General features: G+C 49.8%; 1 protein-coding gene across 5 annotated transcripts; it reads left to right on the plus strand.

Annotated features, from left to right (window-relative positions):
* The first annotated feature begins 250 nt into the window (after nucleotides 1-250).
* NKAIN1 (sodium/potassium transporting ATPase interacting 1) lies at nucleotides 251-46,231 on the plus strand. 5 transcript variants are annotated; one of them, XM_042245029.2, is made up of 8 exons: nucleotides 251-684; nucleotides 1,088-1,186; nucleotides 39,555-39,692; nucleotides 41,539-41,619; nucleotides 42,846-43,043; nucleotides 43,384-43,444; nucleotides 44,024-44,154; nucleotides 44,255-46,231. In XM_042245029.2, exons 1-7 carry the CDS (start codon nucleotides 631-633, stop codon nucleotides 44,134-44,136), a joined length of 744 nt encoding a protein of 247 aa, XP_042100963.1. In that variant the 5' UTR covers nucleotides 251-630; the 3' UTR covers nucleotides 44,137-44,154; nucleotides 44,255-46,231. The 5 variants fall into 5 exon arrangements, with proteins under 5 accessions (XP_042100963.1, XP_042100964.1, XP_027821186.2 ...); XM_042245030.2 differs by having other exon boundaries at nucleotides 44,024-44,105; XM_027965385.3 differs by lacking the exon at nucleotides 1,088-1,186.
* The last annotated feature ends 24,509 nt before the right edge of the window (nucleotides 46,232-70,740 follow it).

The raw sequence follows: 70,740 nt of genomic DNA on the forward strand, positions 1-70,740 counted from the left end.
TGACGTGATTTGCCCAAGGTCACACAGCGAGCGAGCTGCGAAGTCTGGGTTTGACCCAAGCCTGCTCTCTGCTCACTTCATTCCCTGCCTCTTCGGCGCTGCCCTCGGTTTCCGTACCCCTTCTCCCCACCCCTCCACTTCCTTGGCCGCCCCGCCCCCCCCTCCCCTCCCCTCCGCTCCGCTCCCCTCTCCTCCTCTCCTGCCCTCCCTCTCGGCAGCCGCGGCGGCCGAGCCACGTGGTGGGGCCGGGAAACCGCGGCCGCCGAGCGCCCGGGCGGCTGCCCCAGCTGGGCAGTGCTGCTCTGCGCTGCGCCGCGCTCGGTGCCTGCGCGCCCCTCTCCGCGCTCCCCGCCAACCGCCCCGGGGCGGGAGGCGCGCCCGGCAGCGGGGCGTCCAGACAAAGGAGGCGCGGCAGAGCCGGCGCGCGGGCGGACCGACCATGGACTCCGAGCGCGAGCGGCCGGCCCCAGCCCTGAGGACCCGGCGCTCCCGGGCCCGGCCCTAAGGCGCCCGGCCCCGCCGCCCGGGGCGCCCAGCGCGGAGGACGCGGAGCCCGCGCGGCACGGAGGAGGCGGCGGCCACCGAACTAGAGGGGCGCCGCGGCGGTCGGCGCGCGCGACCCCCGGAGCCATGGGCAAGTGCAGCGGGCGCTGCACGCTGGTCGCCTTCTGCTGCCTGCAGCTGGTGAGCGCCGCGCGCCCGGGCGGCCGGGCCGGGTAGGGTAGGGCGCGGCGGGGCGGGGTCCCGGGGCGAGCGGGTGGGGTGTGGGTCTGGGTGTGGGTCTGGGGCGAGCGCCCGGGTTGGGGGTGGTCTGGAGTCACGGAGCGGACGGGCGGAGCCTGCTCCTGCTGGCCCGGCTGTCTCTTTGTGTGCGCCTCTCGCCCGGCGCTCCCCGGCCCCCGAGTGCGTCCTGTGCGCGAGTCCCCGGCCCGCCCGGCGCCTGGGGCTCCACGCGACTGGCCAGCACTGGACGAGTGGCCTCCTGTTGGGGAGATGCGCTGTGGGAGTGTGGCTCTCCGGGGCTTGGGGGTGTGTCCGAGGCGGGTGTGTGGATCCCTTGAGGTTCCTGCCGTGTGTTTTCCTCCAGATCACTCGTTTGCGTGGGTCTCTGCCTCTGGTCTCCGCCCCACTGAGCGTTTCTCACAAACTCTCTGCTCCTGTGTGTCTCTCTCCGCGTTTCTCCTTGGTATGTGTCTAGATCTCTGACCATTTCTGGTCCATGTTCATCTGTGTGTGGGGGGCTCTTAGACTCCAAGAACGTTCTCTCCTTTGTGCTCTTCCTGCCTGCCTCCACCCTCCTGACTGGGCAGGCCTAAGAGCCCCTCCCTGGAGAGGGTCACAAGGAGCTACTCGGTCCTGGGCCAGCTGACCAACCAGGTGTGGGACTGCCCTCCCTGCTTTGGCTGTGACCACCGTAGCGATAGGCATTGTCAGTCTTTCCACCAGAGGGGCGGCGTGTGGCGGGGTGGAGGGGGTGAGACATACTTGGGTGCCCAGGGAGGGTGGGAGTACCTGGGGACACTGTACATAATCCCAGGGAAGCCAGAGGAGTGAATTTGGGGGCTGAAGAGGACCAGCTCTGCCTCTCAATACAGACTCTGGCAAGTGAGTTTGGGAAGGTGGATAAGGAGAGGCCAGGATCTCCTGCCTATGCTAGAGCTGAGATCTAACCAGTAAAGAGGTCTGGTCTGGGTTCCACTTTTGCCTGCATCCATTGCCCTTCCTCCACCACTGGTGTGTACATACAGTAAAGCAGAAGGAAACTCTGAGTATGGATATACAGACCCCATTCGTCTTTCTTCTTTCCTCTTGGGGACCCCAGCCCCAAACATTCCATCCACAGACCTGCCCTCTCGGACAGTGGCCCAAACAGCTGGGCCCTGAAGATTGGAGCCCTGCTCCCAGCTGTGGGCTGCAGGGCAAGTGACATCTTGGTCAGCCTCTCTGCGAATTGCTCATCCTTGAGGTTGGCAGGGGGGATTAATTAAGATCAGGTAGAATGGAAACTCCAGAAGGGCAGAGATTATCTGTTTTGTTCCTGCTAAATCCCCAGCAGCTGGAACAGTGCCTGGCACTCCATTAATATTTGTAAAGTAAATGAGTGAATCAGTTATTTGGCAACTCCTGGCTCCCGGTAGAAACACCCTCTTTATCTCCTTTCAGGAACATAAAATTCCAAAAAGTGCTGAACCTTTCCAAGGAATTTTCTTTCTGAGTTAATTTTAAACTAGGACTTTTTCTTATTAGAGAAGTAACCTGGGACGTCTTGGTGGTCCACTGGCTAAGACTCATCGCTCCCAGTGTCGGGGGCCCGGGTTCAAGCCCAGGTCAGGCATCTAGATCCCACATGCAGCATCTAAGAGTCTGCTTACTGCAACTTAAGATCCACTTGCTGCAAATAAAAAAGGAAAAGAAAGAAAGAAAAGTAGCATATACATTTTATTAAATGATTAAATCAATAAATGGAGCAGAAGATAAAGATGTTTCCTTCTATGCCCAGACCCACCGTATTCTCTGTTGATGATAATAACAGTCCTTAGCTTTGGGGAACAGTTACTAGGTGCGAGGTGCCCTTGTAAGCACTTTTCCATGTATTAACTCATTTAATTCTCATAACAATCCTATGAATTTACTTGTCCAGAGTTCTCTAGTTAGGGGCTATAAAGCCAGACAGCTGACCAGCATCCTCCCTTGCCTTCTTTACTGGAAAATAAGTAGTTCTGGCTGTGATGAGGGGTGCTTACTTCTCTGTAGATAAATGAAAGTGGCGAGGCAGTCTCCCTGCTTCTCTCTTACCTGCCTCCATAGCTCTCCCCAGCTCAGCTAAATCCACCTTTCCACCTGGAGGGCTCACCAGCATAAGTGGCTCTGGAATCCGACAAGACCTGGGTGGGCTTCTGATCCTTCTGAGTCTTAGCGGGATGCCTTTGGGTAGCTTGTGAGCACTCCATGAGATAATCTGGGGAGGTGCTCCAAGAAGGGACTTGGAAATTGGTCTCTTGGGTCTGTTGCTCTGTCTGGGCCAATTGCAGAGTGGGTCCCTTCAACTGTCGCTAATCCCCAGGAGCCTCTGCTGCCTCGCAGCCTCTGTAATGTGCTCCTGGATGGTAGAATTCACCAACCTGACCATCCCAGGGAGAAGGGAGCCTGTTTTCTCATCCAGTGGAAAGGGGCAGAGAAGGAAGAGGCTGCTAAATATTTCTCAGCTAAAAACTTTTGCAGAAGAACTGTATCATTTTTCTTTCTCATGTGGGGTTTGATGATTACAATAAAACAGCCCAGTTCTAAACGCTCTTCTGGAGTTGGGTTAGACTTGCTTTGGGTGAGGGAGTAGGGTGTGAGGGTGCACTAGAGGGTGGAGGAAGCAGGTGAGGGCTGAACTGTTCAGGTAGACAAGTACAGGGGACAAGCCTCTGAAGTTTGACATGACGGACATGGGACCAAGTCCTGGCTCTGTCACTTCCTTGCTGTGTGATCATAAGCAAGTTGCTTGGCCTCTCTGAGTCACGTTTTGTCATCTGTTAAATGGAGATGATAGAAACAGTTCCCGAGGGACTTCCCTGGTTGTCCAGTGGTTAAAAATCTGCCTTGCAATGCAGAACACCTGTTTGATCCTTGGTGCAGGAAGATCCCACGTGCTGCAAGGCAACTAAGCCTGTGCTCTGGAGCCTATACCGACTGAGCCTGCGTGCTGCAACTACTGAAGCTCCTGCACAGGTCCTGGGACCCGTGGAAACTAGAGAAGCCACCTCAGTGAGAAGCCTGTGCACCTCAGCTAGAGAATAGCCTCCACCCTCTGCAACTAGAGAAAGCTCGAGCAGCAACGAAAAACCCTGTACAGCCAAAAATAAATAAATATTTTTTAAAAAAGGAAAGAGTGCCCAATCCTTAGAGGTGTTGTGAGGGTTAAATGCATATAGCTTGCACTGTGCCAGGCACAGAATAAGCATTCAGTAAACTGTAACTTTTTGTTGTTGTTATCTTTTTAGAAAATTTTTTTAAATTTGTTTCTTTCACTGCACTGGGTCTTTGTTGTTGCACTCGGACTTTCTCTAGTTGCGGAGAACGGGGCGTGCTCTCTAGCTGTGGTGCGTGGGTTTCCTATTGCAGTGGCGTCTCTTGTTGCAGAACGCAGGCTCTAAAGCACACAGGCTTCAGTAGTTGTGGCCCACAGGCTTAGCTGTTCCGCAGCATGTGGGATCTTCCCAGACCAGCGATCGGACCTGTGTCCCCTGCATCAGCAGGCAGATTCTTAACCACTGGACACCAGGGAAGTCCGTATTGTTATTATCTTAATGATGTATATCCTGAGATGCTTCCCCAGAATTGTGACCCAGACATATCCAAGGGCCATCCTGCACTCTTCCTTTGTGGGAAGCAGCACGTAATTGGACACGAAGCTAAGAGTCTGGAGGCCTGGATTCAAGCCTTCCTCACTGACATCCGGTGAACTTGGGCAAGTCTTTTCCCTACAGCAAGCCTTGGCTTTTCCTCATCTTAAAATGGGAAGAACCACTGGTCTGTGTCTCTAGGGCCTTGCTAGTTCTGCCCATCTGGCACACTGAGAGGATGTCTGGACTAGCCTGGAGGTTCCCATGTGTCAGTCTGGTTCCACTATGTGGAACATCTTGGGCCCCTTGCTTTCTCCTTACCTGGTGTATCATCTTGACATTATTAATGTTATTCCTAATTTTTGTGTGTTTCCCATTTACCTCCCCTGCCCTTCTTTCCTAGTCCACCTCCTTCCTGAAACCTTGCAGGCTATGCTATTCTTCCAGTAAGAGGATGAACCAAGGAGATTTACCCAAAGGAATCATCATCAATTTCTTCACCATCGTCATTATCACTCCCATTTCTGGACTCCGGTGCTAAGCACTTTATATGCATTACCTCATTTAACCCGATGAGCTTACATATGTAACGTACTTGGCAGAGTGCCTAGTGTGTGTTCAACGATCGAAACGTAAGCTATTTTACTGCTTTTATCCTTCTTATTGTTACCCTACAAAATGTGATAGAGGTTTTTATTAGCCTGTTTTTCTGATGAGGAAACCAAGGCTCAGAGAGGTCTAAGCTAGTCAGTGATGGAACCAAGATTCATGCGCTCTTTGGCCTGAGCAGAGAGCCACCCTCTCTGCCCTATGTCGCTCTGCTACTCATGCTTCAGCAGCCTGTGGCCTTGGACCTCTTCACTGCGTCAAGCCTCAGTTCCCTTATCTGAAAACTAAAATGGTACTATTTCAGTAGGATCACGCACCTGCCGGGCTCCGTGAGCCGGTGAGTGGTCAGTAATACATCATTGCCATGGTTGTTCTTGTCCCCGCTCCGGGTGACCTTGGACACATGCATTCGCTCCTCCGGGCTGCAGTGTCTTTCTCTGTCCGAGAAAAAGAGTTATCCTTACCCCTCAGAGTTGGAAAAAGGGCTTAGCCAGCTGCCGTGTACATAGTAGGTACTCAAAAACAAAAAAAAACACCGATTTTATTCTTTTCCCTTCTGGAAAGCTCTTTGCTTTCTGGAAGGTAGTGGATGAGAGGGGGAAATATGTTGCTTCCTGCTGAGCTGCGAGTAATGGTGTGAAACGTGGTCAACCTGATTGATGTCGTTATTAGCAGCAGTGATGGTGAAGACCGGAGGGAGCTGGGTTCTGCAGGGGTCTGCACTCAGAAGCAGCTGCATCTGCACGCTCAGGGCGTCCTGGGGAGTGGCCAGCTCTACTCTGGTCCTTGGGCCCGGCTTCAGAGTCAGGGCACTGGCCTTCTTTGTTCCTTATACCCCTTTGGACAACATAGGGGCTCAGGTAATCAAGTCCCTTTTGCAGATGGACAGACTAAGGCCAAACAGCCTTCAAGACCCTGGATTGGGGCAGGGGGCAGCATACGACCCTGGTTCTGCTCCTTTGCAGGGGTGGGTGGCTGGGCGAATTTGACATAAGTACCCCATAAATGGAAGCCACTCTGAGATCTGGCATAGTGGAGTGAAAGGCCAGTACCTCCGGGATCAGGCAGACATTGCTGCCTTGCTTTGTGACTTCCAGAAAGTCCCTTACCTTCTCTGAGCCTCTGCTATAAAGTAATCAGAATAACCATGGTACCCCATGGCAGTTTGAGGGTGTTCCCTGAGCTGATGACCGGACAGCACTGGCCCAGGTGAGTGCTCCCTGTGGCCTTGAGGTTCGGATAAGTCACTTCAGCTCCCATCTCTGCCTGGATTCGAGATTTTAGTGATCAAGAGTCGTACCCATAAACTCTTCAAGTCTTAGTTTCTTTACATGAAAAATGTGTGGTTCTGTCGGAAAAATTAATAGGAACGATTTCCTTTTTATTTGGTGTGTGCTGTGAGCCAGGCACTACAGTAAGCATTATACATACCTTGTCCCTTGTTACTGTCTGGCTTATCCATGGCCCCCCGTATACTGGGGACAGAAGAGGATTCACACATCAGATCTAGAACTCCACAACTTCTACCTTGCATGCCCTGTTGTGCCCCCTGTAGGATTTGGGAGATGGAGGATGCGAAAGCTGATGGAATAATCTAAATCTTCCTTCATCCGTAAAGAACTGTTACTAGATGACTAGATGCCAGACCTTCTGAGCTGCTTATTCAAATGCTAACCCCATCCACCATTCCCACTTCCACTCACCCCAAGGCCTGTGTTAGGTTTAAGGGAATTTATGACACAGGTTAAGAACAAACTACCCAAGAAATTAACCTGTATTGAAGACTTATCAGCCTTCATAACAACTCGATGAGATAGGGTTGGTCTTTATACCCATTTACTGATGGGCATACTGAAGTCAGAAGAATGAAATGACTGGTTGCCAAGGAAACAGAAGATACAGTCTAGGCGGCACATAAATGATCAAGGGGAAAGGATCTGAGAATAGTTGCAAAATCTGGACCAAGTAGAGATGGTCCGCTCTGATGGTTGAAGTCTCTTTTCTCCTCTAGTTTCAGGGAGTCGTGAGTGATGGGAAGCAGGCTGAGGCCAGAGATGTGGAGTTTTTAAAATTAGCTCATTTTGGTTGCACTAGGTCTTCGCGGCTTTGCACAGGCTTTCTCTAGTTGGGGGCAAGGAGCTGCTCTTCATTGCAGCACACGAGCTTCTCATTGAGGTGGCTTCTCTTGTTATGGAACACAGGCAGTAGGCACGCGGACTCGGTCATGGTGGCGCATAGCCTTAGCTGCTCCACAACATGTGGAATCTTCCCAGACCAGGAATCAAACCCATATCCCCCCACCTCATTGGCAGGTGGACTCTTATTCGTACCGCCGGGGAAGTGCAGAGATGTGTTTTTAAAGGCCAGCTCCTGGCCACAGTGGGTGGAGATGGCTTTGGTCTGGGGGACCCCAGTCCCTATGCTCTTGGTCTCCCTGCTGGTCCTGGAGAGGGAGAAGGATGGTGATTCAAAGACTGAGAGAAAGCCTCAGGCAGCAAAGCACGCCTCCCGGGGACTTGTGCCAGCAAGTACTGGGGTTTTGGAAGAGCAGTTGCTGAGGCTGTGGGTTCTGATGGCTTACCCTGGCCTCCTGGCCTCTGCCTTTCAAAGCAGCTAGTACATCCAGAGTCAAGGAGTTCAACTGGGAAGAGCTTGAGCTGTGTCATCTGGCTGGGGGTTGAGCTCCATCTCTTGTCTCTTTATAGCCGGGTGACCTTGGGTAAGACACTTAACCTCTGTGAGGTTCCACCTGCACTTCTCTGAATCAGGGTACTAGTAATCTGCCTCAGAGAATTGTCCTTCCTGGAGTTAAAATAGGCTGCCTAGGAGCCCACAAAGTATTCACAGTCTTTTAAAAAGTACATTTATTTAAATAAATGTATTTATAATTTTCTTATTTTATTTTTTAAAATAAATTTTAATGTATTTAGTTGTTTTTAGCTGTGTCAGGTCTTGGTTGCAGCATGCTTGGTCTTCGCTGTGGTGCATGGGCTTCTCTCTAGCTGTGGTGCTCGAGTTCCAGAGCGCGTGGGCTCTGTAGTTTGCAGTCACGTGGGCTCAGTTGCCCCGTGGCATGTGGGATCTTCGTTTGCCTACCAGGGATCGAACTCGCATCCCCTGAATTGGAAGGCGGATTCTTAACCACAGGACTACAAAGGAAGTCCCAGGGTTCACTCTGGAATGCCTTGGAAATGAGACAGCAGATTCTATGAACCTGAATATCGTGGGATAGGAAATGGACATGTCCTTTTATTAAACTAGTTGAAGCAGAGGTTCTACTAAATCTGTGTGGCCTTCCGCCTTACTGTCCCTCGATCTTCTCTTGCCTAAAATGGGAATGATAATAGCACATTCTCATGGGACTGCAGTGAGGGTGACCTGAGATAAGGCAGAGAGAGCTCTGGGCACAGAAGCCAGCACTCACTCAGAGGAGATCAAAGAAGAAGCTTGGCTCTCTGCATCCCCCTCTGTAAAGGGAGAAGGTTGGACTCCTCATCTCAAAGGACCTCTGCAGCTCTGACTCATCGATGAGTTCCATCCTTTCCTGGGTGGAGATCAGAGCTGCTGCCACATCAGCCCACTTTGCTGCAGGCTGTGGTGACTGATGGGAGTATCAGGCTCTGGGCGGAGGAGGCGACTCCTGCTGCCAAAGACCTGCCTGAGCTAGACACCTGGGTGTCAGGTTATCCAGGATTCGGGGAACCTCTTCCTTCCGCTGTCTGTTTGAATGAGATTCCCTATCCCAAATACCCACATGGCATATTTGGCTGTAAAATCAAGTCTCAGGCTACAGAGGCTCAGAGTAGGAGGTTCTAACCCATCACTAACTCCTCAGGGGAACTTCCTCACCCCTAGGAAGATAAAATACTGTCAGGTAAGAGGGCAAACATTGCCTCAACTAACCCTACCCCGAGAGGCATTCAGCAAATATTTATGAAGCATCTACAAAGTTCTGGGCATGATTCTTGCTGCTGCCCAGAACCATGATTCTTGGTCACTTTAGGGTACAAAATACGCCCTCAGCTGCAAGTCAGAATCCCAGGATTCTGGTACTCACTTGCTGTGCAACTTTGAGCTGGTCCTGTCCCTCTCTGGGCCTCTTTTTCTCCAGTTTGTGAAACCAGGGGATGGAGGAGAGGGTGTTGAGCTCCATCAGCAGTTTTCAAACTACAGAGGCTCTGCCGTAGTGGGCTGACCGTTGAGTGATGAGTTCCCTGTCTCTCATAAGGATTAACATGTAGGTTGGATGACTTGGATGTGTACTGATCTCATGATGATCCAAGTCCTTTGGAAACACCAGATGCTGATTCTAGGTCCTGAGAGGACAGTGGCTATCATACAAAATGATGTATATTATGAATAATGAAAATTGTGAGCACTTTTGTGCTTTTACCATGCCCCTTTACCTTGAGCCTGCTCCCCTACCACCCCAAATCCCAGAGCCTGGCTGAGCTCCTGGCACTGAAGTGGGGAAGAGTAGAAGTCTGCAGGTACTTTACTCCATGCTCACTCCGGCTACCCATTGCCCTCGAAGGAGAGGCAGCCCTGGGATTATTAGGGTGGGGTGGGTCCTACGCCTCTTTCTTTGGGGGTGGGGGCGTTAGGTTCTGCAGCCCCAGCCTGAACCAGAGATGTGGGTTTTCAATTACACAATTAAATGCACAATTAGACATAATTACCAGTGCTCCGAGCCCGAGACTGCTCATAATAGGCGTGTAATCTACTGCAGCCTCTGTTTACACTACTCAGCGCGCTCCCTGATGCTGCCAGGATGCCTTCACACTGCACTGTTGCCATGGAGACAAGCCCGCTACCACCATGCAGGGCTGACAAATGGTGTTCTGGTCCTGGACCCCTGGATTGTTTCCGAGGTCTCGGCGGCCAGCCCTGGAGTGGAGCGGCCAGCCAGGTGCTCCCTGCCCTCTGACATACGCCGCTGGTTTGAGCTAGCCTCAGAGCCACCAGGGAGAGCAGGAGGCAGGAGCGTCAGCCTCCCCTCCCCCCACCCCAGAGTCCTCAAGGCTGGAGCAGGATGGCCCAGGTGCTGTGAAAGGTCTGAAGTTATCAAGCCACAGTCTGGACACAGGCTGGACAAGGAGCCATGCACGCAGCCCGCTCCCGCATGGGCCCGGCTCTGCTGTGCACGGGCTCCATGACTTCAGAGAAGTCTTCACCGCGCTCCAGGGCTCAGTTTCCCCATGTGTAAAACGTCCAATAGAGAAGATTTACGGAGCGTTTCAAAGCACTGCCTAATGTCACAACTGCTTTACCTGTAGTAGCCTATTCACACTCACTACACCCCATGTGGTAGACAGTTGTGAGCCCCGTTTTCCAGGAGCAGACTCCAAGGCCACAGGCAGTTATGTCAGGCAGTGGAGGAGCTGCGATACAAACCTGGCAGGCTGACTCCAGATCCCGCTCTTAGCCTCTAGCATATGGCCTTGCCTGTGTCATCCCACATCCCCAGAGCTGGACCACTCTTCTCCTCACCTCCTAGAGGAGGCCTCTGAGATTCAGAGAGGAGCAGTTACCCGCCCAGGGTCACCCAGCAAGGCAGTGACACAGCCGGGTCTGGCTAATGCCAGAGTGAGGATGGCTAACTTTGGCCTCTTAGTGGAAGTCATAAAGGGTGAAAAGATTTCCTTCTAAAAGTGCACACCAAGAACCCCTTGACCACCACCTGGCCTGGCCGCAGCAATGGATGAGTCCTGGGGTCTCTCGGATCCAGCGCTTCTATTTGACCTTGAAGGGAATCTTGGTCCAGTACTTTAATCAATCTACCCCAACCTTGGTCACTGGAAAAAGCATTGTTATACTCTCTCTCTCTTTTTTTTTTTTAACCTCCTTTCTCTGTCATTCAGCATATTATGGATACTGTATGCCATAATATCCATACATCCGTAATATCCATACGTCCCTAAGAGCTGGTACTGACTATGTGCCAACTGTTGGGGCCCAGATTGATCAAACACAGCAGAGAAGTGACACTGGAGCCCAGAGCTTCAGGGTCAGGTGGGCTTGGGTTCAAATCCTGTCATTTAATGCATGGTCTGGGGCAAGGTATTTAACCTCTCTGTGCCTTAGTTTCCTCATGTGTTATTAAGGCATCAACCTGTACCTTGCAGGGTGTTGACAGTATTCGCAATAATAACTACCACTTACCAGATGCTTACTGTATGCTAAGCATTTGGCTAAGACCACTCACTATATGTTCTGGGTGAACCTTCATCACACAGGTTTAGCAGACACAGCAACTGAGACTCAAGAAGTTCAAGTGTCTTGCCCAGGGCCCCAAAAGCCTCAAGTCCAGAGCCCCTGCTTATCTTTACTAGGCATCCTGCCAGCATAGACATGCATGAGATCCTCCTGCCACCTCCCTGGAGGCCCTGGCTGCTTGGCCAGTTCTTCTCAGGGAAGGAGGCATCCAGATGAGAGGGCAGTCTGAGGGTGACAGTGCCCTCACCCACGGTTCTGTCTAGCTGGATGGCACCCACTGAAGCCCTAAAGCCTGGGTCTTCTGAGAGGAGGGTATCAAGACCCATCACTTCCCCTCCATACTCTCCAGCTGGGAAAACTAGGATTTGCCTAAGCTAGTGGTGAAGAACCTGCCTGCCAATGCAGGAGAGGTAAGAGACCCAGGTTCAGTCCCTGGGTCAGGAAGATTCCCTGGAGGAGAGCATGGCAACCCACTCCAGTACTCTTGCCTGGAGAATCCCATGGGCAGAGGAGCTTGGCGGGCTACAGTCTGCGGGGTTGCACAGAGTCAGAGACGACTAAAGCGACTTAACACAAGGACAGTGCAAGTCAATGGCAGAGTTGAGACTAGAACCCAGAGTCAGTTTTGCACACTTCTTGTTACCTTCCTTTTACCACCCCCCACCCCCACCCCCGACCAGTCCTTTGGAGAGAGGTATCTGGGGCCTGTGGTGTGTATATTTCTGTGTTTGTATGTATGTGTACAGGGGCTTCACAGGTGTGCTAGGGTAAAGAACCCACCTGCCAGTGCAGGAGATATAAAGAGGCGCAGGTTCAATCCCTGGGTTGGGAAGATCCCCTGGAGGAGGGCATGGCAACCCACTCCAATATTCTTGCCTGGAGAATCCCATGGACAGAGAAGCCTGGCAGGCTACAGTCCATAGGGTTGCAAAGAGTCGGACATGACCAAAGTGACTTAGCACACACCCATGCATGTATACATGCAAAACTGCACAGCTGCATGCCCAAGCGTTTGTGGGGCAGACACTGGCACATGGAAATATGCGGATCGATAAACATCCCTTCTGCTTCCTCCCTCTTCATTTATTCATGAACTCTGAACTCTTTGGCTCCAGAGAAAACTGCCTGGAAGAAAGCAATTAGAGCATAATTAGAACCACTCCTATTATCAACTCTCAGTGGGAGAGGAAGGGGGCTGCTAGGGCGTAGGGGTGGCCCCGGGAGTTCCCATCACCCCAACTCCTGCAGTTGCCCATTCAGCTCCTGCTCACCCCACGAAGCTCAGCCACCCTGGAGTCGCAGACACTAGTCCATCTTCAACAGGGAATAAGGACCTTATCCCTGGAGGCGTCCAAGCGCTTGATAAAGCGAGGGAAGAGAGCGTTCTGCCTTGCACGCTGAGTTAGAGTAGGTGATTTCCAAGTCCTTTCAGCGCTGAGCTGCTTGGGTGCCCCTGCCAGGACCGGAGCCAGGCGCTGCAGGAAAACTAAGAAGCACAACATGGCTCCTGCTTCCTAGAAAACATCCCTGTATCAGATTGCATTGAATGAAGATTACAATGACAATAGGAAATGTAAATTACCTGGAGGAAGCAATTTACCATTCATTGCCAGCTGATTAATAGCAATAATAACAGCACCAGCAGTCGGTGTTTATGGAGCGCTTCCGAGCCCAGAGCCATGGCTCTTGCCCAGCGGGGGTCCCACCAGCAATGAGGGGTCTCACTCAGGAGCAGGCATTCCTCCTCCTGAACCTGAGGACAGGAAGATAAGACGCAGTGGGGTGCCAGGCACTATGCTTCTCAGTCAGATGCATTTTCTTACTGAATCTTGCAGGGACCCTAAAGGGTAGATACTAATATCTCCAGTGTACAGGTGAGGAAACTGAGGCTCAAAAAGTGACACAGGCTGCCCAAGATAACTGTACCAAGACTCAAACCCAGGCCTTTTGGACTCTAGAACCCCCCTGTGCTTTGTACTTCACTGGGTCTGAGGGTGCAGTTTGCTTTCTCCTAAGCTTCAAGTTGGACCTCGGAAAGCTATTTAATGCACCTTCTGTGTCCATCTCCTGGCAGAAGGTAACGTGTTGAATCATCTTGTACCTCTTTTTCTCACCATGTGCCAACTGAAGAAAAAAATGGAAGAGCCCTACTCCTGATCTGGGTCACTGCTCCCAGAACCAGCCTTGGCAAAGGACATTGCTGGCCTAGCAGATGAGGATCTGGGGCCTCTTAAGAGAGGGTCACCATGGATACAAGGGCCTGGGCTGTAACCAAGGAGACAGCCCCCCAGCCCTTAGACTGTGGCAGGAGGGTGTGGCCTCATGATGGGGAGGGGAGGAAATTGCCACTTGGGGCCCAGGTGGACAGAGAAGGAGATGCTGGGCTACATGCAGTCAGAGGAGGAGCCTGGGACCGAGATGCTCCCACCTAGGGATGGGGTGGATACCTGAGGACCACAGACTTCCTCTTCCTTTGTCCTATCCCACCTGAGGGGAGGTTGCCATGATAACCAGTTCCCCTTCATTGACCCTCTGCAGGGTGCTGCCCTCTTTCTCCAAGTGACAGGTGGTCACCCTGGCAGCAGGCTCTGTGTCCCCCAGGGGTCTCTGACTTTCCAGGAGCCCCTCCCTTACATGTGAAGATAGATGGTTCTGCTACACGCTGCAGCTCTGTCCTGCTGGAGCTGAGGGTTCACGTGGGACCAACTTTTGTTTGTTTTTGACAGCCTTGTGTGGCACGTGGGATCTTAGTTCCCCGACCAGGGATTAAACCCGTACCCCCTGCTTTGGGAGCGTGGAGTCTTAACCACTGGACTGCCAGGAAATTCCTTTTTTTTTTTTTCCAGCTTGAGGCCTGCTTTCAGATGTGGGCCTTTTACCAGCCCAGTGATTGTCATGAAGTACAGTCTGATCCTGCCTCCTTCTGTTTCTCCCTTCTCCATGGCTCATTGTTGCCTACAGGGGGAGGTCTGATGGGTCTCAGACTTAAGCGTGCATCAGAATCATCTAGAGGGCTTGTTCAAATACAGATTTCTGCACCATGCCTCAAGTTTCTGACTTAGTAGATCCAAGGTGGAGACCGAGAATTTGTGTTTCTAACCAGTTCCAAGGTGCTTCTGTTGCTGCTGATCCCACACTGAGGACCAGTGGGCTAGCCAGTGGGACAGTGGGCTGCCCCACGTACCCTGACACAACTTCCACACCCTTGAGCTCAGGCCACGTGGAGGGAAGCTCACCAGCTGCACCTCATACCTCTGTGCCTTGCATTTGCTGCTTCTGTCTCTGGAGGGCCCCTTCCCCTCTTCATCTCCTAAGGCCTGCTCACTCATCTCCTGTTTGGAGCCTGTCTTCCTGCACCTGTCTTCCTATGGACTCTGGCAACACCTTGCCCCTATTACGGCAGGTATCACTCTGTTGTCATCTGTCCCTATTTCCACATGAAATCGTTCTCTGTAGACTGTGAGCTCCATGGAGTCTGGAGAGGAGCCTGAGCCATCTGGTCCTTGGAGCCTGGCGCTGAGTCTGGCCCTCAGAAGGCCCTCAGTGGTGGCGATGCTTGAGTGAGCCCCGTAAGCAGATGGAAAACCCTGGTGAATAATCACAAAGCTTACTTTGCCTACTCTAGTTCTGGCCCTGTGTGAGATCCTGGGGATTCAGCGGTCTGGGAGGCAAAGTCTTGGCCCATGTGGGTTCAGGTGCTGTCAGTGATCATGTTGCCGCGTGGGCAGAGCTTTGCAAAAAAGAAGACAGTGAAGGAGCCGGGTGTTAAGGGGAGGGCTTCTCAGAGATAGCCTTCAGGGGAGTTGAACAGTCTGCAAGCAAGGCACAAAGCTTTTCACAGACTTACTGCATTTACTCCTGACTACAGCCCCACCAGGCAGGAACTGTCATCGTCCTTGTTTTACAGATGAGCAAAGGGGGACCCAGAAGGGGAATTCACCAGCCACAAATCACAGCACGCAAGCGGCAGAGCTGAGGTCTGCCTGGATTTCATGATGCTAAATCCTTAGCTCTCCCATCTGCTGGGGCTACCCAGAGTCCAGGCACCTATGTGGCCTGAGACTTTGTCGGGAACGAGGCTCCAGTGAGGGTTTACCGGCTTGCTCGCAGCAGACCCCAGGATCCCCTGTTAGGTCAGCCCCAAGGCCACTTTCAGGACCTGCCAGGGCATGTCCAGAGGGAGCCTGTGCAGCTGGTGGGTGCGCTCCAGAACCCTTGGGACTGGCAAAGGACTGCTGTTGTGGGGGCGGGGAAGGTGTGGATGTTGGCCTGCACGTGTGTCCCAGGCTCCCAGACCTGTGTGTGAAGGAGCCTGGTCCCTTCTGGGGGACCAGGGAGGGACCAGGAAGGGACCAGGAAGACACTACTGTATAACAGCGTAGAGCTCTGAGGAATCTGAGAAATCTCAGCACACAGCCTGGCCTTCCAGACTGCTGTGTCTGGGTGGGAAGACAGACCATATTTTATCCAAGTTTGTCAGCTTGATTCGGAACTTAAATATCTGGACGCGTGGTGCTCTGTTGGTACTTTCGCCTCAGTGTCTGAAGGCCTCCAGATGTTAGCGAAGCTTCTGGACTCAGGGGTGGGTGCAGGCAGAGGCTACCAGGTGCCGTGTCTGCCTCCGGCAATAACAGCTGCTCCAGCCTGTCACTGCCTGTCTGCTGGTCAGCAGCCCCGGGAGCCACCTGAGTGGGCTGCTCTCCCCAAGCTGCCACTCGCTGTCATCCCCGAGATAGGCCACCAGGGACACAAGGATCCTCCCGTGAAGGGAGAGGCTGGCTGGGGTCCAGCCTGGGAATCACACCGTGCTTGTCAGCTGTTGACACGTGGAGCTGGTTGGCTCCTGGGCCTGATGGGGGCGGATGGAGGGTGTGAGGATGCGGTTTATCAAGGCCTGTGGCCAAATCCTTGACATATGCTAATGGACTCTTGCCCTCCCAGCTGTGGGAGGCAACAGTGAGACTACCGGCTTCTGCCTTTCCCTGGGAGCGTGAGGGGAGGCAAGGTGCTCAGCCTCTCTGGAGCCAAGTTTCTTCATCTGTAAAGTGGAGATCATTGGATCCTGCCTTTTAGGGCTGCCCAGCAAATTCAGCAAGAGAATCCATGAAAGGCGCTCAGAGCGGCACCTGGCCCTTAGTGCTTAGGAAGTGGTTCAGTTCAGTTCAGTCGCTCAGTTGTGTCTGACTCTTTGCAACCCCATGGACTGCAGCACACCAGGCCTCCCTATCCAGCACCAACTCCTGGAGTTTACTCAAACTCATGTCTGTTGAGTCGGTGATGCCACCCAACCATCTCATTCTCTGTCATCCCCTTCTCCCACCTTCGATCTTTCCCAGCATCAGGGTCTCTTCAAATGAGTCAGTTCTTCACATGAAGTGGCCAAAGTATTGGAGTTTCAGCTTCAACATCAGTCCTTCCAATGAACATTCAGGACTGATTTCCTTTAGGATGGCCTGGTTGGATCTCCTTGCAGTCCAAGGGACTCTCAAGAGTCTTCTCCAACACCACAGTTCAAAAGCATCAATTGTTCGGCACTTAGCTTTAACCGCCGTAATTACAGCCAAGGCGAATCGTGATGAGGCTCCAGGAGGTGGTATGGCTGTAAAACTCCCAGTTAGGACTGTTTGCTGAAAGGGAAACTCGCGACAGAGAATCTGGGACTGCGGGAGCCAGAAAGTTCCCAGAGAACATCCCTCCAACCCGTTGTACAGATGAGTCCACAGAGGCCCCAGGAGACAGTGGGCCCGAGGGCATCTTAATCCCTGTCTCCTTCCCAGTGAAAGTCAGGGAGCCTGTCACTGAGGCTTATTATGGACTGTTCCAGAAAGTGAGTTGGGAAAGATTGTGATTGTGTGTGTGATTCCAGACAAAAAGAACCCTGAATAGAAATAAGCTTTCCAGGTGAATGGAAGCGAACTGCTCTCTGCTCAGTTCTGGGCAGCCATGGGCAAAGGGCTGTAGGTAGACCTGTTCTCGTGGGCTCGATGTTTCTGGGCAGGAGTTGGTGGGGAACAGGGGCAAAGGTGCTGCAAAGTCAAAATGCTATAGACATTCCCAGGAGATGAGCTCAGACCCCATTCTGACACCTGGTGACCTCAAGAAAGGGCCTCCCTCTCCCTCTCTGGACCATGGGGACACAGTTCCCCTAGCAGGATACAAAGTCTTACTCAGGTAATCTAGGGCCAGAGGACCTGAATTAAAGCTTTACAAGCTGTGGGACCTTGGGCAAGTTACTTTTCTCCTTTATGCTCCAGTTTTCCCGTGTGCAGAGCATTGAACTGGCGTGTTTCTGTGGAGGATTAAGTGAATCAAAGCATGCTGAGCATTCGAGATACTTGGCACATCATAAGCATTAGCTGTTGGTCTCTGTGTCATTCTGGGGATAGAATGAAATACCACCTGTGAAGGGTGATGCTCAGCATGTGCACATAGTAGGCACTTAAGAACCATGACTTCTTGGGACTTCCTTGGTGATCCAGTGCTTGAGAATCTACCTCCCAATGCAGGGGGTGTGGGTTTGATCCCTGGTCGGGGAACTAAGATCCCACATACGAAGCGGTAACTAGTGAAAGTCACTCAATCGTGTCCGACACTTTGAGACCCCATGGACTATACAGTTCAAGGAATTCTACAGGCCAGAATACTGGAGTGGGTAGCCGTTCCCTTCTCCAAGGAATCTTCCCAACCCAGGGATTGAACCAGGGTCTCCTGCATTGCAGGCAGATTCTTTACCATATGAACCACCAGGGAAGCCCAAGAGGTAACTAAGCCGTCTCAGCTAGAGAGCCCACACCGCAACAGAGACCCAGCGAAGCCAAACAAAAAAGAACCATGCCTTCCCTTTCTTTCCTCCTGTGAACCAGGCCTGGGGATGAGGCAGGGCCCATCCTTGGGAGGGCCCCTCCCCCTCCCTCTCCCTCCACTCTTGCTGCCTTGCAGACAGCGCACCCCTTCCTCCAACAGGTCCACCAGCAGCCTTCTGGCCTGCAGCCAGGAAGCGATTATAGGCGGCAGCTCCACCCCTCAGCTCTCCTGCCCTCCCTTTTCATCTTCCCAGCCAGTCCCTCAGGAAAGGGGATAGGGACTAGGATGAGAAGGTCTCCTGGGGGTTGCAGGTATCTGGTTAAGAGCCAGACTCTGGCTCCAGAGCCACCTGGTTTGCCACTGCTCAGCGCCCTCTCCAGCTCTAAGACCTCAGGCCACGCTCCCCTCCATAGCAAAAGGGTGATAGCCCATCCCTCATTTAAATGAGAGAGTGCGCACAAAGCACTTGCCGCAAAACCTGGAGCAGAGCTGCTGTTGAGTCTCTCAGTCGTGTCTGACTCTGCGACCCCATGGACTACAGCCCGCCGGGCTTCTCTGTCCATGGGATTTCCCAAGCAAGAATACTGGGGTGGGGTGCTATTTCCTTCTCCAGGGAATCTTCCCACCCAGGGATCGAACTCATGTCTCCCACTTGGCAGGCGGACTCTTGACCACTGAGCCTCCAGGGAAGCCCCTGGCACAGGGTAAGTGCACACAAAGTGCTGGTCATCGACGTTAGTACTGGTGTTGAAGTTCAAAGCCAGGCATCTCAAAGGGAACTACTTCAGCTGTGTCACGCAGAGGGGCAGGAGGGGTACTGCCGTCCTGTGCAGGGCCTCTCACAATCCTTTTTTACCACCCTGGCTCTCACAGACCTCAAATGATCCCTTCCTCTAGCCTTCTGTTGGGCCAGAATAGAACACTGGGGGCAGGTCCCCTGGAACAGATAGATCACCAGGGAAGGAAGAGGGTGACAGGGAGGGGGAGTGACAGTCATTCTTTCCTAGGTGCCACCGGTGAATCAGAGCAGGTGAGCAGACCTTTACCATATGGGAGGGGGAAGGCAGCACAGAAGGAAGGGGACCAGAGCTCCCCTTTACCTCACTGAGACTCAGTGTCTTCATCTGTCCAGGGGGACTAACAATCCCATGTTCCAGGGTGGTGGCATCCATCGCAGTCTGAGCTGTGAAGAGCTGTCCAGATGTTGGCAGCTGGCTGTGATTCCCCACTGGAAGGAGAAGCCGGGACCCGAGCCAAGGTCTGGACAGTGCTGGAAGGGGGATCCTGAAGCCCCGGAGAGGGACTTCTGACACCCACCGCAGTTGCTAGGCAGACTTCCCACCTGGCCTATCATCAGGATGGCAAGTCAGAAGTGGTTGCTGTTACCATAGCAGTGAGACTGATTTTCATCAGTGTTTCCTCCTTGGGAGCATCAGTACAGGAGGGGCCACTAAATAAGCCGGGGATTTGGGGTTTTTTCCATCAGGTCACATGAAGAGTGACTCAGCCAGGGGAAACGACCTCCCAACTCATTCCAGATGTGGACTGGGAGCACTTGACCCTGTAGTAGGTGCTTATTGCCCTCCACCCCCACACCGTGAACCTTTATCCAAACGGCGCTCAGAGGGCTTGGTGCCCCCACCCCAGCCACAGTGGGCCTCCCAGCCCTTCCGTCCACCTTCTCCCTCTGATTCCCCCTGCTCTAGGCATGGGGGTCTTCTCTGGACCTGTCTACTTGCCAAGCTCCTTCCAATGCAGGATCCTCGGCCTGAACCTTCTTTCCCCCTGTCCTCTCCTTGCTAACCCTACTCTTCCTTCAGATCACTTCCTCCCTAAAGTCTTCCTCAACCTGTCATACCTCTCATTCCTGACACCTCTAACATTATTATTAGCACAATAATAACTTCGATTTGTGCACATGTGTCTCTGTGTATGTGCTTCCCTCTTCCCCTGCCTGCGCCTAAATGTAATCTCCATCAGGATGAGAAGGGCAAAAATGTCTGGACTTTTTTTCTCCTTATTTTATTGAGATATAATTCATATACCATAAAATTCACTGTTTAACAATTCAGTGGTTTTTAATATGTTCACAGAGTTGTGTGACCGTGGCCATTATCTAATTCCAGAGCATTTTTCATTGCCCTAAAAAGAAACCTCAAACTCATTCCCGCTGCCCTCTGGCCCCTGGCTACCAGTAATCTACTTTCTGTCTCTCTGGGTTTGCCTGTTCTGGACATTTGTTATAACAGCATCATGCGATATGTGGTCCTTTGGGGCTGGCTTCTTTCACTTAGCATGATGTTAAGGTTCATTCGTATTGTGGCATAGGTCATCCCTTCATTCCTTTCTGGAGCTTAATAATATTCCATTGAATGGATGTATCACATTTTGCTTATCCACGAATCAACTGATGAATGTTTGGTTTGTTTTCACTTTTTGGCTGCTATGAATAATGCTGCTGTGAAGATTCCTATACAAGTTTTACTTGAACTCTGTTTAATTCTGAGGTATATACCTCGGCGTGGAATTGCTGGGCCACATGATGTGGGTGGGTGCTTAGTTGCTCAGTTGTGTCCAACTCTCTGCAAGCCCGTGGATTACAGCCTGCAGGCTCCTCTGTCCATGGGGATTCTCCAGGCAAGAATACTGAAGAACGTTGCCATGCCCTCCTCCAGGGGATCTTCCCAATCCAGGGATGGAACCCAGTCTCCTGCATCCAGGAGATTCTTTACATCTGAGCCACCAGGGAAGCCCCATGATAACTATGTGTAATTTTTTGAGGTCAAACTGCTTCCCGCAGTAGCTGTACCATTTTACATTCCCATCAGCAATACATAAGCGTTCCGATTTCTCCACGTCCTCACTACACCAGCTGATTTAGAGTAACTGTTCCTGGGGGTGTAAGGTAGTACTACATTGTGGGTTTGATTTCCCTGGTGACTAATGATGTTGAGCATCTTTTCATGTACTTATTGGCCAATTATGTATCTTCTTTGGAAAAATTTCTATTCAAGTCCTTTGCTCATTTTTAATTGGGTTGTTTATTGTTCTGTTGTTGATTGGAAGAGTTCCTTGTCTTCCCTTGTGGCAGTTCCTGCCAGTGAAGGAGACATGGGTTTGATCCCTAGGTCAGGTAGATTCTCTGGAAAAGGAAATGGCAACGCACTCCAGTATTCTTGCCTGGGAAATGCCTTGGACAGAGGAGCCTGGTGGACTACAGTCCATGGGGTTGCAAAGAGTCAGACGTGACTTAGTGACTAAATAGCAACAAGAGTTCTTTATATATTCTGGATTCTAGATCCTTATCACGTCTATGATTTGCAAATATTTTCTCCTATTCCATGAGTTGACTTTTCACTTTCTTGATAGTATGCTTTTATGTTCAGAAGGTTTTGATTCTGATGATGTCCAATTTATCTAGTTTTCCTTTGGCTGCTTGTGATTTTGGTGTCATATTTAGGAACTGTTGCCTGTTTTAAGTTCACTCAGATAGACTCCTGTGGTTCCTTGCAAGAGCTGAATATTTTTAGCCCTTATATTTAGGTCTGTGATTCATTTTGAATGAAGCTTTATATGTGGTGTGAGGTAGGAGTCCAACTTCATTCTTCTGCATATGGATGTCTAATTGTGCCAGCATCCTCTACTGAGTAAATACTTTCTCCACTGAATCATCTTGGCACCCTGTTGGAAGCTTTTTGTAAATATATGAGTTTATTTTCAGACTCTAGATTCTATTCCATTGGCTATATGTCTGACCTTATCTCAGTACCACAGTGTCTTGATTACTGTAGTGTGTTGTTAAGTTTTGAAGTCAAGAAGTCCTCCAACTTTGTTCTTTTTCAAGATTATTTTGGCTGTTTTGGGCCCCTTGCATTTCCATACAAATTTTAGGGCTGGCTTATCCATTTCTGCAAAAAGAGTAGTTGGAATTTTTATAGAGATTCATTGAGTCTGTAGATCAATTTGGAAGTATTGCGATCTTAACAATGTTAAGTCTTCTAGGTTATGAACACTGGATGTCTTCCCATTCATTTGGGTCTTTAATTTCTTTCAGTAATATTTTGTAGTTTTCACCGTATGAGTCTTGCACCTACTTGGTTAAATTTATCCCAAGTACTTTATTATTTTCTATATTATCGTAAAGGAAATTGTTTCCTCATTTCAAATTTGAATTGTTCATTGCTAGTATATAGAAATACAATTGATTTTTGCAAACTGATTTGGGACCTTGCAACTTTAGTGCTCTGATTTAGTAGCTCTAACTTTTTCTTGTGTGTGTGTGTGTGTGTGTGTGTGTGTGTGACTTCTTTAGGGCTTTCTATGTACAACGTCATGTCATTTGCCTCACAGATAGAGAGAACAAACTAGTGGCTACTGTGGGAGAGGGAAGGGAGGGGATGGGGGGGAATATGTAGGGGTGGGGAGGAATATATAGGGGTGGGGGAAATATATAGGGGTGGGGGAAATATATAGGGGTAAGGGGGGAAAGGGCTATGGGATTACATGCAAATAGGTTGTGAAACTTTTTTTAAATTGAAGTATATTTGATTTACAATGTTGTGTTAGTTTCTGGTGTAAGCAAAGTGATTCAGTTATACATGTATGTGTGTATTCTTTTTCATATCCCTTTCCATTACAGTAAAACTATTAAAAATTGTAAAGCACTATAGAATTTTAAGGTTCTTTCATTCAATTAAAAAAAAAATCATATTATCTGGAAAAGAGATAGTTTTACTTCTTTTTTTTCCAATCCAGGTGTCTTTGCTTTCTTTTTCTTGCCTAATTGCCCTGGCTACAATCTCAAGTACAACGATGTGAGGGTTTCTGGTGTTTCTCTTTAGACATTTGTTTGTTTGTTTGTTTGTTTGTTTGTTTTGAGCTGTGCTGGGTCTTCCTTGTGGTGCATGGGTTTCTCTTGCTGTGAAGCACAGGCTCTAGAGAGGATGGGCTCAGAAGTTGCCACGTGTGGCCTGCGCTTCTCTACTTGAGGTGTGCAGGCTTCGGTGCCCCACGGCATCTGAGATCTTAGCTCCCTGAAGAATCCAACCTGCATCCCCAGCATTGGAAGGTGGATTCTTAACCCTTGGACACCACCAGGGAAGTCCTTCCAATACAATGTTGAACAGAAGTGAAGGAGAGTGGACACGTTGTCTTGTCCCTGATCTCAGTTTCTCACCATTAAACATGGTACGAGCTGTGGGCTTTTTCATAGATGGCTTTTACCCAGTTGAGGAAGTTACCTTCTGTTCCTGTTCAGCTGAGTGTTTGGTTCAGTCAAGGGCTGTGTCTGTTTCTGCTTTTGCTCACTACTGTATCTAGTAGAAACTGTCTAGTATTGGTACTGCTATTCAGTGAAGATGTACTGGTTGAACAAAGGGAAAATGAAAAAGTCTCATAATGACCGAAAGAGCTCAAACTTCTCAAGACCCTTCCTACAGTGGTTCCAGCTTCTGTATCCCCGACCTCAGGTTTAGACACTTTCTCTTTACTCATTCCCTTTGCTTTATCCTGGCCTGACCCACAGATGTGGGCTCTGATATCAATTATCTCCATTGCAGATGAGATAGGCTCTGATATCAGTTATCCCCATTTCAGCCATGGTAAGAGGCTTACTAGCTGTGTGGCCTGTGGGCAAATGGTGGAGGCAGGATTTGGTCTGGCTGACTTCTCAGATTTCAGTTCCTGTATCCGCCTGGTTGGTGAGGGGTCAGCGTGGGAGCTGAACCACAGGATAAAGAGCTTCATCTCTGCAGAGGATCCACTCTATCCTGATCTGGGGGGAAATGGCCGAAGGAGAAGGCTCTATGTCAGAGTAGAGTGTGTGTGTATTTTCTCAGTCATGTCTGACTCTTTGCAACCCCCTGGACTGTAGCCCACCAGGCTCCTCTGTCTGTGGAATTTCCCAGGCAAGAATACTGGAGTGGGTTGCCATTTCTTACTCCAGGGGGTCTTCCTGACCCAGGGATTGAACCCGCATCTCTTGTGTCTCCTGCATTGGCAGGTGGGTTCTTTACCACTGCACCACCTGGGAAGCTTCAGAGTAGAATATCAGATGCATGTTCTTTTGAGATAAAACAGACTTCCAGGAGATTCTTCTCTTGCATCAGGCTCCCTGGAGGTCAGTTCTGCTGTTGGGGATGCTCAGGTGGGAAGGAGGAGGAGCCAGGGCTTTACTGTTCTGCTTCTTTTGACCCAGTTGGAACAGACAGTGCGAGCCCAGGAGTTCTGTCCAGCGAGGAGGGGATCTTGATGGTTCCCAGGGGTCAGTTATCCCATTGAGTCCACTCCTTAACCTGGTAGGCAAGTAGGGTAGGGACTTCAGGCCCCATTCTACATATGAAAAAACTGAGGCCCCGAATGATCAAACAAGTTCTCAACATTCATAATTTTCTGAGTTAGACAGGATGTCACAGATTCATAGCAGAGTCCAGGAGGCAAAAGGCAGGGTCGGAAGGAGGCCCTGAAACTGGTGTTGGTCTGAGTGCCTCTGCTTACAGACAAGGGCCGCCCACTCTCAAGGCTGACTCAGCCTGGCTGGCTCAGAGGGAGCACCGGGTCAGCTTCAAGGGAGCCTTTTGAGGGAGCCCTGGGATAGCGCACTTGACATGGAGATTTGCAGGGGTGCTGTGAAGGCAGGCAGGCCACCCACTTGAGGTGATAGCAGAAGGGCTGCAGGAGGGCCTCCGGAAAGAATGAAAGAAACCTTCACTGAAGGGGTGAGAAAACTTCAGCAGATCAGAAAACCATCTACAAAAGTGAGGGTGAGGTGGATGGAAGGACTGGACTCAGAGGAGACCAGAGAAAGGCATCTTCCGGGTGCATCTTCTGTGCCAGGCATCTGCTTTATATCCTCTCATGTCCGCTCGGAAAGGCGGGTTTAATTCTTTTCCTGTTTGTAGACAAGGGAACCAAGGCTTAGGAGGTTTAGACTTGCTGGGCATCACAAGGCTAGCAAATGAGGAGTCTGAACAGAACGCATCTCAGCATCCTCTGTGGCCCTGGCGGATCCTCCGGGAGGGCACCAGTTTCAGCAGTTGGGGGAGGCATCAGCAAGAGTGGTGCTGACACTGTGCGGGAGCGAGAGGAGCTGATAGGGAGAGTGCGGTGGTGTGCAGACTCTGGAGCCCACAGCGTGTTTGAATCCTGCTCTGTGACCCGGGACCTGTGACTTTGCTCCCTGAACCAGCGTCCACAAGCGAAAAATGACACTTCTCAGGAAAGAGAGGAGTCAGTGACACGGACGTCAGGCCGCATGCACAGAGCAAGTCCCTGGAGCGGAGGCCTTGTTTCTTCTCTGGTCTCTCACTACACAGAGACTTGGAGTCAATCTTCTGAGCAACCAGTGCAGGCCTGGTACAGAGTCAGTGTCCACGAATGCTTGGTGAGTGAGTGAGGAGATCAAGGGTGGAGCAAGGGGCCAGACCCAGCCAAGCAGTTGCTGGACTGGTTGGAGTGGGGTGGCAGTGGTGGGGAGTGGAGTGGGAGGGTCAGGGGAATCAGGGAGAGTGCCTTAAAGGAACCTGCACACCTGGACCACTGTGGTCTCCTATCCAGAACAAGAGTCCTCTGAACTGTGGGTTCTGGAGTCTACACTGTGAATAATCACAGTGGCTTTACTTATAGCTGAGGACCAGCAAGTGTTCTGAGTGTTTTACATATATTCCCTCATTTAGGCCTCAGGACAAACCCATGAAATAGGTACTGTTATTATTATCTTCATTTTACTGATGAAGACATTAAAGCACAGAGAGGTTAAGTGACTTGCTGATGATCTCACAGCTAGGAAGTGTTGAAGGTCAGATTCAAACCCAGACAGTCTGGCTTCTAGACCACACTTTTAACCACTACATTATATAGCTTCTTTGGGGTCAAGCTGCAAAAGTCTGGCCTTGGGATGAAACCAAAGACTTCATAGTGAAAGTCACTCACTTTCGTGTCCGACACTTTGCGACCCCATGAACTGCAGCACGCCAGGCCTCCCTGTCCATCACCAACTCCCGGAGTCCACCCAAACCCATGTTCATCGGGTTTGTGATGCCATCCAACCATCTCATCCTCTGTCATCCCCTTCTCCTCCTGCCCTCAATCTTTCCCAGCATCAGGGTCTTTTCAAATGAGTCAGCTCTCTGCATCAGGTGGCCAAAGTATTGGAGTTTCAGCTTCAACATCAGGCCCTCCAAATGAACACCCAGGACTGATCTCCTTTAGGATGGACTGGTTGGATCTCCTTGTAGTCCAAGGGACTCTCAAGAGTCTTCTGCAACACCACTGTTCAAAAGCATCAATTCTTCGGCGCTCAGCTTTCTTTATGGTCCAACTCTCACAACCATACATGACCACTGGAAAAACCATAGCCTTGACTAGACAGACCTTTGTTGGCAAAGTAATGTCTTTGCTTTTGAATATGCTGTCTAGGTTGGTCATAACTTCCTTCCAAGGAGTAAGCGTCTTTTAATTTCATGGCTGCAGTGATTTTGGAGCCCAGAAAAATAAAGTCAGCCACTGTTTCCATTGTTTCCCCATCTATTTGCCATGAAGTGATGGGACCGGATGCCATGATCTTAGTTTTCTGAATGTTGAGCCTTAAGCCAACTTTTTCACTCTCCTCTTTCACTTTCATCATGAAGCTCTTTAGTTCCTCTTCAATTTCTTCCATTAGGGTGGTGTCATCTGCATATCTGAGGTTATTGATATTTCTCCTGGCAATCTTGATTTCAGCTTGTGCTTAGTAACAGTAGTATTCCCATTTTACAGATGAGAAAACTGAGGCTCAGGGAAATGACTTTCCCACATCCCACAGCTTGTTAAGTGACAGCTAAGACTCCATCCAGAGCCTGGGCTGATAACTCCTAGACTCTGTTCTCAGTCCCTTCCTGGGCAGATGTTGACTCCTGATTGTTTTCGTCAACTTTCTGATCTTCACTACCCCACTTCCATTGTCATAGCCACTCCTGAGATCCTCTGCTGCTGCTGCTGCTGCTAAGTCGCTTCAGTCGTGTCTGACTCTGTGCGACCCTATAGACGGCAGCCCACCAGGCTCCCCCGTCCCTAGGATTCTCCAGGCAAGAACACTGGAGTGGGTTGCCATTTCCTTCTCCAATACGTGAAAGTGAAAAGTGAGAGTGAAGTCACTCAGTCATGTCCAACTCTTAGCGACCCCACGGACTGCAGCCTACCAGGCTCCTCCATCCATGGGATTTTCCAAGCAAGAGTACTGGAGTGGGGTGCCATTGCCTTCTCCGTGAGATCCTGTACACCTCCATAATTAATTCTCACTGCCTAAGTGCCAGCTTCATTAATGTGCTTTCTACCATGAGTTTTTGACTTAATAATATGATATCGTTCATTGTACTTAATGGGGGGAATCTGATTAATCGCTTTTATATTTATCCAAATGTCCATTTGTCTATAGCAGCCATGTCCTGGGAGAGCCTGGTTTATGGTGGGTTTTCACTGTCTGGGTTGTCTTCCCCCACTCCCCAGATTCTCTCTGGAAGGCACCCTCCTCCCAGGCCTTCACTCCCCACTCCAGAGCCTGCTGAGGAATGGCACTGGGGATGTGCTGACAGTTTGGACATGGGAATGGGGCAGAGAGTAAAGGGGGCATCTCCAAGAAGGTGGGAGCCCTAGGAGGGAGTCTCCGAGCATGGAGAGGGATTCTGGCTCCTGCCTTCAGCCATCCGAAGAAGGCCTTGATGTCTCCATCAGATTGCCTGTCTCCAGCCCCCTTCCCCAGTCAGGGAGCCCCGTGCTTGAGGCATCCATCCATGGATTCTACCTCTGTCCATGGAATCCTCCAGGCAAGAATTCTGGAGTGGGTTGCCATTCCCCTTTCCAGGGGATCTTCCCGATCCAGGGATCAAACCCGAGTCTCCAGCATTGCAGGCAGATTCTTTACCATCTGAGCCACCAAGGAAGCCCTGGCTAACCCTACTCAAACCTTCCTTGGCTCCTGGGGCCAGTGGGATAAAGCTCTGGGTCTGAGGCCCAGCTGCAGGCGTCCCCACCCTGCCACTCTCACTTCACCCATGCGGAGCTGCTCCAGGCCCCCAAGTGGACCACACCCTGCCACATCTGGGGTGACTAACTCCTCCCAGTTTGCCTGGGACTTTGGGGTTTATCCCTTCAAGTGCTGGACCTGGAGAAACTCCACAGCCCAAGGCCAGTCGGGATGGTTGATCACCCCACCCACACCTCGGGGGGTTTTGCCCATGCTCATTCATCCCCTGGTAATTTCTTTTTTATTTTGTTGTCTTATAAAAGCATTGCTCATCAATGTAGCAACCTTATAGAAATCTCGCTAGTGGACTTCAAAGAGCCCCCCTCCAGTTCCAGTCTCCAAAGTTAACAGCTTGATGATTCTTTTTCTTTCTTCTGCATGAAATTTTGATCCTGCTGGGAATTCCCTGGTGGTTCAGTGGTTAGGCCTCTGCGCTTCCACTGCAGGGGGTACAGGTTTGATCCCTGGTCGGGAACTAAGATCTCTCATGCCTCTCGGCACAGCCAAAAGAAAGAGAAAAAGGATCATACTTCTCAGGTGGTCCTGCAGCCTTTCACACCACACAGCTTGACCCTCTTTCCACACCCTATTGTAATGTCTGTGTTGGATTCATCTTAGGGAGATGTCATAATTTACTGTGTGTCCTTTTGAGGGACATCCAGAGGATATGCAGCTTTTTTTTTTTTTTTTTCAAGTCCAAGGCCATTTTTTTTTTAATGTATTTTATTTTTGGCTGTGCTGGATCTTTGTTGCTGTGCGAAGGCTTTCTTTGGTTGTGGCAAGCTAGGGCTACTCTAAGTTGTGGTGCCTGGGCTTGTGGGTTCTTCCCGAACCAGGAATCAAACTGGCACCACGGGACCACCAGGGAAGTCCAAGGCCGAATTTAAGTATCACCTCCTCTGTAAACCCTTCTTTAACCCTCCACATGGTCTTAAGTCTCTTTCTTATTACTGTCATTATTTTAATAATAATAGTTAACATTTACAGAGTGCTGATTATCCAGCACTTGACATACATTATCTCATTTCATTTTCACAAGTCCAAGAAGTGCAGAGACTCGGTATCCCCATTTTACAGATGGGGAGACTCAGGCTCACATGGCAGATAAACCCAAGCAGTGTGGCTCCAGAGCATGCCCTGAACTGCCTTGCATGGTTTTCCCAAGGGTACACTGAAGTGGTGGTGCCAGGGCCCGGGCCAGGCCAGATGCCCTCCGCTGCCCTCCTTCCCAGCTGTGCACCAACCAGGTCAAAGCCCAGAGGTGTTGTTGCTGAAAGGCCAGATCTGGTAGCCTACAGTGTCTAATTCACTCTTGCCAAGACCCAGAAATTAGGGGTGGAGAGGGCAGGCTCTTGGGCTTTTCTGGGCCTGAAAGAAGGGTATGCCCACAAGCAGAAAGCAGAGTGTCAAGACTGGAGATTGGAAGTTGGAGGTGTGGGGCAAGACTTGGACTTGGGAATGAATTTACAAATGTGTGTGCAGTTGTGTCCGACTCTTTTCGACCCTTTGGACTGTAGTCTGCCAGTCTCTTCTGTCCTGGGATTCTGCAGGCAAGAATACTGGAGTTGGTTGCCATGCTGTCCTCCAGGGGATCTTCCCCATCCAGGGGTTGAACCCACATCTCTTACATCTTTTGCACTGGCAGGTGGGTTCTTTACCACTGGGAATCTAGAATACCCCTTGATTTGCTCAACACTGCTGTCAAGTTGGCACCTTGTGCCCATTCTACAGAGGAGAAGACTGAGTCACTGGTCTGAAGGTCCTTCTCTGTGCTGTCCACACCGCCTCCCACTCTGGGGCCTGCGAGTTTGGACTAGATGGTCAATGAGGAGTTAGGCGTCCCATGAGATAGAAGGACCCTTTGATTTTAGACTGACCTTTGTATCACCCTGGGCTGCTAGGCCCAATGGTTATGCAAATTAATGTAGATGTATGCTAATTAGGCCTCTTCAAGGCCTGTTGTTCTTATGGAGCTGCCGGCTCAGAGGTATAGGGGGATAGATCTGCCCAGAAAGGGCCTGAGGAGCCCCCCAGCTGGGGACAGGTCAGCAGTCACCGGGATGAAGGGATGGGGTTGCCATGGAGACAGAGGCCAAGCCCCAGTCACTGCCTCAGGATAGACCAGGACTGGCCAGATCAGCCCACTGAGACAGTCCAGGGCCTCTCTAACAGCTCTAAGTGTGGTCTCCGAGGGCTAATTATGTGGAAGGTAGTGACCAGCTGCTCCCTGGCTCCTCCAGGCCCGGATGAGGTAGGGGGCTGGGCCACAGCGGGTGGGTATGAAGACAGACAGATGGCAGTCTGAGGGCTAGGAGACTGGGGAGCTGTCCTGAGGAAGAGGGCGCAGCACGGGGGTGGTGGGAGGAAGGAGGTTACCCCTAGAGAGCAGAAGGCGCAGGGTTGTAGGGGTGAGTCTCCCAGTCTCCAAGAACCACGTGGTGGGGTTCTGTAAGGGCTCTGCCCCAGCAGACATTTGTAGAATCAGCTCTTCTGTGTGACCCTGGGTAAGCCCCTTGGCTTCCCTGAGCCTCAGTTTCCTCATCTATCAGTAGAGGTCAGATTAAGAGATGTGACCTGGGACTTCCCAACTGGTCAGGGGTTAGGACTCTGCACTGGCCTGCAAGCCATTTGGCACACCCAAAAAAAGTATAGAGAGCAATGTGACTGGAGTATGAGGGGCAGTATGCAGTAGGTACTCAGTAAGTGGCTGTACAATTCCAAGGCCCACTGGGAGAGGTTAGCTTAGTCTTGGTGGGTCTTTCTTTGTATTTTGTTTTGTTTTTCCATCCTCACTGCACAGCTCCTGGGCTCTTAGTTCCCCAATCAGGGACTGAACCTGGGCCCTTGGCTGTGAAAGTGCAGAGTCCTAACCCCTGGACCACCGGCGAAGTCCCTGGTTTTCTTGTGGGAAAGAGCTTCTTCTCTTCTTGCCCCCTCCGGCTTCCCTTGCTCCCTGGCCTGGGCCGGGTGTTCTGGCATCTGTCCTGAGGAGGGGAAGGTTTCTCATCCAGTGAGGAAAGGAACTGGGCCCTGTGGACTCAACCACTGAGCTGTCAGCACTAAGCCCACAAAAGACACTCAGGAACTGTTGGCAGAATGAATGAATGAGCAGATTTGAAGTGCTCAGAACAGTGCCTGGTGCTGGTTGGAGGTTAATAAACATCAGCTGTTACTTCTCTGCCCATGGGAGGCTGGGCTGGGTGGCTCATCAGAGCAGAGCAGATTCTGTCCCCACCTCTGCTCTGTCCCTTCATATCACCTTGGCTGTCTGGAGAGATGTCTGGCAGGTAGGAAGAGCAGTGGAGATAAGAACTCAGATCTTAGCTCTGCCACATCCTGTCTGAGACACTTGGGGAGACTCAAGAAGACTGCTCTGAGCCTGCCGTGTAGGAGGGGAACCTTCATATCAAGGTGGCCACACTAGGGCTCTGGGGAGAGGGCTGCTGGCACCTCGAGAAGGGGTGGTGATGGGTCTGAGTATAGTCAGGCAAGGGGAGGCAGGGCTGTGATGACCCAGGCAGAACCTAGAGAGACAGGTTGAACCAGGGACTGGCAGAACCAGAAGTCCCAGGATCCCAAGGCCAGTCGCCCTGCAGGCAGGTAGGCTGCAGCAACAGCAGGCCTAGATAGTAACCTGGAGCTGGAGTGGCCCCCATAGTGCAGATGAGAACACTGAGGCCCAGAGGAGTTTTGCCCTTGGTCCCAAAGCACGTTCCCATCACAGGAGATCTCAGATCCTGAGCCACCCAGCTGCTCTTCCACATAGTCTTGCGATGAATCAACAACATCTTACAACATTTTCTCTTAACTTTTAAAAAAAAGTGTAGGTTTGTTGTAAAACATCTCAGAAATCCAAAAGTATTGTGTATTTAAAAGCAGAAGTCTCCCGTTTCCCGCTCCCTAGGGAGAACTTCTCATAACCATTTGTTGTATGTTTCCCTGGCCCTCCGTTCGGCATTTACAGTCACACACATCTTGTATCTGTCTTTTTTTTTTTTTTTTTTCTTTTAAACATAAATGGAATCATATTGTTCTGCAGCTTTTTTTTTCTTTTTTTTCTTTTCACTTAACAGTGATAGCCTTGGACATTTTCCAGGAGGATCCAGGCTGGGCCAGAGAGAGGCAGAAGGGCTGCGAGAGCCCTTGCAAAGAAAGGGAGAGAGAGAGTGTGTGTGTTGCGGTAGGAGGAATTCCCCACAAGTCACTACACACAGTGAGTGGGAAACCAGGCAGAGAAGCCTCCATCCTCGGCTCCCAGAGGACTGTGGCATTTGGTCTCTAGGCTTGAATTCTCTGTGGCCAAAGCCACACTGGCTTGCTTATCACCATATACCCCACATTGTGCCTGGCACATAGTAGGTGCTCAAGAAATGCTTGTCGGATGAATTGAGTCCCTTTTAGGCCCATCTTCCCTGACCCTGCCAGAGGCTACCTAGTCTCCGTTGACTGTACTCTTTAATCTCTTGCTGGGTGTTTATTTTGACTCATGCTCAAATGGCTATGGACGCCAGATGGACCCTAGAAAGGGGGTCCATCCCTGAGCTCTGAGCTCAGAGAAAGAGAGAAGACCCTCCCCTTAGACAAGTCACTGCCCTTCTCTGCTGTCAGTTTGCTCCCCTCTCTAATGAGGGCTTGGACCAGCGGGTCTCCAGGGGTCCTTCCAGCTCTGCCATCTGTGGCTTCAGCCCCACTACCTCATTTCACGGATGAGGAGCTGAGTCGACTTTAATTTTGTCAGCTGCCTCAGAAATCCATTGGGAAAGCGGGGGGCTTCAGTTTGGGGATGCATCTGAGGTTGCTGCCGTGTCCTAAGCACCAACTGTGTGCCAGGCACCCGCTCTAGAGCTTCACATGCACTGTCCGGAATCCTCAGGGCATTTTTCCGGTGAGCAAACAGGCTGGCTCAGAAAGGGGGAGTAACTTGCCCAAGGCCACACAGTGAGTCAGGGGCTGATCTGGGAGTGGAGCTCTGGTCTACCTAGAGCCCCCAGTGGCGAGCTTTTCTCGCCTTAGGATCTCTGTGAACTAAAGCCAATAAAGGAAAAAAATTAATAATGTGATGTCAGTAAAGGAGACCAGGTTGGACCAAACTATTCTCCAGAAACTTCAGGGTCCCCTTCCTCATTGTTTTCCTAGACAACCTGACTTCTGTATCTAAGTCCCCTGGCGACATGGCTAGAATTTGGGGCAAAAAGTAGTTGACTTGCAGAACTGGCTGGCAAGGGCTTGGGCACAAGAGGCTTCTGATGGGGTTCTGAGGCCCCAGGCTTAGCCCTCTCCCCCAGCTAGTTTCCTGGGGCTGGGGTGGGCCCATCTGCATTATTCATTCTTCACCCCTCAACCCCCAACCCCCCACCTGGTGCTGGGCTCCTGGGGTTGGCGTCTAGACAGACAAGAGCATCCTACTGAGAACAGAGGCAGCCCTGACTCAGGGCTGAAGGTTACCATGGCAACTGCATCCCCCTCAGCTGGCAGCTACCCGATAAATAAATAATCAGGGATGGGGGTGGGGAGCTCAAGGCTGGGGGAGGGGCAGCAGGGGAGCCTGGTGGAGACTTCACTCTGGAAAGAGGGGTGGGTTAGGCTTGAAGTGGCCTGGGGGCTGGTATTGCAATCGGCCAGGTGAGAGAGGGTAGAGGGAGGAAAATGGCCAAAAGTGAGAGATTCAGATCAAAGTACCGGGACTTGATGACTGGGCATCAAGTGAGCAAGAGTCTAGGACCTAAAGCTTAACTTTCTAGCTCATGTAGCTGGACACCTCATATTAAGTTCATGATGAACCATCCAATGGGTGCTTGGTTATAAAGGGGCTGGAGGCTTAAAGGACTGAAGTTGATGGGAGGTATGCATTTGCTGGGACACATGGGTATGAAGAGAGGCTGGGCTGCACCACAGTCAGGCCTGAGAAGTGGAGGATGTGTATGCCAGGCATGGCTCTCACTGCTGGAAATGCAGCAGTGAACATCCCCGCTCTCGTGGAATTTGCTGTCTAATGCAGGAGATGGTAAATAAGAAGTAAGTAGTATGTTAGTCAGTGAAAAGTGCCATGGAAAAAAAATTAAGTGGTGGAGGGGGCGAGGAGCGGGGAGTTCTGCAAAGGAATATAATTTTACATGGTGCTGACTCTCCTCAAGATCAGATGAGGGAGGTACTGTGAAACATACCCATTTTGTTGCTGAGGAAACTGAGGTACAGAGAGGTTCAGTGACTTGCCCAGAGTTGTAGCAAAACCAGTGGCACCAGGGTTCTAACCCAGCTCTGCTCCTAATTTCCCAGAAACAAATTGTTATAGCAGGTGGGTGGGGGAGTGAGTGGCAGGAAGGATGTGAAGAACTTTAATCAACTTTGGATGTGAGAACATTGGGATAGATAAGGCATTAGCTGGAGGGGAAAAGCGGTTATTGTTTTTTTTAATAGAAGAGGCTTGAGCATGTTTAGGAGCCAGGGGGAAGGATTACGGGCAGGGGAAGAAGTTAAGTTTACAAGAGAAGAGATTGCGGATGATGTGAGCTCCTGAGAAGGTAGAGGACACAGTTCGGAGTGCAGGAGGAGGCACTGGCCTTGGGTGGGAGGAGGAGTGGAGCCTCAAGTGTAGGAGATGGGGGTGAAGGAGACCAGGCCTTCACCCAGAGCAGGGGTGAAGGACCCCCGGGAGGTGGAGGACAGCGAGAAGACCTGAATATCATCAGGGAGAGTGATTCCCCGGGGAGCTTCTTGGAGTTGATGATTCCAGATCTCCAGGGGCCCCAGTCTGCCCCGGGGAGTGACTCTGCAGCAATGCTTGGCTGCTTTTCAAGAACTAAGAAAACTATTAATTGGGTTTATCCAGAAGTGGGCTTTCCTGACATTCGTGATGAAAAGGCAGAGGAGTATGAGAGTCTGGGTTGCAGGTGAAGCTGATGGTGAAGTGAGGGGTCCCGTGATCCCAGCAGGATGACTTGGGATGTGAAGTGGGGAATGGAAGCGAGGAGAGGGCTGGGCTCGTCATCGTGAAGGCTGCTGGAAAGAAGCCGAGGCGGTCCGAGAGGGGCTCAGGAATCGGTGACTAGAAAGCATAGCAGTCACAGGTGATGACCCAGCCCAGGAGGTGGCCGTGGACAAGGGAGAATGGAAGCCTGGGGCATGGGAGAGGACCCAAGAGGCTGAGACGTTGGGGTACTGGAGGGGGTGCCCCCACCTGATGTTAGAGTCAACTAGGGTGATGCAGGGATCGAGGAATCATCTTCAAGGAACGGACCTGACCTGGAGTGGATGATGAAGCCAGCCGTGGATGAGGGTGGGACAGCCACAGGGCTGGACAGTTCTGCCAGGCAGTGTGGGGACCCCAGGATCCCACCTTTGGGCCCGAGGAACAGGAGATGAGAGAAGAGAAACAGTCACTGGGAAGACTCCAGAGAAGCAGGGTCCTTGGGTGCAAGGTGTAGCAGGTGGGGGAACCCTTAGAAAAGGCACTGAGGCCAGAGAGACACTCACTGGTGTGGAAGGGCTCGTGAAAGGGGGCCAGGGGAGGTCTGGGTCAGGAAGCGGCACAGAGGCGCATTCAGATCAAGGGCAGAGAGGACTGACCGACGGGCAGGAAAGTGAGACTTACTCTGTGGGCGATAACAGATCCAGTCAGGGCTGTGGGGTCTGGATTTCTTCTGTCCTTCTGGGACTAGTTACCACTCATCCTGCTTGTCTGGGGTCCTGGGTGACCCGTGAGTTGCCTGACCCAGAGGCCGGAGAGATTACTCCAGGCTCTCTGGGCTGCATGGGCGACAGAGTGACTCAAGCAGATTTTGTGCTTTAGAAAAAGCACTCCACAGAGGTGGTCGGCCGCCTCCCTCTGCCAGGAAATCTGGTAGGAGGCTGCAGCACTTGCCCACAGAAGCCTCGTGCCAGCTCACGGAGGAGAGAGACCCAGGGAACCAGCTTGCTCTGGCCTGTAGGCTGACCAGGTCAAAATTTCCCCAAAGTCATTTTTTCCCTCTTGTTGCCTGTGCACTTGAACTTTTTGCAAAGGGATAGGTTGCTGTTGTCTCCACACAACTCCTCTCATCAAAGGAAAAAGGACACTCCAAGGCCAGTTACGATTTACACCCACTGCAGTCCTCAGACTAGTGTTTCTAAGCTGGTGGAACCAGGCTGGGGAGATACGCCTCCTGTTTTTTGTTCTTATCTTTACTTGTTAATCAGCCACATATCAGTGCTGGGGAAGCAGGAGTTCTGGAGTAACAACAGCTTTAGAATTGGGATTATATATAAGATATAGAATGTCAATTAAAATGTTTATTTATTTAAGTTGATCTCTGCACTCACCTTTGGCAGAAGAGGCAGCATCGTTTAGGCCTGGGTTATCACGCTGATCACAATGGTTCGTAACTGTCCGGTTTTCCATCCATCTCCCCACCTAGGCTCTGAGTTCCCAAAGGGCAGGGACTGCAACATATTCACTTCAGCATCCCAGCGTCAGCACGGGGCCTGACGCAGACTAAACGTTCTGTGAATAAATAAATGATGGACCCTGGATGCATGAGGGCATGTCAGATGTCGGAGGAATGAATAAAGGGATGTGGATGGGGTTTTGATGAATGAGTGGGTGAGTGTTGGATGGGAGGCTGCAAGGATGGCTCAGAGTGTCACGAACAGCTAGTGTTCCATATTCAGTGGAAAGAGAGGTCCCTCTGGGCCAAGCAGGAAGTCTTGCTAGGGAAGGAGAAAATTGTGCTATATTTTGAAAAATGAGGAGGACTTGGGTATAGGAAAAGGGAAATGATAGTGGAACCTCAACTGTTATTTCAGCTGCTTGGGGGCAGAAACTGACCCAGAATAAAGAATTGAGCCAAATCCTAGCAGCCTTCAAAGCCCAACTAAGAAGCTTTGACTCTGAGGTCTTCTATTAATTAACTACCTTATACCAAGTCCAATAGTTTATGTGATGTCTCCATATCCTCACAACTTCCTAGGGGAATTCCTGTCTTCCCCATTTATAATTAAAGAAATAGTCTCAGAGAGGGGAATTCATTTGTCCTGAGTCACACAGCAAACTGCATTTTGAACCTGAGTTGACTGCCTCTCACTCCATCAGTGAGGTCCCTGAGAACACAAGGGTTTTGAGCAAGGGCCAGGGTGGGGGTGGGGGTGATGTCAGGTTTAGGCAGTTGTGTCCAGGCAGGGTGTCTCCCCAGCTACACTAGGAGCCTGGGCAACTCTCTCACAACCTCATTTCTAGGATCCCATGCCAGCTGAGTCTAGAGCACCCATCTGGACCTCAAACCACCAGGGCTCCCCAGGGCCTCACAGAGTCAAGGTAGAAAGGAGAACAGAATTGGGGCAGGAGCTTTGGATTCAAGACCAGAAGGGCCCTTATATTATTTAGTCTGGCAGCTTCTGTGTATGAAAGAGGAGCCCAAGACCCACAGAGAAGGTAGCCTGCCCAAGTAAACCAGGAGTCAGTGTTAGAACCTCAACCAGAAACCACATGTCTAAACTCCTGAGCTAGTGCCAACCGGGAAAGGTGGCGTGTTGGTGCTAAAAGGGACAGAAGGCAGAGAAAGGCAGAATGTCTGCCTGGCTCTGCCACCAACCTGCTGTGTGACCTTGGGCAAGTCATTTCCCCTCCTCTGAGCCTCATTGCTGCTTTCCTCTGAGCTAATGATCTCAGCGGTGCCTTTCTACTAAGAAGTATCCAATGAGAGATGAACTTGGAAAGCTCTTTGCAGCCTGCAGAGCCCTGGGAGGGGAGTCACCAGCAAGAGGCAGGCCGGTGCCAGGTCAGTGGATGCCAGGGTTGGGCCTCTGCCCAAGCTTTACCATCTGTGTGGTACCATCACCTCCACCTCCTCCTGCCTCCTGGCCAGGAAAAAGCCTTCTGGGATGTTATTTTATTAGGATCATCTCTCCCTACCTAGACAGACTCTCTTCTCTCTCCTTCTATGTAGTCAGGACTCTTGGGTATAAGTGACAGAAATCAGTACAAGAAGGGAGAATTTGTTTAGTTGTGGCTAGATCCTCAGACCCAGAACAAGGTCTCCCAGACTCTCCCCTTGCGTGTTCACTCTTCTTTCCTCACTCTCTGTCCCTTAGCTCTGGCTTCCTCCTCAAGCAGGCTGTCCCCTGCGTGGTGGCAAAGACAGTCCCCAGGAGCTCTCAGCTGACACCACACCCAGCCAGGTATCTCAGCGGACAGGCAGCATCTCTGTCCCGATGCCCCAGCAAATATCCAGGCAACTCTCAGGGGCAGAGCGCAGAGTGAGTGCCCAGCCGTGAGCAGATCACTGTGTGCTGCCTCTTTAGTTAGACTTGGGTCCTGAACCCACTGCAGAAATTAGTACACATGGACTGAGGGTCTGGGAGGCAGTTTCCAAAACAAAGAGATAGGTTCTGTCCACAGAAGAAGGCATGTGGGACGGTCAGTAACCATTGGTATCCTTGGTACCTTTGTTCCTAAGTGTATCAGCTGAAAGGTTGAATCGGGGGCTACTGGAAAGGGACTGTTGATCGAGTCCTATATCAGTTACCTCCTGCTGCATAATAAATCCCTCTAAAATGTAGAGGTGCAAAAACAACCATTTTAGGGAGCTCCCTGGCAGCCCAGTGGTTAGGACTCAGGGCTTTGACTGCCATGGGCCCAGGTTCAACCCCTGATTCGGGGAACTAAGATCACACAAGCTGCACAATGTGGCTGATAATTTAAAAACAGTAATAAAAAACCAAAAATAAAACAGCTGCTTGATTCAGCTCACGATTCTGTGGGTCAGCTGGCGGTCCTTTGGTCTAGTGACACGTCCTTGGTCGGTTGGTGGGTTGGCTAGCATCCGAGTGGTCTAAGATGGTCTCACTCGCGTGCTGTCGGCTGGGCTGCCTTGGTTCTTTTCCCCGTGCCTTCTTGTCCTCCTGAAAGTGAGCTTGAGCTCTTTCAAAAGTTGTTTTCTGTGTTATCAGTGTAAAAAGTGGGCAAGCTCCAATGCACCAGCGTTTTTCAAGCTTTTTCACCTTCTTCCTCTTTGCTCAAATCTCACTGAATGAAGCAAGTCATGTCACCGAACACAAGCATTAGCATGGGAAGGCACTGCCAAGGAGCACAAGTTAGTGTGGGAGCAGGAGAAAAAGGAAAACAAATCCCTTTCTCTGCAGCCCATGGATCCCCTAGGCCAAGACAACCTCCAGAGAGGGGTCCTTCAAAGAGGAGACTCAGGCCTGCAGGCTTCCCTGGGTCCGCCAGGGCCATGGCTCATCCCCAGACCAGTGCTAGGGGAGCCAGTCTGAATCCTGACTCCACTGAGACCCACCCCCCCAGGGAAGCTGCAGGTGCCAGGCGGGGAGGCTTCTTGGCAGGGAGGAAGGTGTTCTGAACCCTGGCTCCCGTCTCCCATTAGCCCACCCCAAAGTGATCGCCAGGGCTCCATCCCTCTCTCATCCTCACCAATTTGTCCTCACCTCCCAGAATCCCCTTGGGTACTACAGGGCTGGGGTGACTTTGAGACGTGTGTACAGTTGGGTCATGGTGCCTCATCACCCTGGTAACTGGTGTCCCCTGCTCCACAAGGTTGAGGAGGAGCCCCCGTCTTCCTCCTTTAGGGGGTGACGTGGCCTCAGCCTGCTCTTTCCCACAGGTGGCTGCGCTGGAGCGGCAGATCTTTGACTTCCTGGGCTACCAGTGGGCTCCAATCCTAGCCAACTTCCTGCACATCATGGCAGTTATCCTGGGCATCTTTGGCACCGTGCAGTACCGCTCCCGGTACCTCATTCTGGTATGGCTCACTCGGCCCCTCCCCAAACCAACCCCCTCTTTCTCATCCCCATCCATTCCCGCCTCATTCTCCAGCCAGAGCTGCCCCCCAACCCCGGGCACCTAGACCCCTGCCTCAGTCTTGGCTCCAGCCTGGCTGGTGATATCCAAATCCCAATGCTTCTTTGCTCAGTGGAGACAAGATTAGTACTTTCCTAAAGAATTTTCTACAGAAAAGTCCAACTATTAACCAGATGCATCATTGAGTGAGTGCTTCCCATGTGCCAGAGCTTCCCTGGCGGCTCAGTTGGTAAAGAATCCGCCTGCAATGCAGGAGATCCCGGTTTGATTTCTGGGTTGGGAAGATCCGCTGGAGAAGGGATAGGCTACCCAGTCCAGTATTCTGTCCTAGAGAATTCCATGGACAGTCCATGGGGTCGCAAAGAGTCGGCCACGACTGAGTGACTCTCACTTTCATACTTCATCTTCCCATGTGCCAGGCACATCCCAAGAGTTTCACTAGCTTTACTTACCTTTACGACAGCTCTGTGAGGTGTATCTTACTGTCTCCATTTTCCAGATGAGGAAATGAGGCTCAGAAAGGTGATGAGGACTCCTTGAGTCACACAGCTAATAAGTGGCAGGGTTAGAGCATCGTTGCCAGAGTGAAGGCTCCTGCCGCATCCCCACGCTGCCCCAGGAGGTCCGGGTGAGGGAGGCACTTGGTCTCGTCTGGTTTCTCAAGCTGCTTCAGGAAGGCTTGGCTCTTGTCCCTTGATATTCATCAAGCATGTGGTCCAGAGAGGCTCGTGTGATTCTGAGGCCAGCGCCTCCTGCGCCCAATCCCAGGAGTACATGGCGTCCCTGGCTCCCTCCACCTACTTCCTCTTTCTAAGCCCTGGTCCTTGAAGATCAGACTCCTGTTTTCAGCTGTTCTCATCCTTGTCTGCTGCTCTTCCTCAGTGACCCATTCACACACCTCTCTTGAGGGAAAAGGCTCTTTGGTAGGTTTGCTTCATAAATGCCTAGCACCTCAAATACCGATGACGTGTAATCTCATGCCCCTCCCACCCCCAAGCCCACTCACCCTCATTCTAGGGTGAGTTTCCCCACCTCCAGCAGGCTCAGTTCCAGAAGCCAGGTGAACAGGGCCCTTCCAAATCGCTCCCTCATCTGAGAGGACTCTTTTTCTCCAGTCCTCAGGAACGCCCCAGGCACCTCTGTAAACAGCACTGCCTGCCAGGAGGCTGCCACCAGAATCACAGGCATAGGATTTGGGTGGAAATCATCCAGCTCCTTGGGCTTCCCAGGTGGCTCAGTGGTCAAAGAACCCACCTGCTAATGCAGAATATGTAAGAGATATGGGTTTGATCCCTGGGCTGGGAAAATCCCCTGGAGGAGGAAATGGCAACCCACTCCAGTACTCTTGAAAAATCCCATGGAGAGAGTCCATGGGGTCACAAAAGGACACGACTTAGGAACTAAACAACAGCAACCTCGAGCTCCTCTCTAGTTCTTGGCCATGCGTAGGATGCCATCCAGTGTCTGCTGTTCTCTACAGAGTGGATAGGATTACCTACCAGAGGACTTGGGTTTGCATGCCAGCCCTACCTCTTCCTAGCTGTGTGATCTTGGAAAACGTAAACCTCTTCTCTGAGCCTTAGCTTAGCTTTGAAGAGAAAGATGGTGCTTTCCCTGCAGGGCTCTCGTAAGGGAGCCTGGTTGTAAGATGATTTATAAACTGAGAAGTGCTCTCTGAGTGAGGCATTGTCATAGTTTCCCCTGCAGAGGTCTCTTTAGTCCATTGACCCGCCCCCTTCCCACTCCCCCAGGCCCCGCCCTGACCCCTCCCCCTCTTCTTTCCCCAGTACGCAGCCTGGCTGGTGCTCTGGGTTGGCTGGAATGCATTTATCATCTGCTTCTACTTGGAGGTTGGACAGCTGTCCCAGGTAAGCCTCGGGCCTGGCGTTGTCAGAGGACAAAGCCTGGCATCCCCTGCCCCGAGGGCTCCTGTGGTGGGTCTGCGGTGTCATCCCCTAAAGAGAACACTCTCTACACACTGGGGTAATCTGTGCTCCCCCTCCACCCCTACATTTTCATTTCTGGCCTCCTCTGTACTTCTCAAAAACAAATGATGAAGCTGAAGGGCAGTCTGAGTGAAGATGGGTTGGGGTTCCAGTTGATCACAGTCTCAGAAGAACCATCAATATGTCATGACCCAGAAAACTTCTCTTAGGCTTCACACATGCTCAGTGCAAAAGAAGTGAAAATGCAGCATGCTTTGTATGGCTTAGACCGTGAAGATTTGAGTCCAGTTCTGATTGAAATTTTTCAGATGAGAAGGAACCTAGGTAGTAGAGTCTGTTCTGGGAAAACTGAACAGACCATGTCACATGGAGAACTGTTGAAGAAAGTGGGAGTATTTAACTTGGGGAAGAACAAATCCAGAGGGCACAACTCCGAGTTTTAGATAGAAAGGAGGCAAAATACACGAATGAGAGCACTTGGCTTCGTACTGTTGCTAGATTTGAATCCCAGCTCAAACATTTCCTAGCTGTGTGACCCTGGGCAGGTGGCTCACCCTCTCTGAGCATCAGTTTCATCTAGTAAGTGCAGTTAATAGCAACTCCAGTTTCATGTGGTTGTGGAGGGAGATTGCACATCTCAGTGCTTGGCACCTAGTCGGTATGCAGTGAATATTTGTTAATGGACCATATGAGTGAATGGATTGAGAAACACAGATGCGCACATGGGTAAGAACTGATCTAGGTCAGCCCCTTCTCTATTTCAAGAGGAAACCAAGGGCTAAGAAGAGGAGAGGTTTGCCCAGGGTCACACACAGGGAGCAATGTGAAGAGGTTGAATGAGCTGTGAAGGTCTGTATTGGGGATTTCACTAATAGCTGGAAAGGGGGAACCGGTCACCATTAATATCCTTTCCAACCCTGAAATTCTGAGGCTCTTGTGGGGCTGTAGCAGCCCGGCATGATCATCTAGCGCCATCTACTGGCTAAATTTAGACTTGCAGATACAGACCATACCTCTCACAAACCAAGCCAGGAAGGGAAGCTGTTATAACCCAGGTATGAAGTAGACATTTATATAAGGTCCCCTGGAACCTGGGGAAGATCTTCACCCTCCCCCCAGCTCAGTATCCTAGGCCCCTCTGCCCCTAGGACCGGGACTTCATCATGACCTTCAACACATCCCTGCATCGCTCCTGGTGGATGGAGAACGGGCCAGGCTGCCTGGTGACACCTGTCCTGAACTCCCGCCTGGCCCTGGAGGACCACCATGTCATCTCAGTCACCGGCTGCCTGCTTGACTACCCCTACATTGAAGCACTTAGCAGTGCCCTGCAGATCTTCTTGGCTGTGAGTTTCTGTCCCCCTGCCCATCCCAGCCCTGCCCTTGGCACTAACACATACAAAGTTACATAACCCTCTTTCCTCTTAACAAGACAGGAAGATATCGCCCAGGTCCAACTGGGGAAACAAAGAGGTAGAATAATCACTTGTTCAAAGTCACACCCAGAACGGAGAACAGAACCAAGTGTATTAAGTTTAAGGCGCAGTCATTAAACTTGGGAAGCTGTTATGGGTTTGCCTTCCTCTCAGCACATTTGGCCCCTCCAGCCAGGTGGGCAGGGCCAGGCAGGGGGTGAAGAAAGAGCTTCCCACTCCTCCCTCTCTGATGCGCTGTGTCCTCCCCCAGCTGTTCGGCTTCGTGTTCGCCTGCTACGTGAGCAAAGTATTCCTGGAAGAGGAGGACAGCTGTGAGTGGGGAGCCCCTAGGGAAGTGGGGAGCCCACGCCGTCAGCACCCTGGACAGTGGCCCGAGTGGGAGGGAGCCCTGGGTCACTTAAGGGGTCCCTCTTGGGGCTGGGGAAGAAGAGACTGGGCTGGGTGGGTATCTGCATAGCCGGCCCATTATGGATGAGGACCAGACGTCCAGGTGCCCAAGCCAAGGCACTGGCCCACTACCCGCCCCTTAGGCCCCGTCCTGTCCCCTCGGAGGGGTCCACAGCCTCACTCCAGTCAAGCACCACCCATTCCCAGTTCGTCCCACTCCAACTCCTCGGAAGGTCTCGCCTCTCTGCTCGAGTTCCCCTACTCCCACCCCTCAGCCTTCTGCCTTAAACGACAGCCCTCCGCATCGACAGGCCTCCACATCTACGCTCCAGCTCTCCATCTCAGGCCTTGGCCCATCCCTCAGGATGTTACAGCAAAGCTCAACCCCTCAGGCCCTGTCCCGGATCTGGTCTCAGATTCCTCCCTTTCAAGACCCAGCCTCCCATCACCTCGCCTATCCACAGGACCATCTCTCTAACCACGTCCCATCTCCCCTTCCGCAGTCGATTTCATCGGCGGTTTTGACTCCTACGGATACCAGGCGCCCCAGAAGACGTCGCATTTACAACTGCAGCCTCTGTACACGTGGGTCATGGCATGGAGCCGTGTCGGGTAGAGGGACCCCGGCATTAGTGTAGGAGAAAGAAGGGGAGGGGGGAGCGGAGAGGGCAGGCGGATCTCTTCGCCTCCCTATTCAGTGGTCCGCTTCCCTAATTGGTTTTTGTTTCTTGCAGGTCTGGGTAGCGTTTGTCCCACGCCCACCCCGGCGGCTAGACTGATCGCCGCTGCCGCGAGCTCTGGCCAAAATGGCAGGCGCGCCCCCTGGCGGCTCACTGACTGACTGCAGCCTGAGCCGGTTGGATCTGGGTCTGAAGCGGACTTGGACTTGGCCCTTAGCAGCCTGGACTTGAGGGGTGGGGCAGGGAGACGGGTGGGACGGGGAGAATCGCGGGGTTTGTATTTTTTTTTTTTAATCTCAGCCTTGACGTGTGCGGGAGACCCCCCCGCCCTTCTCCAGCCTCCCCTTTCTCCCTTCTTCCCCCAGCATCCTGTCCCCTGTCCAGAGGGAAAGGGCAGGAGAGACACACACACCCCATCTCGCCACATTTATTCACCAGCCCTGGGGAAAGTTGCCCCGAACAATGAAGAAGAGGAGTCCTGGGTTCTAATCTCAGCTCCATCACTAACTCTGTGTGACATCTGGCAAAGCCCTTGTCTTCTCTGGGCCTTAGCTTCTCACCTCAAATAATTAAAATAATCCCTTAGTAAATGGAGTTCTTTCTAGCCTTTTCATTTGACTCTCAATTCTCTGGACTATACTGGGATTTTGCTATAATCCCCATTTTGCAGATATGGAAACTGAGTCCCAGAGATGTAAAGCGATTTGCTTGAGGTCACACAGCTGGGCTTTTGGTGGAGGCAGGTTTGAACACAGTATATCATCTATAGTTTCGGACTCCAAAACCCAGTGTCCAGTTTCTGAATTCCATTTCCAAGCGCCCTTCCAACTTGGACACTCTAGAACCCATATGGCATACACCACTCTCTCATACCACCGCCACCACTCGCCAATGCCTCTCTTAAAGCAATATACCCGTTCTCTTGTTGGAAATGGGATGGACAGATCCCAGAGCCCTGCATTCAGCCTGACCTACACGGAAGCCTTCTTAGACTTGGCCTCTGCCCCCCCTTGGCAAAGCTTTTGAGCGTTCTCTAGCAAAGGGGGGACACAACCCCATTCCCCCACTCCCTCCCAGGTCCCTGAGGCTGCTGCACCCATGACCCCTCACCCCCTCAGCAACTTTGCCAGCCTCTAAGGACACCATCCACTTCATCTGATGAAAGACCAGTGGCTCCAGCATGGAAAAGGGCTCATCCGTGCTGCCCCGTCACCAGTGCTGCAAGATCACCAGCGTTCACGATTGCGTCGGTGTCCAAAAGCAACTTCTAACAACCCCAGAAGTTGTTCCGGAGGGGCAGAATGGGGGCGGGGTGCCCCTGGGGAGAGGGGTCTGGAGGCCAGCACTCTTCCTTAAGAGCAAGTCGCCGTAAGAGCTCCGGCTCCTCACCTCCCTCCTCAGACACCTCTGACGACCCTGCATCCCTGGCTGGTGAATCCGAGGGCAGGAGGATCGGGCCTCAGCTTCCAGTTTGTGAAACAGGAGTGGCCCTGGCTTAGGAAGGAGGGTGAGAGGCCCGGGGGAGCCAGGTGGAAGTACAGACGGTCGTACACCTGAGCCCCTCCATGGTGACCGTTCCTCACTCTCCACGCTATGGTCTGCCATCCCCTTCTGTCTAAGGCCAAAATGTCCTGAACTCGGACCCCACCCCAACATCTCATGGGCAGGTCTGTGCTGAAGAGCCTACCCTGGGCATTTCTCTGGTCACTACAGGACCTGAGATCAGCCCTGATCTGCTACAGGTGCAGCTCCAGAGGGCGACGGTTCCCTCCGGCCTGGCTGCTGCTCTGCCCCTGGGCCAGCTCCTGCCTCCAGCCCTCTCTTCTCCCACCCCCAGCTGTCATCTCACCCTGAACCCCTTTTCTACTCAGAAGGTTTAGCCACTGGTGCTTTGAAGCCTTTTGTTTTTATAAGATGGTTTCTTTTTTTCAAGGAGACCAGGTTTTCGTCTCACTGGGACCTTGCAAGGCAGGGAGTGTTGCCCTGGTTTCTGTGCAGGTGGGTTGATTAAAGACGGTGTTTTCTTCTCTCTTCCTGTTCTCCTGCCCATGAGTTAGCAGGGTCTTCTAAGGGAAAAGTCTTTGTATGAAGGGTGGGCAGAGGTTGGGAACCCACGTCATTGTCATGATCAAACATTCCTGGGACACTGGCCTGTGCCTTTGGCTGGTTGTGTGGCTTTGGACAAATGATCCTCCCTGTCTTTCCTGATTCATAAAATGCACAGAGGGGATTAGATCAGTGGTTCCCAAACCTGGCTTCACAATCCCTTGGAGAGCTTTCTATTTTTCTGATTAAGTGCATTTTAAGATTATGCTTTCAAATATCTTTGGCATCTTGGCTCTGCCCTCTTCTGATGATTCAGTTCCTGACTTGGAATAAACTGGCAGACAGTGCTATAGACACAGATTCTTGCCTCCCAACTGGGACATCCTGGCTCTTTTCCTGACCATATTACAAGAGTCTTTTGAATTTTAAACATTTATTTTTGTGTGTAAATAAGTAATACGTATGTATGATGCAGAATTCAGAGAGTTTCGGGGGGCTATGTACTCTTCACCTGTTTTTCATATCTTTCCAAAGATAGTCAATTTTTTTAAAATTATATAAATTCTCCCCCCCCCCCTTTTCACACAAATGGTAAAATATGTTACTTACTCTTCAACTCTACTTTTTTCAGCCTATCTTGGAAATCTCCCAGTAACACATGTGGAGCTGTCTCCATTCTTCCACAGTGATTTGGTAGAACTGAGGTTTTTACGATCTCCAGGTGACCTTGCAGTTAGGGCCAAGAACCAGAGGTTCCACATAAGCATGCCAGGTCCACTATGCCAACCTCTGTGGACCACTCCTGGTTGTGGAGTCAGAGGGAAATAAACCAAGGAGATCGTGGTCTAGTGGGGAGCCCATGGAGTGGTCAGGCGGAAGGGTGGATGCTGATAGCAGGTGGTCAATGTTGAGGACAGTTTAGCATGAAAGGCAGTTGTTAATAGGAGCTAACAGCATGAGCAGAGGTAGGGAAGGAGGAAAGCCCGTGGTGTCTAGGGTAAGAATGGCCAGAGACAAGCTAGCTGGAGGCAGGGTCAGTGGGGAATGTATTAGATTTCTATTGCCGTCATAAATTGTCACAGCTTTAGTCTCTTAAAGAAATATGCATTTGTTAAAGTTCAGTAGAAGTCCATCATGGGTCTCACTGGGGTAAAATTAAGATGTCTAGAGGATCGCACTTCTGGAGGCTCTAGGGGAGAATCCACGTCCTTGTCTTCTAACTTCTAGAGGCTCCCTGCATTTCTTAGCTCTTGGCCTCCCTCTTCAAAGCCAGTGACATCACAGCTGTCTGATCCTTTTCCCATCATCGCATCTCTCTAACCACAGCCAGGAAAGGTTCTCTTAGAAGGATCTGTGTCCAGGATGCTTTCCTCCTCTCAAAGTCGTTAATCCCATCTACAAAGTCCCTTTTGTCATCTATCACATTCACAGTTTCCAGAAATTAGAGTGGGAACATCTTTCCCGGGGCGGGAGGTCATTATTCTGCCTTCCACAGGGAAGGAGTCCTATCCTGCAGCCCTGAATATCAAACCAGAGTGCATCAGAATGTCAAACCTGGCATGGGGGGAGTTATGTGGGGGTAGCTATTGAAGGACTTTAAGCAGAAGCTACTCAGAATTATCCTTTAGCAAGAACTGGCAGGGCTGGAACAGTGGGTTGGAGGAGGGAAGCAGGAAGCAGTGTTTTGTCTGGGAGAGGTTTAGGGTTCCTCTCTTCTCTGTGTAAACATGTGTTCTTGGAGGTATGTGTGTGACCAGGAGCTCTATGTGTGTGAACTTGGGATGGCCCCTGCAGTAGTCACGATCAGCATGAACTGCAGGACTCCGGCATCCCTTGGTCCTTCATCACTATAGAAACTAGTTAAGCTGGCCTTCCCACAAAGCCCAGCACAGGGACTTCCCTGGTGGTCCAGTGGTTAAGAATCCGTCTGCCGATGCAGGAGACACAGGTTCGATCCCTGGTCAGGGGAGATGCCACATGCTGCAGGGCAACTAAGCCCATATGCCACGATTGCTGAAGCCCATGCACCCTCGAGCCTGTGCTCTCCAACAAGGGCCAGGGTAATGAGACGCCCACGTGCAGCAATGAAGACCAAGTGCAGCCCCAAAAAGGCCCAGCACAGCTTCTGCTACCCTGGGGCCATTTCCCACAACCTCTGCATGTTCAAATAATCCAGCTGGGATGGATCTTCCAATGACTATTGGGTCATAAAGGCGTCCAAGCCATTCTTTGAAGCACTAGAATACGAATTCCCCAAGGTGCATTTGACAAGCACAAGAGTCTCCTGGGATTTGTAGACAGACTAGTGTTTGCTTGAATAAGTTAGGATTGGGTCTTCCTGTTTCTAAACAGATTGGGAATGAGGGAGTGCCTCACACCAGACCTCATTGCCTTATAAGGTTCATTACTCCACAGGCTACTGGCGCTGGACAGGCCAAGCTTCTCAAGTTTACAGAGCATAAAAATGCCTTAAAAATCCAAATTCCTAAGCCTGATCTGGGCCACACTGAACCCAAAATCTGGGCAGCAGCAGGAACCTATGTTTTTCCCAAGTGCCCAGAGTGATCCAGGTTTGGGAAATTCTAGAACCAGGTAAAGAGGCCTCCAAACATTTTTGAAACGTCCCCTCCTCTAGGGTCATGGAAGGCCTACCCAAATTATGCCTGCCAGCCCCCGCAGAACTCTACTCTAAGATTCTCTCAAGTTTAAATTTCATTTGTTAATACTTGTTACAGTCTTACATTTTTTAAAAAAATGGGTTAATCGTGTCAAAAGGTAGGATCAACTCTTGAACTTTAACACTGACAACTTCACCACTAGGTTAGTTTGAGCAAAAGACAGGTCCGAATTTGCCCACCACCACCTGAGCTGGGGACCACACCGTGCCCCAAGTCTCAGACACAGCGATTCCCCTGATACCAGTCTGATGAGGTCCAAGCCGGTGAGCTGCAGAGAGAGCCCTGTGTTGGCCTTGCAATACTGGAGTTTGAATTTCCCCTCTGCCCTTTCCTCACCCTGGGACCTGGGGCCCCCACCCCTGGCCTTGGCGACTTCATCATGACATGAGAGGACTGGACTTAGCAGAATATTCCTGGGTTTCTTTACTGCTGACATTCAGGGATGGGGCTTCTCCACCCTACCTGTACTTGGGGTGTGTTTTTAAAGTACAGATTTCTGGGCTCCGCTTATGTACCAGATTCCAATTCACTGGGACCCGAGCATCTGAATTCATCAAATATTGATTAAGAATTTACTGTGTACCAGGCACTGGGGATATGAAGAGAACAAAGCAGGACATAATCACTGCTCTCCTGGGGGGGTATCTATGGGAGGATACACACAAAGGCAGAGCAGTAAATTATATGGTTTGTCAGATAATTGTCATGGAGCAAAAGAGGGCAGGACAGGGAAGGCAGGAGAGGGATCGATTCTGGTTTTAAATTGGACGTCATGTCGGTCAGAAAGGTTTTTCCCCCTGGCCATGCACTGTATGGCATGTGGGATCTTGGTTCCCCAAGTGACCAGGGATCAAACCCACACTCCTTGCATTGGGGGTGCAGAGTGTTAACCACTGGACCGTCAGGGAAGTCCCTGAGAAATAGTTTTGATAAAATACCTGAAGAAGTTAGAAGACAAAGGGAATAGCAAGTGCAAAGGCCCTGAGGTAGAAGCCTGAAGACTAGAAGGAAGCAAGGAGGCTAGTGCGGTTCAAAGCGAGGAAAGGAGGTGGAAGGCAACAAAGTCAGAGGGATAAGGGTGTGGACGTCTGACACTGTATTGGCTTGAACAACACCATAAGGGCTTAGTTTTTGATCTGAGATGGGAAACCACAGAACTAGGAAGAATCCCTTGGGATACTGTGTAAAGAATACACTGTGAGAGGTCAAGGACTGGAACCCAGAGACCAGGTCAGTCGCTATCAAGACAATCAAGGTGAGGGATGGTAGTGCTCAGTTAGGGTGGCTAGAACAAAGAGGCCTCAGGGTATTTCTTTCCAGTCCTAAAATACTAGACATTGCCAGTCTAATTGAAGCAAGGAGTTAATAGACAGGCACTACCTTGTGTGTTAAGCCAACAAGCGTTTATTGATTATCAATCCAGTAGCATTTACTGAAAGCTCTGATTCGAGGCAGCATGCTCAGCACCTATTAGGGCAGACAGTGGCTGCCGGGGTGATGAGGACGGGCAACCTCTCCCCGTAGGGACTCAAGGAGGGCCTCCTGGAGTGACCCAGAGGGAAGTGCATGGATTTCTCTAGATCAGTTTCTCCAGCTCCACATTATTCCAACCTAATAGTAGTGTTAGTCACTCAGTCGTGTCCGACTCTCTGCGACCCCATGGACTATAGCCCGCCAGGCCCCTCTGTCCATGGGATTCAAGTGGGTTGCCAAATGCCCTCCTCCAGAGGCTCTTCTCAACCCAGGGATCGAACCCGGGTCTCCTGCACTGCAGGCAGATTCTTTACTGTCTGAACTTGGGGCCAGGTAGTTCCTTGCTGTGGGAAGCTATCCTGTACACTGCAGGATGTTTAGCAGCAAGCTTGGGCTTCACTCACCGGATGTAGCCCGACCCTCAGTAGTGAAAATTGCCAAATATCCCTGAGGGGCGACATTGCCCTCAGTGGGGAATTGCCTCTCTAGACAGAAGAAATAAAATGAGTTAAGTCATCAAGGAGGGATGAGTGAGACTTGGGTAAATCACTTAACTTGAGCCTCATTTTTTCTCATCTGTAAAATGGCACAATATTTGAAAGGTTTATTGTGATAATGAGAATACCTATAAAGCACTTGACATATAGAAGGCCCCTGATAAATGTTAGGTCCTTTCCATCATAACACGAAAATGACGCCTCCTGACCCTTGTCTCATCAAATGATGGGCTGCCTCCGAGACTAGGATCTTTAGGCTCCAAACTAGAGCGTTAGTGTTTCTGTCCAGACAATGGCCCTGGGGAGAAGGGAGAAATGAAGCTAAATCAGTGGCTCCAGACTTTTGATGTTACCACCGTCATCCTCACCCGATTTTTTTTTAAGAGAGAGCATTGATTAACAATTTATTTCCCAACTACTCAAGGCAGCTGTCCCAGCTCTGTGGGGCAGGACTCACCACATGACCTCCTGGAGCACTGGCTCCCTTATCAGCTTGATGACCTCTTCCCATTTCAGTACGAGATGGTTCTCTGGCTTTCAGAAATACTGTGAGAGCACAAGGACCCCAGTCAGCTACAGAGGTTCCCGAATATCAGATTAAGAATCACAAATGGTTGATGATTATAAGACAGCGGGAATTCCCAAGCCTCTAGCACCAGCGCCAAGCCCTGCAGCTACTGTGCCAGGCACTGGACTTGGGGTTTCACTTGTGTCAACGGCTCATTCACTGATATTGTCACCATTTCATAGGTAAGGACATGGATAAGGATTGCTTTAAATCTGTATATTGCTTTGAGTACTATGGTCATTTTTACTTTTTTAGGAAGCAAACAATTAGATTTTTTAATGATCTTAATTATTTTTGTCTGTGCTAGGTCTTCATTGCTGTGTATGGCCTTTCTCTAGTTGCCAGAGAAAGCAGAGGCTGCTCTTCATTGTGTTGCCTGGGCTTCTCATTGCAGAGGCTTCTCTTGTTGGAGAGCACAGGCTCTACGGCACGTGGGCTTCAGTAGCTGTGGCTCTCGGACCCTAACGCTCCAGCTCAGGAGCTGCGGTGCACGGGCTTGGTTGCCCCCTGGCATGTGGAAGCTTCCCAGATCAAGGATGGAATCTCTGTCTCCAGCATTGGCAGACTGATTTTAACCACTGAGCCACTGGGGAAGTTCACTATGGCCATTGTAGCAATATGAATTCTTCCAATCCAAGAGCATGGGATCTCCCTCCATCTCTATGAAAGTATTAGCCGCTCAGTCGTGTCCGATTCTTTGTGACCCCATGGACTGTAGCCCATCAGGCTCCTTCGTGCATGGGATTTCCCAGGCAAGGATACTGGAGTGGGTTGCCATTTCCTTCTCCAGGGGATCTTCCCAACCCAAGGATCGAACCCAGGTCTCCCACATTTCAGGCAGTTTCTTTACTGTACGAGCTACCCGGGAGTCATCCTTAATTTCCTTTAACACTATCTTATAGTTCTCAGTATATAAACCTTTCACTTCCTTGGTCAGGTTTATTCCTGTTTGCTCTTTTTTTTTTTTTTAATGTGATTTTTAAAGAGATTTTGTTTTTATTATCCCTTTCTGATATTTCATTAGTAGTGTAAAGAAATGCAATAGATTTCTGTATGTTAATCTTTTTTTTTTTTTTTTGGTTGTGCTGGGTCTTCGTTGCTGTGTGTGGGTTTTCTCTGGCTGCGACAAGTGGGGGCTACTCTTTGCTGCGATGTTGGGGCTTCTCACTGCACTGACTTCTCTTGTTGTGGAGAACAGGTTCTGGGTGCGAGGGCTCAGTAGTTGCAGTTCAAGGGCCCTGAGTTCAGGCTCAGTGGTTGTGGCTCACGGGCTTAGTTGCTCCACCTGTGAGGCATCTTCTTGGACCAAGGGTTGAACTCGTGTTGCCTGCACCAGCGGGCGGATTCCTATGCGATACGCCAGCAGGCAAGTCCATCTGTATGTTAGCCTTGTATCCTGCTGCCTTGCTGAATTCATGTTTCAGTTCTAGTAGTTTCGGTGTGGCATCTTTAGGGTTTTCTAGACATAGTATGTCACCTGCCAAGGACAATGACTTCCAAACTCCCTCACCCTCCGGGTGAATACACCTTCTATGCATCTCTGTCCACACTCTTGGCTTCCTGCTCTTGTGCCTAGGGAGGGTCCTCAGTGTGACTGGTGTGGTTTGTGAGGGTGGTGGGAAATAAAGTCGTGAGGCCCAACAGGATAGGATGCTACTGCCAGGAGGAATATATCAACAGTAAACACTCACCGAGTCCTTACGATGTGCCGGGTTTACATCAGCTCCCTCAGTCCTCACAGAGATCCTGTGAGGCAGCTGCTGTAATTCCCATCTGATGGATCAGGAAACTGAGCCACAGAGAGATTAAGATTACGTGGGTAGTAAAGGGGGGTGACGCCTGTTTGCGGAGCGCCTGGCTGGACTCTTTTCCTGAGTGATACTGTTCATCCTCCCCACCATCTCCAGTAGAGGTATAGCCCCTGTTTTATCCTTGCTGTCTCTTGCTTGTTTTCACAAAAATCCTAATCTTGCTTTTGCGTGATCTCATTCTGCCTCCTTCCCGGAGAACCCTGGGGAGCACGGCTGTCACAGTGACACCTGCTGGCTGGTGCCGTATCTACACTGCCTCCAGACATCTGGACTCCACATCCTCGCCAAATGACGGACCATCCTGCTGCCCAGCCACCACCCTCCCTCTCTTGGCACCAGACTCAGAAAGGGCTCTGCATAATAACCAGGGTTATGCAGAACCAGACCAGGGTTCGTCTCCTGGCTCTGGCACCTGCTAACTGGGAAATCTTGGTCACGTCTTATTTCTTGATAAAAATCCCTCACTTGTAAAATCCCTCCCCAGGCAGGGTTCTCTGAGGATCACAGGTGATCCTGAAAGTAAAAGATGCACTGTGGGTTCCGTCCCCCTGGCCTCCAGGCACAGAAGGTGTCCTCTCTGCCTGCCTGGGGTGAGTGTGAGGCAGTAGGCCTGCGCCCCTGCTCTTCCCTCGCATCTCCCCACTTCCTGAAAGATGGCAGCTCCTGAATCACCATGGATGGGGATGGCGGGGGTGCTCAGGGCCCCAAGGAGAAGGTAGATGGGGAGCTGGGGTCAATGGGACTCCACGGGGAGAAGGTCAGTAGGGAGAGGAGAGGAGTCAGGGTGAGACAGAGCACTAGGCGTGACCAGGAAGGTGAGTTCTTGTCTCAATTTAACGGATCACTTTAGACAAGCCAGTCACTGTTCTGAGCCTCAATATTCCCATCTGGAAAATGACCCTCTTAATGTATATTTTCAGGCCATAAAAGGTAAGAGCTTTGGAAATTGTAAAAACTACACAGGGAAAGAACTCACTCTATTTTGGGGTGGCCTGAGGCCTCCTTGACAGACCACACTCTGGAGCAGTATGGTAGGACCTGAATCTCAGTTCTGAACCCCAGAGGGGCTCCCAGAGGTCTCCTCAACCAGCCAGACCCAGTCTTCCTCCATCTGCCTCTGCAGCCCAGCCTGCCCTCCTGAGATGGCCACGGGCAGAGGACCCATTTCACTGTCTCAGGACTTGGCCTTGAGAATCAGCCACCATCCACTTCTGCCTCCTCTCCATCCCGAGTTCCGCTCACCTCCCTGCAGCCTTTGCCCAGAGGCCCCAGGAAGTATCTCTGAGCCTCCACTGTGATAAGCACTGCCGTTGCCTGGAAGAGAAAAGAGAGCTCCCGGATGGAAAAGGAGCTGTTCCGGGTCTGAGGACCATCATCTCTCCCCACTCCGTGACTGCAAGCACTGGCCAGGGGTCTGGAGGTCACTGGCACATGGCTGCAGCCAGCCTGGTCCTGTTGGTGCTCAGTAGGTGTTTGTTGAGTAAGTGAGAGAATGAACGAATGAATAAATGAGTGAGTGAAGAATAGCAGGGCGGATACTGTGGTTATTCCCTTCTACAAACGAGAAAATTGGGGTTCAGTGAGGCAAAGGGCCCTTTCCTTCACCGGGCCACCCAGCCATGACTGGACTCCTGTTTTCCCACTCTAATACCGTGTTCCCCTGTGGGCAGAGATTCTGCCTCTTTGCCTGGGTCCTGCAGGATGGTAAGAACTACTGGCCTAATTCCCTGGGTTTTAGGGAACCTGGGCTCCCCTACATCCACCGCCTTCTTTTCCATGGAAAAAACTTAAAGACCCTCATCCTGGCAGGGGCAACACAGCCTCTTCTCCTGGGTGAATGCATGTCAAACCCCTGGGAGCTGTTGTCACCACTTCCACAATGAGGTCCTCAAATCCCTCTGACCCCTCTAATGTGGCCAGGTCACCGTGTCATAGCTGGAGCTTTGGAGTAGACAGCATAGAATCCAACCCCAGCTCTGTCCCCGGACAGCTCACTTACCCTCTCCAAGCTTTAGTTTTACTTATGTAGATGCAGTATTTGCATCTCTCTCTCTGGGTTGTACTGGGTTTATAAGGACCCATGCATCATCATGCCTGGCACTGAGTAGGACCTCTGTATATGTACCTTTTCTGACCCATGACGTCAGTATAAGGTATGCTGAACAGCCACTATGAGGTCAATGCCAAGGACCTCCAAGGACTCTCTAAGATTGGGCCAGCCAGGGAGAGGTGATGTGGCCACTGACAACCTGTTCCTCCAGCCACAGCCCCATTAGGGTGCAAATGAAGCTCTCTTTGCTTTCCTTTTCCCACCAGAGTGTCACCTGCCCACCCTCCTGAGTCCTGATGGTGGCCCAGCCAGCATCCTTGGCCTGGCTCCTCAAGGGGCTTGCTCCCTCTGTTCCAGTGACTTATTGCTGCCTAACAAATCAACTCAAAATGTGGCTTAAAACATTTAAATATATCTCACAACTTGGGGGAACCAAGGATTTGAGTGGGTTATTCTGCTCCATGGCACCAACCATAGTCTCTGGGCAACAGTAGTTAATGGGTGATGAGCTCGGTCTGAGAGTCCAAGGCACCCATGAGGCTGCCCTCACATGCTTGATGTCTGGATGGCATCAGCAACAAGACTGAGCTCAACTGGGCCCATCTCCCTGTCGTCTCAGGGCCTTTCCACATGGTCTCTCCAGCAGAATCACTGGAGTTTCACATGGTGATTCAGAGCTCCAAAAACCCAAGGTGGCAACTGCCAGTCCTCATTAAAGCTAGGTTTGGAACTGGTACAGCACGTCTTCCACTATAATCCATTGGTCAGAATAGCCACTGGCTGGTCCACATTCAAGAAGGGGAACCACTGACGCTCTCTCTTAACAAGAGGACTGGCAAAGAAATTGTGGTTGTCTCTAGTCTGTCACACCATCTAAAGTCTCTCCATTCCCTTGAATTTAACACACACATGTGTAACCTCAGCTTCTACTGTGCCAGGCCCTGTACAGGGTACTAGGGATGAAATGGTCATGGTAGAGGAAACTTAAAATCATGGCTGTGTCTTAAGGAGTGGAGATATCCTTATATAAAAAGTGTCTTGTTTCTGAATGCCTTAGGGGGTTAGATTTGCAGATGGGTTTAGGAGTAGGGGCTAGAAAGAATAGAACATTTTCCACATACAGGGTGAGAAGAATGTTGGAGGCCCTGTGGGACAAACTGATACCAAAAAAAAAAAAAAGAGAGAGAGAGAGAGAAATAGGAAAAGGTCTGGAAAAACTGGAAGGGGTGAGCTGGATGAAAATCTCGCCATGGTGGAAGAGCTTTTCAGACAGATATCCAAATTCACATTTATTCATTCAACTGAGGTCAGTCCACTGCCTACCAGTACTGAGCGCTATAAACAGGATGACGAGCAAGATCAGTCCTTATTACAACGTCATAGAGGAAGAAAACGAACACACAAAAAGTAAAAAGACAGATAAACAAAATAATGACAAATTGCTATAAATCTTATGAAGGAAATTCACAAGTTGCTGAAAGAGACTAAAATAAGAACCAACTTTAGATATTAAAACCCTCCTCCCACCTTCATCAAATCTTTAGTAGAATCTGCTACCCACACAAAGGCCTGTGTGAGGGGGGATTTGTGGAAGTCAGAGAACAAGGCTGAGTTCTAGATCTGCTCTAACAAAATGAGTACCAGAGACAGGAGAACAAGATGGAAATGCTTCCATGAGCTCAACTAATTAAGCAGGAACAGGGGCTCAAATTCTGAGCCCCATCCCCACGCTGCATCGCCCAGGATTTTGCAAACAGCCTGCAAGCGTATGGACCTCTACAGATATATGAGTGGATGAATCAAATCACAGTCTGGGTTCACAAGCTCAGCCCTTGAGGGGTCACAATCCAACAGGATAGGCATCCTCTCCAAAACCGGAGCACATCAGAATCAGATGTGACCTGTGATGGAGGCCTGGAGAAGGGACTTAGAAACACAACCTTGTTCATTGATGTATGGCAGAAATCAAACCACTATTATAAAGTGATTATCCTTCAATTAAAAAGAAATAAACAACAGCAAAAAAAGAGAAAGAAAGAAGCACAACCTTGACACACGGAGCAGGGAGAACTGATCATTCCTCTGGATGAGTTCAGAGAAGACTTCCTGGAGGGGACATTTGAGCTAAGTTTCAAAGGATGAGAAGGAGGTTGCTGGGTATCAGGAAGAATGAATCAGTTGGTGCCAAGCCAGACAGCTCTTACCTACACAGAGACCCAACAACACAGTGGCTTAAGGAACGCAGTGTCTTTCTCACAATACAGTCCCCATGTGAATCGTCCAGGTGGGTGACCAGCTCTGCTCCCTGCAGTTACTCAAGGACCCAGGCCATTCTCTACAAAATTGTCATCCTGAACGTCTCTGCAACTGTCTCAGCTCTCACATCTCCACTTCCTGCTCCTCTCCTACTGGGAACTCTTATCTCCACCACGTGTGCCTGTGCCCATGCTGTGGGTCAAAAAAGACAGCTCACTTGTCTCCTCACTGAAGTCAGGGTGAACCCACATCCAGGCCCTTCCCAGACTGATTTCTCCCTCTTCATCTCTCAGTGACAAGGACTCTAGATTGGCTCAGCCTTCAGAAAGGCCCTTATACTGGGGAGACGGTCCAGCCCCATCCTCATTAGATCATTGTAACTCCCAAAACCCATTCTGATTGGACGAATGTATGTCATGTGCCCATACATGAGCCAATCACCACAGCAAAGAGAATGGATATAAAGATTAGTCAAGCCATTCCTTTACTCACTTCATCCCTGATGCTGTGAATGCAGCCCCATCCTCACCACACTGAGTCAGTGGGAAGGGCACTTCCCTCCAAATGATCAATCTCCAAATGAAAATCAGAGGGGATGGACGCTGGGGAGGCAATTCACCAGTGATCATTATGGTGCAACCCCCTTCAGTTTTCCACCAGCCTTTCCAAAAATCAGTAATGTCTATTCCTGCTTTCTGGCCAAGGCCTATACCTTCCTCTTTTAGCTTGGTTCACAAACATTTGCTGAGTCCTCTTCCTTCATAGAGGGCCTGTAGACAGAGAAGAAATGGATACAATCCCTGACTTCTACAAATTCAAGTTCAGTGGAACAGTATTAGAAGCTACAATTTGTTGAGTGTCTGCTGTTTGTCAGGCACTGTTATGCCTTTCACACATCACCACATTTGATTCAAACACACAAAAAATGGTAGCCTCTGTGCACAGCCCCTGTTTCTTCAAACTGTAAACTCTGAGAAAATCCACCAGCCTCTAATTACCTCTTCCTCCTCATCTCATGCCAGTCCTCCTTCTTGTTTGACTGCCCCACAATGACCTTGTTTCAAGTCTTTGATATTACCATGCTCCCTTCTACCCCAGGACCTTTGCACATGCAGGGTCCTCTGTCTAAAATGCTCTCTCTCTAATTTTGCCTATTTAACCTATGAATCCTTCAAATGTCACATCAAACATTCCTCTGGGAGAGGAAGGTCTCCTCTGACCTTCCAGACAAGGCCAAGAACTCTGCTTAGAGGCTATTAGAGCACTCTGCTCTTCTTCCTAGCACTACTCACAAGTATAATTATATGCTCATTTGTATTCAGTGTTTGTTATTAGTCTCCCCACCAGACAGTAAATTCCCATGGGGGCAAGAATAGGGTCATCAGATAGTTTTACCTAACACATAACAGAAGCTCAGCAAATATTTGTTGAGTGAATAAGTTGTACATCCATGTGCCTGTCCCCCAACATATGAGGGGGCAGGAGCTAATCCAGAATGTGACAAAGCAATGCTTACTTTGGTTTGTGGTAAGTTTTGTCACTTTTTACTGCTAGAATCCTGGTTAACACAACGTTCAAACAAGTTTGATAAAGACTTTTTGGGCTGCACCACTGCAGCCTGTGGGGCCTTAGTTCCCCCACCAGGGATTTAACTTGCACCCCCTGCACTGGACGCACCTAGTCTTAACCACTGGACCACCAGGGAAGCCCCCTGAGCTAGATTTTAAGGGGGCAGGAGACCCACGTCAAACCATAAATCGTTTAGCATGAACCTGGCTTCCCAGGTGGCTCAGTGGTAAAGAATCTTCCTGCTAACTGAGGAGACACAGGAGACTGCTGCTTGATCCCTGGGTCAGGAATATCCCCTAGAGAAAGAAACGGCAACCCACTGCAGTATTCTTGCCTGGAAAATCCCATGGACAGAGAAGCCCGGCAGGCTACAGTCCATGGGGTCGGGAAGAGTTGGATACGACGTAGTGACTGAGCGTCTGTGACACATCACAGACCCTCATCTCCCAGAAAACATCTTTCTTATAGTTCCCCATACTTTCCCACCAAAGTACATACCACAGTTTTAACTGGGTAATTCGTTTGTCATCAACTGTTCACTGTTTTCCGATTACACTTTAAGCCTTATTTGTGTACAAACTGTAAACTCGGCAGTGCATACCTTATACTCAATATACGACCAAGCACAGAGTAGGTGATCAAGAACTATTTTTTGAATGAAATCAAAGTGAATAAATTAGTGAATAAAATAATTAGGCAGAAATTAAAGAGTGGTTCAAAGCACCGGCTTCAGGGTAAGAAAGACTCCCAAAATACTAAGTCAGACCCCAGGTTGAAGTGCTTCTACCGCCTACTAGCTGTGTTAATCCGGGCAAGCCACATCAATGCTTCTCAGCCTCAGTCTTCTCAGCTGTAAAATAGGATGATAATACCACCTATTCTATGTATTGGTGTGTGGAAAAGTGGAAATTGCGTGTGAAGTTATTAGTACAGCTATTAATAAAATTCTTCCTAGCAAGTATTCAAAATGTGTGTTGGTGAAGAGGCTGACAACAAGCCTTCCTTCTCACTTCCATCCTCCCAATCCACTCTTCAAAGACCCTGAGAAACAAGAAAGGCCGTGGTCACGCTACAGAAGAGAATGCAGACAAAGGATTTCCTCCAGGGCTCGGTGGATCAGACCGGCTGATCCACAGGCCCGGCGGGGTCTGGCGGAGACCAGCAGGTGGGGCTGCTGAGCGAGCGGCTTCCTGGAAACTTCTGGGGCCGCGGGCGCTCTGGGATCCTCGGTCCGCCCATTGCTCCGCCTCCAGCCTGACACCTCCCACCCCTTGGTCCCTCCTGGACTGACACTCCCTGAGCTTGGGCCCCGCCTCCAGCCCCACCCCGCGGGGAGCACCTCTTCCCGACTCTGGGCCCCTCCGAGCCCCGCCCCTTTCCCCGGATTTGAGCCCCGCCCCCCGCCTCCACCCTGCTCCTCCCAAGGCTTGCGCCCCGCCTCTCAGCCCCACTGATTTCCCTTTGTTCTAGAGCCAACCCCCCCGGGTCCTGGGAGGCGCTGACTCAGCGGAATGGAACCAGACCTTGGCGCCCCCACCCCCACCCCACTCTCCCAGCAGAGTTGGAGATTGGCGCCTGGGGAGATGAGAGGTGCGTCGCGCCCGGCCAGCCCTTCTTTTGTTCAGAGAACATTCCTTTGCTCCTGCCCTCCCAACCTGGAGTTCACGGTTCCTGTTTGAGAACCGTGATAGCCAATATGCAGCTCTAGAACCTGGCTCCCACCACATCCTGGTTGTTGGTGTGTACCTCAGGTTTGTTGTTGTGTAGTCGCTAAGTTGTGTCCCACTCTTTGCGACCCCATGAGCTGTAGCCCACCAGGCTCCTCTGTCCATGGGGTTTCCCAGGAAAGAATACTGTGTTGCCTTTCCTTCTCTAGGGGCTCTTCCCCAGCCAGGGATCATACCGGCCTCGCCTGCATTGGCAGGAGGATTCTTTACAGCTGAGCCACCAGGGAAGCCCTCAGTTCGCTCATTTGTACAATGGGAGCCAGAAGGCTGATGTTGAAGCAACATTTGGGAGATTAACTGCGAAAACACAATTATGGAAGCTCCAGACACAAAACGAATGTTAGATACTTGACTTTGGAAGGGCTCCACTGATAAAAGCGGATGTATGTGTGTTGAGTTCACCTCCTTCATTTCTTCTCAGGTCTTCTTCCTCAGGTCTTTGAAACCTCACTTTCTCAGGAGGGGCCTTCCCTGATCTCTCTTACTCACCTACAAGCTCCTGGAGTTACCCTGTCACACATTTCCATAGTAGGCAGTAGCTTCCTCAATTCAAATACTTGCAACTACTTTCTTTTTAAATTGAGGTATAATTTACGGTGAATGAAATGCACAGACAGAACTTAAACACGCAGTTCCATGAGTTTTGACAAAATGGAAACATCTCTGTAACTTACACCTCTATCAAGACAGAGAACACTGTGGAGACAGAGAACTCAGGAAGTTCCCTTCCCAGTGAATAGCATCTGTCACCGCCCACAACCACTGTTCCTACTACAATTAACCTGGATAAGTTTTGCCAGTTCTAGAACTTCATATAAGTTAAAGCATACAGTATGACTTTTCTGAGTCTGACTTCTTTCATTCAGCGTATTCTTCTTGAGATTCAGATATATTGTATGACTACTAATTTGTTTCTTTTCATTGATGAGTAGTATTTCATTACACAGCCATAGCATGCTTTGTTTATTTGCTTCTCTGTTGATGGTCTTTGGGGTTGTTTTCAGTTTGTGGCAATTATTAAGCTATGAACATCACAATTTTTTGTGGACCTGCTTTTTTTTTTATTTCTTAGAAGAGGAATTTCTGGGTCATAAGGTGGTTGTAGGTTTAATTTTATAAGAAACTGCCAAATAGTTCTCTACAGTGGTTATAATATTTTACATTCTTATCAGCAACATAAGAGACTTCTGGTTCTTCCACGTGCTCCTGAGCATTTGGCACTGCCAGTCATTTCACTTTTGTGAAAGTGGTACAATGTATCTCCTTACGGCATTGCTTTTTTGAAAATTTTAATTAATTAATTATTAATTTGGGGGGGTGCTGCCCTGGATCTTCATTGCTGCCCTTAGGCGTTCTCTAGTTGCAGGGAGCTAGCTCCTCGTTGCTTTTCATTGCAGTGGCTTATTTCGTTATGGAGCACTGGCTTGAGGTAAATGGACTCAGTAGTTGTGACACAGGCTTATTTCCCTGTGGCAAGTGGAATCTTCCCAGACCAGGGGTTGAACCCATGTCCCCTGCATTAGCAAGCAGATTCTTAACCACTTGATCACCAGGGAAATCCATAGCATTCATTTCTGAAAATAATGGATCAATATTTTTAAATGATTAATACAAGTACACAGTTCCAAAAATTCGAAAGGCTCGTCAGCAAAGAAAAGGCTCAGGTCACTCCTTTTTTCTCCCTAGAAAGTGTCAGCCTTAAGAATGGCTTGTCCTACATGAAAAGATCCTCAACATCACTCATTAACAGAGAAATGCAAATCAAAACCACAATGAGGTACCGTCTCACACCAGTCAGAATGGCTGCTATCAAAAAGTCTACAAACAATAAATACTAGAGACGGTGCAGAGAAAAGGGAACCCTCTACCACTGTTGGTGGGAATGCAAACTAGTATAGCTACTATGGAGAACAGTGTGGAGATTCCTTAAAAAACTGGAAATAGAACTACCATATGACCCAGCAATCCTACCGCTGGGCATACACACTGAGGAAATCAGAATTAAAAGAGACACATGTACCCCAATGTTCATCACAGCACTGTTTAGAATAGCTAGGACAGGGAGGCAACCTAGACGTCCACTGGCAGAAAAATGAATAAGAAAGCTGTGGTACATGTATGCAATGGAATATTACTCAGCTATTAAAAAGAATGCATTTGAATCAATTCTAATGAGGTGGACGAAACTGGAGCCTATTATACAGAGTGAAGTAAGTCAGAAAAAAAAAAAACCATCAATACAGTATGTTAACCTTATAAATTCCATATACAGGGTTTTAGAATTTAGAAAGATGGTAACTATGGCCCTATATTTGAGACAGCAAAAGAGACAGAGATATAAAGAACAGACTTTTGGACTCTGTGAGAGAAGGCGAGGATGGGATGATTTTAGAGAATAGCATTGAAACATGTATATTACCATATGTGAAATAGATCACCCGTCCAGGTTTGATGCATAAGACAGGGCACTCAGGGCCGGTGCACTGGGATGACCCTAAGGGATGGGATGGGGAAGGAGGTGGGAGGGGGGTTCAAGATGGAGAACAGATGTACACCCATGGGGGATTCATGTCAATGTATGGCAAAAACCACTACAATATTGTAAACTAATTAGCCTCCAATTAAATATATTAATTTAATAATAATAATAAAAGAATGGCTTGTGCTAAAAAGAAAAAAAAGAATGGCATGCACTTCCATTGAGATTAAATATTCTCTTTGGCTATATGTCTTTTTTTTTTTTTTCATTAGAATATAACCCCCAGGAGGAGAGGGACCACCTATGGTGTTCACAGCTGTGATCTGAGCTCCTCTCCAAAGTTAATAACAGCCCAATAAATATTGTTGAATGAATGCCTGGGACTGTTCTAGACAAGTCATATAATCTATTATATTATCACATTTTGATTTAAGAGAGTAGCAGAGTCCCTTAGGACAGAGCCTGGAATTGAGTGATTCAATAAAAATTTGTTAAATGAATGAATATTGATGAAGAAGATCCCAGAGGAGTTTTGTCTGCAATGCAAGCTGGCTTTTTTCTTTTTTCCCCCAAACACTTATTTGTCAGGCACTTATGAACACACAGAAAAGAGACATCTGTTGTTTTGGCTGCCTAGCATCACTTCTCCCTGAGTTTGCCCAAGTCCATGTCCATTGAGATGGATGGGAGATAGTGAGGGACAGGGAGGCCTGGCATGCTGCAGTCCATGGGGTTGCAAAGAGTTGGACACGACTTGGCTACTGAACAACAACAGAGCATCACTTCACCCTTCTGGTAACATGACCTCAATTTTTCTCTGGGAACTGCCTTCCTCCATGGGCAGCCCACACTTGCATTAGCTCCAGGTGGCCATGCGACTCAAGCCTAACCAATCAGGTCATCTCAGCCCTTTGGCAACAGTGACTGGTTCAGGGATGTGCCCAGAGTACAATTTGGGCCGATGAAAACCAGCCTTGGACTTGTGTACAAACTGTTGTGCAAGAGAGCTCAGTGTTTTTCTTACTTGACTTGGAATTGTAAGGACAGAAGCCTGGACAGTTGAGATCAAGGGAATTGAGTTGTGAATCAATTTGGGAGCAAGGCACAGGGGTAAGTTCTTGGCAGAGGCAACACCCCCAGCATGAGAAACAATGGGAAGAAGGCCAGTGCAGTAAAGTGAGAGAGAAAGGAAGCAGGAGATGAGTTCAGGGGTTCAGGCAGAGGCCAGCCTTGAAGGTCTGATGGGACTTAGAGAAGGGTTTGGATTTTAGTCCAAGAATTTTTTGGAAGGTTTTGGGCAGAGATGTCATGAAATCTGATTCATGCTCTTTAAAGAGCATCCAGTAGAGTTGAGACCAGGAGTGAGGGATAGGAATATTGGAAGAAGGGAGACCAGTTGGGAGGCTGTTATAGTCACTAGGGTAGAAGCAATGGTGGTTTGGACTAGAGTAGTAGTTGTGAAAAATAGAGTGCTTTGGCATGGCTCATTTGGAAATGGAGCCAGAGCAAAAGAAAGCAGAGACTAGAGAGCTGTTTTTGGTGACATCAGTTGAGACCCTGGATTCAGCTATGCCTGAAGCTGTTTCTCCTGTATTTTTCAGTTATATGAGCCAATAAGTTCTCTTTTATAAATAAAGATAATTTGATTTGTGTTCTAACACTTCGAAATTAAGTAAGTCTTAGCTTATGTGTATTATTTCATTAATCCTGAAAACAGATCTATGAAATTGGCACTATTATTAGCCCAATTTTGCAGCTGAGAAAACTGAGGTTTAGAGAGGAAGAGTGAACTGCCCAGGGCTACACAGAGATTAAGAGGTAGAGATGGGATTTATACAGAGTCATTAACTCTGAAGCTTGTGCAATTAACCCTACAGGACACTGATTGTAAACTCTGCCCTTCCCCTCCCCTCTGCCTAATATCACCTTCCTGACTGGCACTCGGTTCCTTTTGCTCTGCCTTGAAGGAGGATTCAAGGTCTTTTAGTTCCATGATTCAGGGGGAGGCCTCATACTCCAAAGGCATCCTCAAGGGGTCAGAGTCCCATCCACCTATTTACATGACTCCCCAAAGTTACCTATGCAAAATAAATGACATACCAGTGTTCTCAAGCAAGTTCTTAGTATTGACCCTGTTCAGTTCAGTTCAGTCAGTCAGTCATGTCCAACTCTTTGTGATCCCATGCACTGCAGCATGCCTCGCTTCCCTGTCCATCACTCCCAGAGCTTGCTCAAACTCATGTCCACCGAGTCGGTGATGCCATCCAACCATTTCGTCCTTTGTCGACCCTTTCTCCTCCTGCCTTCAGTCTTTCCCAGCATCAGGGTCTTTTCTAACGAGTCAGTTCTTCACATCAGGTGCCAAGGTATTGGAGTTTCAGCTTCAGCATCAGCCCTTCCAATGAATATTCAGGACTGATTTCCTTTAGGATGAACTGATTTGATCTCCTTGCAGTCCTAGGGGCTCTCAAGAGTCTTCTCCAACAGCACAGTTCAAAACCATCAATTCTTCGTCACTCAGCTTTCTTTATAGTCCAACTTTCACATCCATACATGACTACTGCAAAAACCATAGCTTTGACTAGATGGGCCTTTGTCAGCAAAGTAATGTCTCTGCTTTTAAAGATACTGTCTAGGTTTGTCAAAGCTTTGTCATTGACCCTGAGTTACACCTGAAAGTATCTTCATATATGTGAGACTCAAGGAGCACGTGTATCAGTATTGGAGGCTGTGAAATAAGATAGGACTCTTGAAAGGGGCAGAAACTTAGATCAAATAAACTGAAGAAAAGTGAGATTAGATTCAAAATATAACATTATTAGTTTCAGGTATGGCTGGATCCAGGAGCTCAAAGGATACCTTCCATTCCTCTTGTCTTATAGAATCTCTAGGTAGTATGAAGACCTCCAGCAGTCCAAGATTTAGCTTAGCAACTTCAAGAAAAAGAGATAAATGACCTGTGAGAATTTTCATAATGTATGAGAGTGTAATTGAGTATCAAGCCTATGGAAGGCAATTTGCTAATATATATTTTAGAAATTTAAACGCATATAACTCTGGATCAAACAATTCTATAACAAATCTCACTTACGGATCTATGTGTACATGGAGACATATGTAAAGAATATGCATTGCAGTTCTGTTATAGTAAAGACCCAGGTATAAGTCACTGATATGAATGTGTTCAGTTGCTCAGTTGCATCCGACTCTTCTCGACCCCATGGACTATAACCCACCAGGCTCCTCTGTCCATGGGATTCTCCAAGCAAGAATACTGGAATGGCTTGCCATTTCCTTCTCCAGGGTATCTTCCCAACCCAGGGATTGAACTCATGTTTCCTGAATCTCCTGCAGTGGCAGGAAGCCCAAAATGAATGAGGTGTGTCTACAATGTACTGGCATCATGCCATCTCCACGATGTGAAATAAGGAAAGTAAACAATATACAGAGCATGCTGCTATTTGTTTCGTTTTTTTAAGGAGGATAGGAAATATATACTTATATATGAGCTTGTATGTGTACAGAATAGTTCTGTGAAAATACTTCATGCACATATTGCCTATTAAAAAGCAATTTTAAGGGGGACTTCTCTGGTGGCCCAGTAGCTAAGACTGTGCTCCCAGTACAGGGGGTCTTGGTTTGACCCCTGGTCAGGGAACTAGATCCCACGTGCCACAACTAAGACCCGGCGAAGCCAAATGAATAAATTAATATTTTAAAACACACACAAAAACACAATTTTTAAAAATGTTGCAGTGGGCAATGTTGATGTTTAACCCAGATTCCTACAGATCCTCTCCTGTGTCCGTCTCCCCTGGTCTGGGTGCTGGTGATAAGAGTTTTCAATGGTCCGTGCCGGAGGGCCTTCTTTGGGAAACTGGACATAGCTTCTGGAGCTGCTTTGCTCTCCAGAGAACTAGAAGCATCTGGGAGTTTAAATTCCAGCCCTGACTCCGTACTCCACAGCTTTACCCTGTGGGCATGGCTGACCAGAATGGGAGTGGCAGCCTGGCTCCCTTGCCTCTGGCCCAGACAGCTCAGAGGCTGTACTTCCAGTCCACAGTTCCCGCTGGGCTCAGGCAGGTGCTGCACCCCCTTCAAAATGCTGTCTGAAATCACATCCTTGTTTGTCCTCTTCCTCTTCCCTGACCAGTTCCTTTGCTCCCTTAACCAGTTTCTCCTGGTAATGAATCACTTGTTGAAGAATCTTTATCTTGGAATCTGCTTCTAGAAAAGCTCACCTGTTTCTTTGCTTTTATTAAAACAAGATTCATTCATTCATTTATTGAATTAAACAAGGAATAGAGATACTTACCTTACCATCACTGTAAAATTCAAACAAAACTGGGCACAGAGCAAGGATTAACTTCATTAAGTCCCAAGTCCACTGCTCCATGAGAGGGCAAATGGTGCTGTTGAGGATACGGGTGTCCTGTCCGACCTTTGACTATGTGTTTTCACTCAGACTATTTTGTTTGCTCGTTTTTTCATAAATGGGATCACTCTGTGTGCTGCATTTGGCAACCTGCCTTTTTTCTTTAGAGGTCTGTCTTGAATGTTTAGCCGTGTCAGCACATCTAGACTCCAGGGTGACCTTCCTGAACTGCCTGCGACATGAGCCCTGATTAGAGCTTGAAGTAGCGCTTCCCACTGCACGTGGAGGAGTAAAATCCAAACTCTGTCCCTGGCTACCGGGGTGACCTGATGCGGCCTTGCCTACCACTTCCGTCTCATCCCATACTTGCCTCCCCTCGTGTGCGACACTCCAGTCACAACAGACTCCCCTCTGTTGCTAGAATGTGCCCTGCTCTCGACTGCCTCAGGGCCTTTGCACAGCCCATCTCTTCTTTCTAGACTATTCTTCCCCTTCCCTCTTTGCCTAGCTAACTCCTACTTATCTGTGAGGTCCCAACAGAAAAGCCCTCCGTGGGGCCCCAGGCTGAGTGACATCCCAAAACACTCTGTGTTTTACCTTTGGGGCACTCATAAGTAGTTTGTTTTGCCAACAATTCACATCAGTGATTACACTTCTGATGAATGAATTGATTAGCCACTTGAGTCTCTGTTTCACGTTTTTTTGCCCCACAAGAGTGCAAGCTCCACAGGGCAGGCCCCTTCTGTCTTGTTCACTCACAGCCCCAGGGACTAGCACAGACCTGGCCAGGAAGAGACACTCCGTGAGTGACTGCCGAGTGAGGGAGACAAGGAACTGGATGTCAGCAGACAGCTTCTCTCCGTCCCCCTCTCCCTGAGGCAAGGCTGTCTCTTGCCTCTGCTTTGTTGTTAACCCCCACCCTGGGGGCCAGTCCTCTCCACAGACCAACGACAAGCACTCACAGGGAGTTGCTGCCCTCCCACCCCTTCAGGCTCCCCACTTTGCCACCACACTTCAGGGGCCCCTGGACCCACCAAGGACGTGCTCCACATCAGGGCCTTTCTACCCTGGAGCCCACCACCAGCTGATCACAGCTTGTGGGTCTCTTTGCTCAAGTTCCTAGGAAAGCGTCTCCCTTGGTTCAACACAACAGAAGAATTGTTTTCTCTTGGACCGAGGATCCATCCCCGCCATTCCTCTCTGGCCGAGACAGCAGCAGAAAGACTGTGGGAACCAGGGCAGCTGAAGTCAGCAGGGAAGTTCAGCGTGGCAGAAAACCTGACTGGCATTTTTGCCACCAATGTAAAAGGAATCCAAAAACACAAAGTTGATTTTTGGTGTTTTTTTAGTTTTTATTTTTCTGCCTTAAGAAAAGAAAAAATTGGGTATGGCAGCTTCTGCTTTCTAGATAAAATTTCTGTTGCTTCTTCCCATTCACAGAGACATTTTGGGCCATGTGTCCAGCCCTGATTTTCTGGGAACTGACCCCTACCACAGAGAAGGAAGTGAATATGATCCTACCTCCTTAACCATAGCTAATTGGTCCATGGCTCAACAGCTGACCCAAACTGGGTCAGGCCAAGTCCTTGGGCTGAAATTTATCACAGAGCTCCAGAAAGAACCCAGCAGTTTACTTCCAGAAGCAAGATGGAAGAAGAGGAGGAGGAGGAAGAGGTGACAGGGGAGAAGACCAGCTACTGAGAGTAAACAGGGACCAGACTTTTTGATGTGATAAATATTTATTGAGCAACACAATGTGTCAGGCATGGTTCCCTGTGCTAGAGGTGTATCAGTGAACCATGAAAGTAAAAATCCATGCTCTCTTGGAGGGTACATTTTAGTGGGGGAGAGATAGTAAGCAAAATGAATAAGAAAAGGAAAAATTAGATGATGCTCAGAGGTAAGAAGAAAAAATTAATAAATCTGGGAAGTGGGAACTATCAGGGCAAGAATTGAAATGCTAGTTAAGGCATCCAGAAAAGTCTTCACCAAGAAGGTGATGTTGGGAACATCCCTGGTTGTTCAGTGGCTAGACTCTGAGCTCCCAATGCAGGGGGCCTGGTTTAATCCCTGATTGGGGACCTAGATCCCACCTGCCACAACTAAGAACCGTTGCAGCCAAATAAAATGAAAAATAAACTCTTTAAAAAGAGAGAGAGAAAGTGATGTTGGAGCAAAGCTCTGAAAGAGGAGAGTGGTCCCTGGGAGAAGAATAATCCAGACAGAGGCCCCAGGGTGGGAGTAAGCTGGAGAAGCCATCGGGGCCACATCGGTAGGACCTTGTGAATGAGAAAAGCCACTGGGAAGTTGAGAGCAGAGGAATGTCATGACAGGACTTGCCCTTTCACTGTTTCACTGTTGGGGACTGCGTTCAATCCTTGCTAAGATCCCACATGCTGCACTGCTGCTGCTGCTGCTAAGTCGCTTCAGTCATGTCCGGCTCTGTGCAACCCCATAGACGGCAGCCCACCAGGCTCCCCCGTCCCTGGGATTCTCCAGGCAAGAACACTGGAGTGGGTTGCCATTTCTTTCTCCAATGCATGAAAGTGAAAAGTGAAAGTGAAGTTGCTCAGTCGTGTCAGACTCTTAGCAACCCTATGGATTGCAGCCCACCAGGCTCCTCCGTCCATGGGATTTTCCAGGCAAGAGTACTGGAGTGGGGTGCCATCCCCTTCTTCACCGCAAGCTGCACAGTGCAGCCAAAAAAAAAGACAACTGCAAGGGTGAAAAGACCCACATGAGTGCTGCATCTGTAGCCCCAGGAATTAGCACAGCGCCTGGCTCAGAAAAATCACATTATTTCCGCTGATTAGTTGAATCCAGTGAAACCTTGGTCTGGGGAGTAAGGAATTCAGAAATACCAAAAAATCCCATGTGGAAACAGCTTTGTTCCTACTCCAAGTAAAGGAACTCCACTTTTTCTCCTTCATAAGTTGGACTCTGATGTGATTTCTCTCTGGAAAAAAAAAATTTTTTTTTCTGGTTTAAAAAATATTTTGAGGGACTTCTCT

The sequence above is a fragment of the Ovis aries genome, chromosome 2, assembly GCF_016772045.2.
Source record: "Ovis aries strain OAR_USU_Benz2616 breed Rambouillet chromosome 2, ARS-UI_Ramb_v3.0, whole genome shotgun sequence".
Taxonomy (NCBI): Eukaryota; Metazoa; Chordata; class Mammalia; order Artiodactyla; family Bovidae; genus Ovis; species Ovis aries.

Excerpts from the sequence above, each read along its gene's own strand:
- NKAIN1 (XM_042245029.2), top strand. The coding sequence starts at position 631 with ATGGGCAAGTGCAGCGGGCGCTGCACGCTGGTCGCCTTCTGCTGCCTG. Across the intron at positions 1,187-39,554 it reads TCTCTCCGCGTTTCTCCTTG|GTGGCTGCGCTGGAGCGGCA; the intron begins GTATGTGTCTAG and ends TCTTTCCCACAG. Across the intron at positions 39,693-41,538 it reads GCTCCCGGTACCTCATTCTG|TACGCAGCCTGGCTGGTGCT; the intron begins GTATGGCTCACT and ends TTCTTTCCCCAG.